Here is a 72089-nt window from a genome sequence, read left to right as displayed (position 1 = left end):
TATGATTGCCAAAAAAAGAATTTTAAAGAGAACTCACACAGGGCCAGTGCTCATAAGGGGGTCAGAAGAAATGATACTGAGACACTCTGACGGTCTCATTGAAGAACTTTAAAATTGATTGTACAGCATAGGAGGAACTGGCATAGGACCACCCAGTATGACATGCCCTCATCAGTGAGGGTGCTGTGCTCTATGAGGAAGGAGAATTGAAGCAGCTCAAAGGAAATGTGACATCTGTAAGTTTAGAGTACCCACCCCAGGTGTTCACATGGACTATTTGTGCCCAACCTGTGGTAGAGAATTCTGAGCTTGTATTGTTCTAATCAGTCACAGTCTGACACACTGTAATTTGTCTCAAACATAGTGATATCATTTTGGTCTTCTTCAATAACAAAGGACAAGATGGAAAATAATGTTGAATTCCAGGAATGCTAAGAAGGTCAGTTTAGCAGCAACATAGATCTACTTTGGGAGTTAGCATTTATGAAGAACATTGATAAGCCTAGAAATGTACAGAGAAGAGCAACCAAAATGGTAAAAGGTTTGGAGTTCATGTCATATAAAGATTAATTAAAGGAATTTGGTCTGGTTAACTCAGAGTCAAACTCAGAGAGGGACATGATAACAGTCTTCAAATACCTGAAGGACTATCAAATGAAGAGGTATTAGCTTTGGTCTGGCAAAAGAGGAGCAATGAGTGAGGGATGCAAAAAAACAAACCTAGTTTTAAATTAAAGAAACACTTTTTAACAATTAGAGTAACGCAAAAGTGGGATGGGCTATTTTGACAGGGGGTAGATCTCCCCTCACTAGAGATCTTCAAGTGATGGTTTAAACGATTACTTACCAGTTATGGTGTGATGGGGATTCTTTCTTGGATATAAACTGAAGGAGATGGCTGCTGAGGTTCCTTCTAATTCTTTTTTTTAAGTTTTTTTTTCAAGGCAAATGGGGTTAAGTGGCTTGCCTAAGACCACACAGCTAGGTAATTATTAAGTGTCTGAGACCGGATTTGAACCCAGGTACTCCTGACTCCAAGGCCAGTTCTTTATCCACTACGCCACCTAGCGGCCCAGTTCCTTCTAATTCTAAAAGTAAGGACTTCTTATATCAATAAATAAATGCACAAATGAATGGATGAATGAAATAGAATTAGGAGATTCTCAGATTCTGTCTGTGTGAAAGGAAGGAAGCTGAAATACATTTGAAAAGCTTGGGAGCCAGAGCCTGAATCACCTTAAATACAAGAAAGACTTGATGGGAAATGTCCTTAGTTCTTTCAGATATTCTTAAACTCCAGTCCCTCCAGCTGCTAAGGAGTTTGCATTATATCCATGAGAGAATAGGAAGTCACTGGTCACTGAACATTTCTCAACTGGGGAGTGACATGGGTAAACTCTTAGGTTATTTTACAGTTGTATGGAGAACATAATAAAAAGGGGAAAGAATAGAAACCAGATAGACATCCAAAGAAGAATCTGTTGCAACTATTAGATACGAGATGAAGAGACCCCCCCCCCATAAGATGGTGGCTGTGAAATTAGAGAGAAAGGGACAAATGAAAGAGATTTTATAGAAGGAAAATATATGAGATTTTGCACCTGACTATAGGGGATGGAGAAAGAAGACAAGTTTGGAGAAAAGGAAAAGGATTGATTAGAGGAAAGGATTGTCATGAAAGTACATTCTGAAGAAATTATTCTTTCTTGATTCAAACTTGTTTGCTTCACATGACACTGCTCTGGTTTATAGTACATTTTCTGCAAAACAGTTTTGAATGAAAATAATAGTGCCACTTATTGACTCGCCTTATTTACCAAACTAAAATATGAATTATTTAAAGTTAGGAGGAAGATAATTTCTCAAACCCTTCTGTATTTGCATCAACAAAAGCAAATATCCAAGTAGATAAGATAAGGAAAAAAGTAATAAAACCAAAGACTTTATTTAAAATTTGGATAAATGTATATATTAAATTAATACAATAACAAAAATTCCTGTTCGTTTATATCTCATTTTTGTGTATTTTTTCATTCTGATTGTTATTTTATTCTTATTATTGTTAACATAGCTGTGGTCATATGTATCTAATTTGGATTCTATTTTCTTTGTTAGATCATTTTATGTAAATTTTTATTTTCTTTATATTTGCAAAGTTTTATAGCAAAATTATATTCATTTACATTCATGGTTTATTCAATTCCCCAATCATTGAGGTTGCTTTGAATTTTTTTCAATTCAAATGAAGTTGTTATAACTATACAAATGGATTTTCTTTCCTTTTCCCCTCTCCCTAATAATACCCTTAGGAAACCATTGTAGTAACAGGATCACTAGGTCAAATGTTCAAAAAATATGATTAGTTTTATAATTCATTGCATAGCATCCTAACATTTTCTTTAAAATCTGCATAAATTCACAGCTTCAATCACATTGTAATAACATGTCTGATTCTTCCTCTTACCACACTTTTTATTGTTCTTAGCTGTCTTCGGCAACTTAATGGGTAGGAGATGATATCTCAGAGTTGTCTTCATTTGCATTTCTGTATTACTATTGGTTACTATTAGTGTTTTCTATTGAAACAATTTTTCAAGGAGTTATAATTTGGCTTTTATTCTCTTGGAATACCTGCTTATAACTTTTGATGATTTAATCCTGGGAGAATGACTCTTACTACTTTAAATCTTCATGAACCTCTTTTAGATTCTGGTAGTCAGATTTTTATCGAAGATATTTATAGCAGGGTTTTTTCCAAATCTGTTTCTTTCCTTTCTCTTTTAGATGCATTGCTTGTTATTGTGCAAAATCTCTTTATTTTTTAATCTAATTAAATACATTTATTTTGTTTCCAATAATTTCTTGTGTTTTCCATTTGATAAGAATTTGCTTCCTTTCCACAACTGCAATAACACTACATTTTCTATATTTATGATGTGCTTTTCCAGATTTAGATCATTGATCCACTTGTAATATATTATAGTACAAGGGAGGAGATCTAATCCCATTTCTTTTTCTTTACCACGCTGCTATCCAATTTTCCCAAAGGCTTTTATTGAATATCTGTCCCTAATGTTTCACAATGTTGGATTTATTAAACATTCCTCTTTTATACCTTTGTTTCTAATTCTGGATTATCTACACTGTTTCTTTGAGCTATCTTTCTCCTATTTTTTAGCTAGTAAACAAGATCATTTTGTTAAGTGTCATATTATAGTATTTTTTGAAATCTAGTAATGCAAGGCAATCTATACTGTTTTCCTCTCTTGTAGTCTCCCTGTTTTCTTAATATAAAAAATTAATCCCTTGATCTAATTACATGAAATACATAACTAATATCTGAATTGATATTTGAATTAAATTAATTTGGATAATATTACTATATTATGTTGCCTCTTCCTAGACACATAGCTATTAATAACAGAACTTTAAGATTTGCAAAAGCAAAGATTTATAAATATTATTCCACTTTGTCCTTTTCATATCCTTTGGAAATAAGTGTTATTATTATTCCCCTTTTTGTTTAGTCATTCAACTGTGTCCAACTCTTCATGACCCCATGGACCAAGGCATGCTGATATTATCTTTTCTTGGCAAAGTTATTAGGATGGTTTGCCATTTCTTTCTCTGAGTAGATTGAAAAAGACAGAGGTTAAGTGATTTTCCCAGGGTCATATAGCTGGTAAATGTCTGAGGTAAGGTCTTCTTGACTCCAGATTCAGGGCTTTATTCATTGAGCCATCCAGCTTTTAATTTTATATACAAGGAAGTTGAGGCACAAAGAGGCTGAAACTTTCCAAGGGCCACACAGTTAGTGTCTGAAGAAGAATTCAAATCCAGGGTTTCATTACTCCAAATCTAGCACCATATGCACTATATACTTGACTTCCCTATGTTCCTTTAAATATTTTCATAAACATTTCAGTTTTTTCTATTTTTTCATTGAAAATTATTTTGGTATTATCATTATATGTATTTTAAAACATTATTAAATATTTCATAGATTTTTCAATGAATCTTAATTGCATTATATTATCACTTTATGGTATTTGTTGATTTTATGTATACATGCATACAAATATACTTGCATATACATGATGATAATGATAACTTTTGTACATATATCTCATAACCCAGTGTCTTACTAAAGTAATTTATTATTTCAATTAAATTTTTGTTATTGTTGCTTGAATTTTCTAAATATACCACATCTGTTTGAACTCCCTTTATGCTTCTTTCCCCAGACCAATTTCTACCCAGATATTGTTGCAAAATGAACCTCCATAGAATTTCTCTGAAAGGAAGTAAATCTCATCTGGTAAACCCTCTGAAACCATACTTCTTTACTCTAGATAAATCACACCAACACCTCCTCCCAACATTATTCAGTCAATACTGTTATAGACTCTGAAAAGAGGAAGTCATTTTGCTGCCTAGTTGTTTTATTCATCATCACAGTGTCTTTGCAATCCTCTGATCACACTGAATATTTGTGTTCTCTCCCCTTTTTAGAATGAAAATTCCTTTAAGAAAGGGACAGTCTGTTTTATGTTTAATACAGTGCTTGATTAGACTTCAGTATTTTTTCTTTCATTCATACCCATCAATGCCCATTGATACCTATCAAATCATTTTAATATCTTCTTTGTCCATGTCATTTTATTTCTATTTTTAATCATTGGTAACAAAGGAATATTTATCATATTAAGAAAAAAATTGTTCCATTTCTATGTTTTTAAGTGTTTTAGGGTAATTGATATTGTGTTCCATTAATGCTATTTCAATATATATATATATATATATAATATCACTTTATAATTTAATACTTTTCTAATTAATATAATTTGTTTTATAGATTATTTTAAATCAATTCATGGTATGTATCCTACTTTCTCATAATGAATAACTTGGAACAAATTGCTATATGCTATTTGCCAGTATTTTATTTAATACATTGTCATTGATACTCTTCAATGACATTGCTTAATTCCTTTCTTTTCTTCTCTTTTTTTGGCTTTATCATTGATAGGTTTTGGCATTAGAAGCAAGTTTGGTTCATTTAGAAAGAATGAGATAGAATGCAATAAAATTTTTTGAAGTTTAGATTATGTAGGGATTATTTGTCTTTTGTTTGAGTTCATTTGTGAATCCATCTGATCTTTAATATATTTTTAAGTAGCAATTCATTAATGGGCTGTTTAATTTCTCTTCTTGTAATTGGTTCATTTAGGCTATCTATTTATATTTTTATGAATTTATGCATTTTACATTTCTTTATAAATTTTATCTATTTTGTAGCAATACAACTGTGCATAACAATCTCCAAGCCAGTAATCTAAAGTTTCTTTTGTATTCACTGTAATCTCTCTAACATCTGTTTGCAGTAATTTGATTTTTCTCTTTCTCTTTAAGATTAAGTTTTCTAATTGTTTGTAAATTTTACTAACTTAAAAACCCCACATCTTTGCTTTAGGTATAAATTCAATTGTGATCTATCATCTACTTACTTTCTCCTTTTATTTTTCAAAATTTCTTTTTTGTGGTTGTTTTTGGTGAATTTATTCATTTCTTTAATTACAAAGAACTCATCAATGTTCTCTTTTTCTTTCTTGCTAATATATCTGAAGGGAGTGCTGCTTCGCCTGCAACCCATAAATTTTGATATCTTGTATTTATACTGTCATTTTATTTAATATATTATTTTAATATTTCTATAATTTGTTCTTTAACACAGCTATTATTCAAAAAAGTTATTTTTAACCTCCATACAGGTTTTGTACATTTTGATATCTTCCTTCCCCATTGTTGTCTTTATCAATTTATCTATCACTTCTTTGTGTTTCAGAATGCTATCAATTTCTATGAATATTACATATGTGTTTGGGAAAAAAGTATAATCCTTACTTGTCCCATTAAATTCTTGTCATATGTTTATCAAATCTTATTTATTTAGAATTCTATTTGTCACTTCTCTCATGATTACATTTTTGTTAGAAATAAATTTCCATTAGTGACTTTTTTAAAAAGCTACTATTATTAATTTTTATGATTTTTAAAAGTCAAGTAACTTTTACTTCATCAATTTATTTACTATGCCATTTGACACAACAATATTATTTCAGTAAAAGTAATTATTTCAAATTTTTTCTTTAGTTATTTTTACCCTTGCTTTTTTATTTGAAACTTTCTTCCCATTTCATAAGATTTCTTATTTTCTTGTTTCTTCACTTTTATTTCCCATATGACATCAAACAGACCTCTTTTATCTTCAACCAACCTGAAGCTAAGAATACAGGAAAAATGAAATGTGAGACTAGTCAATACCCCAGTCCATATGAACATGTGCAATGTGTTTGGCTGTTGCAAACACCTACATGAAAGAGCTGGGGAATTTATTTTTAGAGAGATATGATAATGTGAAACATATACCTCTCTGAAAGTAGATCCCTCAGGAAGAGAGGAAAAGAGGAAAAAAAGGAGGGAGGAAGGATGGGAAGAAGTATTAATTAATTATGAATTATATCTTAAGCATTTTGTTATGGACTTTACAAATTTTATCTCATTTGAAAAAGAGTATTTCAATGTCTGTAATAAGCATATATTCATAATTGTCCAGTCAATCAGGATCTGTTCCTTCTCTTATTTTGACTTCCTGTCTGGAGGCATACCAGTGAAAGAGACTGGAGATGGAGCTCTGGGAGGGTAGCCAGTTCAGTATCATTGCCCTGAGATATTTGATACCAACCTACCAGTGGATGAGAGAGGAATCCAATGACACTGCATTTGGACCTAAACATGGTGAGTTCAATGCAATGTAGGAACTACATTTAATTTAAACTCACTCTTGCCAGAAATTGAGATGATTTTAGAATCCAGGGAACATTTGTAACTTCTGTTCTCAATGTTTTCAAAAATAAACACTCATTTGTCAAAACTAATCAATGTTGATTGGTTAAATGGAATTGGGGTACTAGTCATTGGGGATCTACTGATAGAAGGGGAAAATACACTGGAATGAGGAGTCAGACCAATAATATTGGAGAAATCACCCCAATTCCCGGGTGAAGGAGACTTAGTTTCCTTAGAGTGAGTATAAAAAGCAATCATCACAATTATATTTTGAAAATTTCTGGATTTGTTTTTGAGTAGAGGATTAAGAAGATGAGAATCATCCTGACATAACTGTTCAAGGGATGGTTTGGGAAATGATAAAACTTGGGATCAAGTTTGCACATGACACAAAATAGCTGGATGATCATGGACAAATCAACAATCCAGCAATGTCCTAGTAAACTATTTAAGACCAAATTTTTTTTAACTTATTATTTTATTTATTTATTTTTCTAACTACAAACAATGGTAGTTTTCACCAATCATTTTTTGAAAGATTTTAAGTTTTGGATTTTTCTTCTCATCCTTTCCTCCCCCCCTCCCCCTGACAGAAAGCAATTAAATATAAGCTATAAATGTATAACCATGTTACATATAGATTCACAATGATCATATTATGAAAGAAGTATCAAATCTAAATGGAAGAAAAAACATTAGAGATAAATAAAGATATAATAATAAGAATACTTTTAAAAACTGAAGATAGTAGCTTTGGTCTTCATTTAAACTCCACAGCTTCTCTGGAGATGAATGATACTTTCCATCACAAGTCTTTTAGAATTATCTTTGATCATTGTACTGCTGAAATGAATAAGTGCTTCATAGCTGATCATCACCCCATGTTGTTCTTAGTGTGTATAATGTTCTTCTGATTCTTCTTGTTACCACTTTGCATCAATTAATGCAAGTCTTTCCAGGATATTCTGAAGTCCTGTCCCTTAAGATTTTTTTATACAAATATTTTATTTGTCTTCCAATTACATGCAATAATAGTTTCTACCTATCATTTTTTGTAAAGTTTTGAATTTAAAAATTTTTCCCCTTCTCTTCTTTCCCTCCCCCTTCTCCCCCACAGAAGGCAATCTGATAATCTTTATATTGTATCCATGCTATACACTGATCAAAATTAAATATGTTGAGAGAAAAAAACATATCCTTGAAGAAGAAATTAGCAAGTCAAGTTTGCACATGACACAAAATAGCTAGGCAATTATGGACAAATCAATAATCCAGCAATGTCCTAGTAAACTATTTAAGACCAAATTTTTTTAAACTTAATTATTTTATTTATTTTTCTAACTACATACAATGGTAGTTTTCACCAATCATTTTTTGCAAGATTTTTAATTTTGGATTTTTCTCCTCATCCTTTCCTCCCCCTTCCCCATGACAGAAAGCAAAATCATGTAGTACATAAGACAACATTTTTAAAAAATGAAGGTAATAATCTTTGGTCTTTGTTTAAAATCCATAGTTCTTTCTCTGGATACAGATGGTATTCTCCATCACAGATACCCTAAAATTGTTCTTGATTATTGCACTGAAGGGATAAGCAAGTCTATTAAGGTTGATCATCAATCCCATGTTGCTATTAGGGTGTACACTGTTCTGGTTCTGCTCATTGGGCTCAGCATCAATTCATGCAAGTCTTTCCAGGCTTCTCTGATATCCCATCTCTCCTGATTTCTAATAGAACAGTAGTGTTCTACAACATACACATACCACAATTTTCCAATTCTTTACCACCACAAATAGAGCTGCTATGAATATTTTTGTACAAGTGATGTTTTTGCCCTTTTTCCTGATCTTCTCAGAATATAGACCCAGCAGTGATATTGCTGGATCAAAGGGAATGCACATTATCAGTGCCCTTTGGGCATAATTCCAAATAACTCTCCGGAAAGTTTGAAGCAGTTCACAGTTCCACTAACAATGCATTAGTGTCCTAGATTCCCTACATCACTTCTAACACTGATCATTTTCCTTTCTGGTCATATTGGCCAATCTGAGAGGTATAAGGTGGTATCTCAGAGATGTTTTTATTTGCATTTCTCTAATCAGTAATGATTTAGAGCAATTTTTCATATGACTATAGATACCTTTGATATCCTCATCTGCAAAATGCCTTTGCATATCCTCTGACCATTAATCAATTGGGGAATGGCTTTTTTAATATAAATTTGACTCAGTTTTCAATATATTTTAGAAATGATTCCTTTGTCAGAAACACTAGTTGTAAAAATTGTTTTCTACATTTCTTTTGATCATGGTTGGAGTGGTTGTGTTTGTACAAAATTTTTTAATTTAATGTAATCAAACTTATCCAGTTTGTTTTTTATGATGTTCTTTCTCTTCCTTGGTCATGAACTGCTCCCCTTTCCAAAGATCTGACAGGTAAACTATTCCTTGTTCTCCTAGCTTGCTTATAATGTTGTCTTTTATGTCTAAATCCTGTACCCATTTTGATCTTATCTTGGTATAGGGTGTGGATGTTGATCCAATCCAAGTTTCTGCCATACTATCTTCCAGTTTTCCCAACAGTTTTTATCAAAGAGTAAGTTTCTATCCCAAAAGCTGGATTGTTTGGATTTATCAAACAGCAGATTACTATAATCATTTCCTGCTGTCTCTGATGACTGATGCTATATAATAAAATTTTTTGATCTGATAAGGCTAAGCCACCTTCTTTTGTACTTTTTTTTCATTAAATTCCTGGATATTCTTTACTTTTTTTCCCCTCTATATGAATTTAACTATAATTTCTACCAGCTCATTAAAGTAATTTTTGGAAGTTTGATTGGCAAGGAACTAAATAAGGAATTTAGTTTAGATAGAATTGTCATTTTTATTATATTGTTTTATGTATATTTATATTTTATTATTATTATTATTTGGTTTATTATTATTATTACAGGTAGAAACTAGTAATTATTATTATTATTATTATTATTATTTTATTTATATTTTACTATATTAGTTCAGCCTATAGTTATCTTCATAAGATTTTCTGATTCTGCCTTGGCTGGTAGACTCCCAAGTATTTTATGTTGTCTGAAGTAATTTTTTTTTTAGGTTTTTGCAAGGCAAATGGGGTTAAGTGGCTTGCCCAAGGCCACACAGCTAGCTAATTATTAAGTGTCTGAGACCAGATTTGAACCCAGGTACTCCTGACTCCAGGGCCAGTGCTTTATCCACTGCGCCACCTAGCCGCTCCTATGTCTGAAGTAATTTTAAATGGGATTTCTCTTTCTAGTTCTTGCTACTGAATCTTACTAATAATATATAGAAGTGCTAAGGATTTAGGTGGGTTTATTTCATATCCTGTGACTTTGCCAAAGTTGCTAATTGTTTCCAGTAGTTTTTGAGATGATTTTTTTTTAGTATTCTCTAAGTATACCATCATGTCATCCACAAAGAGTCAGTTTTATTTCTTCTTTCCCAATTCTAATTCCTTCAATTTCTTTTTCTTCTCTTATTGCTGAAGCTAACATTTCTTTCTTTTTTAAGTGTTTTTTATTTTTATTTTTTATTTATTTTGAATTTTACAATTTTCCCCTTAATCTTGCTTTTCTCCCTCCAACCCCCACAGAAGGCAGTCTGTTAATCTTTACATTGGTGTACAATGATCTAAGTTGAATGTGATGGGAGAGAAATAATATCCTTAAAGAAAAAAGTAAAGTACAAGAGATAGCAAAAGTTACATAATAAGATAACAAGTTTTTTTTTTTCTTTTAAATTAAAGGTAATAGTGTTTGGACTGTTTAAACTCCACAATTCTTTGTCTGGATACAGATTGTATTCTTCATCGCAGATACCTCAAAATTGTGCCTGATTATTGCACTAATGGAATGGATGGGCAAGTCCAATAATGTTGATCATCAATCCCATGTTTCTGTTAGGGTGTATAATGTTCTTCTGGTTCTGCTCATCTTGCTCTGCATTAATTCATGCAAATTCTTTTTTTTTTAGGTTTTTGCAAGGCAAATGGGGTTAAGTGGCTTGCCCAAGGCCACACAGCTAGGTAATTATTAAGTGTCTGAAACCGGATTTGAACCCAGGTACTCCTGACTCCAGGGCCGGTGCTTTATCCACTGCACCATCTAGCTGCCTCAATGCAAATTCTTGAAGCTAACATTCATAATACAATATTGAATAGTAGTGGTGATCACAGGCATCCTTGTTTCACCCCAATCTTATTGGGAATGACTCTAGCTTATCCCCATTGTATAAAATGCTTCTTGATGGTTTCAGATTGATACTTCTTATCTTTCTAAGGAACAATCCATTTATTCCTGTGCTCTCTAGTATTTTTAGTAGGAATAGGTGTTGGATTTTGCCTAGGCTTTTTCATCATCTATTGAGATAATCTTATGATTTCTGTTAGGTTTTTTTTTATTGATAACAATTAGGATTGTTACTGATGGTTATTGACAGTTTTTCTAATATTGAACCAACTCTCAATTGCTGGAATAAATCCTGCTTGGTCATAGTGTATTGTCCTAGTGATCACTTACTTAAATTGCTTTACTAAGATTTTACTTAAGATTTTTGCATCCATATTCATTAGGAATATTGGTCTATAATTTTCTTTCTCTGCTTTGACTCTTCCTGGTTTAGGTATCAACACCATATTGGTGTCATAGAGGGGAATTAGGCAGAGTTACAACTTCACCTATTTTTCCAAAGAGTTTTTATAGAATTGGAACCAATTATTCCTTAAACATTTGATAGAATTCACTTGTGAATTCATCTGACCCTGGAGATTTTTTCTTAGGCAGTTCATTGATGGATTTTGAATTTCTTTTTTCTGAGATAAGGTTATTTAGATATTTAATTTCCTCTTCATTCAACCTGGGCAACTTATATTTTTGTAAATATTCATCCATTTCACTTACATTATCAAAGTTATTGACTTACAGTTGGGAAAAATCATTCTGAATTATTACTTTCCTTTCCTTCTCATTGGTGGTTAGTTCACCTTTTTCATTTTTGATACTAGTAATTTGGTTTTCTTCTTTCTTTTTTTAAATCAAATTAACCAAAGGTTTTATCAATTTTATTGGGTTTTTTTTCATAAAATCAATGCTTGGTTTTATTTTTAAGTACAATAGTTTTCTTGATTTTGATTTTATTAATTTCTCCTTTAATTTTTAGAATTTCTAATTTGATATTTAATTGGGGGTTTTTAATTTGTTCTTTCTCTAATGTTTTTAGTTGCATGCATTCATTGATTTCCTCTTTCTCTATTTTATCCATGTAAGCATTTAGAGATATAAGATATCTCCTAATAACTGCCTTGGCTATATCCCATAAGTTTTGGTATGTTTTCTCATTATTGTCATTATCTAGGATGAAATCATTAATTGCATTTATAATTTGTTGTTTGATCAACTCATTCTTTAAAATGAGGTTATTTAGTTTCTAATTATTTTTAGGTCCATCTTTCCATGGCCTATTATTACACATGATTTTTATTGCATTATGATCTAAAAAGGAAGTAGTCACCATTTCTGCCTTTCTGTGTTTGATAATGAGGCTTTTCTGCCCTAGAACATGGTCAGTTTTTGTGTAGGTACCATGTATTGTTGAAAAAAGGGTATATTTCTTTCTATCCCCACTCAATTTTCTCCAAAGGTCAATCATTTCTAGGTTTTCTAACATTCTATATACCTCCTTAACTTCTTTCTTGTTTATTTTATGGATAGACTTATCTAATTCTAAGAGAGGGAGGTTGAGGTCCCCCACCAGTAGAGTTTTGTTGTCTATGTTTTCCTGTAACTCATTCATCTTCTCCTCTTAAGAATTTGGATGCTATTCTGCTTGGTGCATACATATTTAGCATTGAAACTGTTTCATTTTCTATGGTACCTTTTAGGAGGATATAGTTTCCTTCCTTGTCTATTTTAATGAGATCTATTTTTGCAGCTGTGTTGTCTGAGATAAGGACTGCTACTCTTGCCTTTTCCACTTCAACTGAAGCATAATATATTTGCTCCAACCTTTTACTTTTACTGCATATGTATCTCTCTCCTTCAAATGCGTTTCTTGCAAACAGCATATTGTAGGATTCTGGCTTTTAATCCACTCTGCTATTTGCTTACATTTTTTATAGTTTTTTTTTGCAAGGCAATGGGTTTAAGTGGCTTGCCCAAGGCCACACAGCTAGGTAATTATTAAGTGTCTGAGACCAGATTTGAACTCAGGTACTCCTGACTCCAGGGTCAGTGCTCTATCCACTGTGCGACCTAGCTGTCCCTATTTGCTTACATTTTATGGGAGAGTCTATCCAATTCATATTCAAAGTTATAATTATTAATTCTTTATTGCCCTCTATGTTATCTTCCCTCTGTTTGTATTTTCCCCCTTTCCCCCCTTATCCCTATTTCCCACTATTTTTCTTCTGAATACCACTTCCTTTAATGGGTTTGTCCCTTTTTTTCCAACCCCTCTCCCCTTTCTTTCCCCTTTCTCTTTGCCCTTCTTCCTTCCCTTCCTTGTCTTAATTCTTCTTTTCCTCCCCCCATCCCTTCCCTTCTTAGTACTTGAAAAGTAAGATAAGTTTCTAAATTTCACTGAGTGTGTATCTTAATCCTTCTTTGAGCCAAATCTGATGAAAGTAAGATTCCGATGGTTCTCACCTCCTACCTTCTTCCCCTCTATTGCAATAGGTCCTTTGCACTTCTTCATGTGATGTAATTTACCCCCATTCAATCTCCTCCATCCTCCTGTCTCTTTACTGCCCCACCTTTTTAAGGAGATAATATTTTTAAATCATTCTATCAGAGTCATGGACAAAGCATGAGTGTTCATTACTTTCAGCTAAGTATATTCTCTCTACTTCTCAAGAGTTATGAGAATCTTTTACATAGGTGGGGATTTAACCAGTTTCATCTTATTGGATAACAACTTTTTTTCTCCTTTTTCCCTTTTCATGTATCTCTTGAGTCTCCTGTTTGAAGTTCAAATTTTCTATTTAACTCAGGTCTTTTCATCAGGAAAAGTTGGAAGTCTCCTGCATTTCAAGTTGCCTTGCTCTTCAGAATATCATATTCCAGCCCCTCTGATTCCTTAATGTTGATACATCCAGGTCCTGTATAATAGTTACTGTGGCTCCTTGGTATTTAAATTGTTTCTTTCTTGCTGCTTGCAGGATTTCTCTTTTATTTGATAGTTCTGGAGTTTGGCCACAATATTCCTTTGTGTTTTCATTTTGGATTCCTTTCAAGAGGGGAATCTCTGTATTCTTTTGATAACTATTTTGCCCTCCGGTTTTATGATATCAGGGCAATTTTCCTCCACTATATCCTGAGGTATGGACCAAGCTTTCTTTTCTCCTCAATGTTTCAGGAAACCCAATTATCTCTTAAATTATCTCTTAACTTAAATTATCTCTTCTGGATCTATTCTCTAGGTCAGTTGTTTTGATAATGAGGTATTTTACATTTTCTTCTATTTGGGGATTTTTCTTTTGGTTTTGTTTAACAGATTCTTGTTGTCTCATGAAGTCATTAGTTTCCACAGACTCCATCCTTTTATGGGGGAAGAACTTTCTTCATTTACTTTTTGCAACTGCTTTGTCAGTTGGTCAATCCTGTTTTTGAAGGAGTTTTCCATTTGGCTAATTGTGGTTTTGAGAGAATTATTTATTTTGCACTCATTTAATTGTAATTTTTTTTTCTTGTTGCAAATGATAATTTTCACTTTCAAAATGTTCATTATCTCTTACATTTTTCCCCAACTCTTCCAATTGATTTTTAAACTCCTTCCTGATCTCTTCTAAGAAGTCTTTCTGGGCTGGAGACCAATTTATATTCTCCTTTGAAGGTCTAGTTCTCTCAGAGTTAGGATCCTTCTCTTCTAGATAACTTTCAATGGACCCTGCTTTTTGCTGGCCTTTCTTCATTTTCTTCAGATCTTGTTTAGGGGGAGGTGCTGATTCTCAAATCTTTGGTGTTGAAATCCCTAGAGGCTTTGCACAGTGGGCTTAGTAACTCCAAGTGAACTGGCAAGTAGAGGATTTTTGATGCTTTCTCTGGAGTGTCTATGACCTTGATTAGTGGCCCACTCCCTAAGCCTGGGGGTGGGGTAGGGGGAGCAGCAGGATCTGGATTATCCTTGACCAATGTGGTCTGGGCCCTTGGCCTATATAGTTAATCTAATTAATCTTCAGCTAGCACTGGGGGGCACTCACATGTGAGGCCTGGGGGGCACAGGGCAGGCTGTTACTGTGTTTTTTCTGGGAAGAGTCATTTTCTCCCACAGGAATGGGGGGGAGGGGACTCAACTGGACACAAGGGGACTTCACTGAAAACATGGAGATCTGAGGCCCTGGTCTTCCAGATCAGCCTAGCTGACCAGATTGATGCCTCTCTCTGTGCTAGACCTCTCCAGACCACTGGGCACACAGCAAACACTTCTGCCTCTGTTCTCAGGTTAGTCCCCAGGCCTTACCCCACTGCCCTTGTGCTGGTTCTCTGTGATGTGCCTCTGGCTCACCCATGCCCCCTTGGGACAGACCTTGCTGTGCAATATTCTTCTAGATTCTTCTCTCAGTTTTGTGGATCCAAATTCTGTTAAAAACTTAGTTCATGATGGTTTTGAGGGAAAGTCAGGAGAGCTTAAGACTGTGCCAGGAACAAAAATGTGCATACATTTTGATCCAACAATACCATACTGGGTCTATACCCTGAAGAAATGATGAAAAAACAGTAAAAACATCACTTGTACAAAAATATTCATAGCAGCCCTGTTTGTGGTGGCAAAGAACTGGAAATCAAGTAAATGCCCTTCAATTGGGGAATGGCTTAGCAAACAGTGGTATATGCATGTCATGGAACATTATTGTTCTATTAGAAACCAGGAGGGATGGGAATTCAGGGAAGCCTGGAGGGATTTCCATGGAATTGATGCTGAGTGAGATTAGCAGAACCAGAAAAACACTATACACCCTAACAACAACATGGGGGTGATGATCAACCTTGATGGACTCACTCATTCCATCAGTGCAACAATCAGGGACAATTTGGGGCTGTCTGCAATGGAGAATACCATCTGTATCCAGAGAAAGAACTGTAGAGTTTGAACAAAGACCAAGGACTAATACCTTTAATGTAGAAAAAAACTGATATCTTATTGTCTGATCTTGCTATCTCTTATACTTTATGTTTCTTGCTTAAGGATATGATTTCTCTCTCATCACATTCAATTTGGATCAATGTATACCATGGAAACAATGTAAAGAGTGACTATTTGCCTTCTGTGGGGGGTGGGGGAGGGAAGTAAGATTAGGGGGAAAATTGTAAAACTCAAAATAAATAAAATCTTTAATAAAAAATTGCTCTTCAAAGATAAACATTCTTATACAATCTTACTTGAAAAAAAGACTGCACCTGGCTTCTCTCCACCATCTTGACCAGAAGTCCTTAAGATTTTTTTAAGGCTAAATATTAAAGAAGGATTAATACCACATGTAAACAGAGTTTCCATACATGAAATACTACATAAAAGTGAAATCACAGGTTCCCACCAAAAAAGAAATAAAAAAATCACAGAAGTCAACTCTCCTAAGAAAGTTCATTTTGACATCTTTATGGAAGGCCCTGTTACTTCCACAGTTAAATTCTCCTTCAAAGGAAAAAGATTTTCTATTAGACCCAAAAGTATCCTGCTACAGGTTTTAAGACAGTTGTCAAAGGAGAGCACAAATGCTTTAAGATAATAGAAAGTATCACTGAGATAAGTATATAGCCAACATTCTGCATAAGGACTTTGCTAGGTATGATGTACATGCCTGTAATTCCAGCTACCACAGATGCTGTCATTGATGAATCTATTGAGTTTGAGAGGTCTGAGTTGTACTGGACAGGTCTGAGCTGCACTGGGCTATGCAGATTGGGGTTCAGTTCTAAGGGAAGGACTTAGATAGGAAGCCCCTGGAGTAGAGGGAGGGTCCCTGATTTGCCCAAAGAACCATTCCAGTTCAGAAAACAAGCAGGTCAGAACTCTCCTTTCAGTCACTCCTAAGTGAAACTTGGCTTTGATCTTAGACAAGACAAGAAAATTGAGTTGTTGTTGTTGTTGTTGTTGTTGTGTTTTTAATAGCTATTCTGATGAGAATCACTAGAATTTGGATCTAGAAAGTCTAGAATATTAATTTAAAATCTGTTCCATTTGTTGTTGCATGTTATCATTATAGGGGCAACTAGGTGGTGAAATAGATAGAGCCTTGGTCCTGGAGTCAGGAAGACCTGAGTTCAAATCTAGTCTCTTACTAGTTGTGTAACACTAAGTCACTTAACCCTGTTTGCCTCAGTGTCCTCATTGTAAAATTAATTGGAAAAGCAAATTATAAAACATTATAGTATCTTTGCCAAGAAAATTCCAAATGGGGTCAAAAAGAGTCAGACATGATTGAATAAGATCAACAAATTTAAAATGTTTCATTGTTTTATTGGATATTTAGAATAATGGTTCTAGGTCATTGAAGGGAGGTAGTGAGGGAGGGGAAGGGGGGAGAGACGAAACAGAGACAAACAGTGAGAGAGACACACACACACACACAGAGACAGAGACAGAGACAGAGACAGACAGAGAGACAGAGAGAGAAGGAAAGAGAAAAGGAGAAAGAGAAATTAAATTATGTTCCTTTGATGGTGCTTACTAAAACAGGAAAAGCCAGCTTTACAGAAGGCAGAATAGATCATTTTCTTCTTTAATGACCAGTCTAGTGGCCTGACATAAAGAACTATTCTCTGACTTGTTTGAAAAGACTGCACATTACTGAAATGCCCTCATGAATGCTTTCAAAAACTTCAATATAAATTTGATCTGAGTACCTAAACCTAGTTACCAGTGACATCTGGCTCATGGATCCCTTCCTTCTCCCAGTCTATTTTACAATGCTACATATATTCTAGTCTGTTCCCAGATGCTCCCTTCCTTGTGGCCACTGGGGTCATAGAGTAACATATGGATACCTGTAATTAATTAAATACTTTATAAGCCTGAATTGCTCTGGGGGACAAAAGAAGAAGAAGAAGAAGGTTGGGGCAGAGAGAAATTTATGTCCATAGCTCAAGTATACTAATACCTTGTTTACAGTTCACTAAATTCTCTAAACCTCATCTTTCTTCTCTGAGACAGAAAAATGTCACTTTATCTCATCCCCTATGAATGTCCTATTCTTTTGCCTATATCAAGGCTCTTTTGTGCATAGCCTAGCAACACATTCAGATGTTCTGTATTAGGCATTTTTGGATCCCCCATATAAATCATGGTTCTTCAGTTACATCTTCTGGTCATGGTTGCTGTCAACTACTTTCCATTTAAATAAGGGCAATCTCTGTCTTTTAATTTTTATTCTCTACATATAAAACAATTTTGCCAATGTTATTTTCACTCATCTTTGAGATAGCAAACTTACAACAATGTAGTCTTCAAAAAAAACTATATTATAATGACTGGGCAGCCAGGTGACTTATTGGATAGAGTGCTGGGCTAAAATTTGATTTCAGACTTATTGGCTATGTGACCCTCGGCAAATCACTTAACTTTATTTGCTTTAGTTCCTTATCTGTAAAATTGGGTGAAGGAAATGGCAAATCTCTAGTATCTTTCTCAAGAAACCCCAAAAGGGTCCCAGCAAAGCAGACATGACCAAAAAATACTGTGATAACTGTAAATGCTTCTGGGGGTGCCTTCTATTTTATACCCCTGTGGGAATTATGGAATGGAAAAATAAGGGAGCATAATATCGTTATAACAAAGTTAATGTACTTTTGTCAGTAGCATTGAGGGGCCATTAGTCTTCTAGCCTATGGACCCAGGACTGGAGAGGAAACAGACTTACTTTTCTTCCCTTAAGTCAACAGTCAATATTTTCAGACTTCATAACTTTGACACCATATAGTGTCAAACTGTATGTTAGCTATTAGTTCATTGTCCCAATTTAATCTTTGGCATATTTAAATAAATTGCAATTTACTTTAATAATGACCTCAAAAAGGGGAAACTACATGGTGCAGTGGCTAGAGCATCAGTCCTGGAGTTAGAAAAACCTGAGTTCAAATTTGGCTTCAGATATTTAACAATTACCTAGCTGTGTGACCTTGTGCAAATCACTTAACCCCATAGCCTTGTAAAAAAAAAAAACAAAAAAAATTGCAATAATGGTCACAAGGTATAATTTCTAAGCAATTTATATCTTTCTCTTCGCTAGGAGAGTTCACCATTTATTGGTGCCAGAATTGAAGGATTTAATTATAAAAAAGTATTAATCATATCCCTATACATAATTTACTTAGATATTTAGAGATATAAATCTACAATCTATATTTATCTATGTATATAGAGAAAGACAAAGACAGAGAGAAAAGGAGGAGGGATAAAGAGCGTTTGTTAAGTGCTTTTTATTTGCTAGAAATTCTAAGAACTGGAATTACAGATATAATTTTTTAAAAACCCTAGTATATGTGTTTATATATCTATATATGTATATGTGGCACATATGACATACACATGCAAACATGTAATATACAAATATATACATATGATATATCAAAAATACACTATAATATAATTAACATAAGATAGTCCCATAGGGGATGAAAATTCTTTTTTAAAGTTGTGGGACATGTAAACAAAAATTCTTCCCTACTAGATCTTTGCAGAAGAAAAACTTTCATTGTCAATTAATAAATTTTACATTTCTGGATCTCCCATACAAATCACAGTTCTTTAGCTACATCTTCTGGTCATGGTTACTGTTGACTACTTTTCATTTAAATGAATTTTTTGTCAGTAGCAATGAGGGGCCCTTGGTTTTCTAGCCTGTGGACCCACTTGAGGCTAAGAAAAGGGACATTCCAGAAGTGTTATACATTGGGTATACATCTAGGAAATTCATGGATATGTCAATCTTTTCTTATTTGGACACAGTTGATCCTGGACCAGTTTTATCTAGTTCCAGAATACATTCTCTTTTCAAAGCTCACCCTTCAGCATTTATTCCCCAAATTCCTCTATAGAACAGAACTAGGCTAGGAACTAGGCGATATGGAGCTGTCAATTAAGCCAGCATTTCTGAAAAGTTTTCATCAAATTTTCATTAATAGCCAGACTTTGGTTCAATTCCATGATATGGAGAACTTTTCATTGACAAAAAAGGGTCACCAAGGTTGAGTCATTCATAACTACAGCTTCCTTCCCTAAATAGTTCCACCTTTACCCACTTAATATAATTGTTCATTTCTACCAAGAGGAACCTTTTCTTATATTGTGTTAAGACATAGTATAGATTAGGCCAATTCAGGTAAATCTCAAAGTCTTCCCTGCTTCCATCTACACAAAAGCTTAAATAATGTGAGGTCATGCTGGTCACACTCCAAACTACAAAACAGTCCTCACAGACTTACTTTTATTCTGGCCACTGAAACAACTTGGAAGCCATGTAAAGATCATTCTTCCACCTAAATGTAGCCCCTCTCTCATTGGGAAATGTATAGTTGGTCATCTAGTTTAGTTTAGTATTTATCAGTTTGTTCCCTTATTTTGATCACTGCCTCCTTTGGAACAGGCTATTGCTTTACTAATTAGAGGTAGGGTTTCTCCAGTACCATCTCATTTGCCTCTTGGCTAGCTTCAAAACCCTCAGCTATTCATATTAATCATTCCTATCATCCCTTGGATTTAGCCTTTGGAGGCCATATACTTTCATGACCATTCTTATAAGCCTATCATGTGTCACTTTGTACTACTTCATAGGTTTATTTTAGCTCTATCCACTAATTTTTCATGCCTAGTTTGCCCCCATTAAAAACCAGGACTCTAAGCAAGTTGTTTCAGGACTGAGTTATCTAGATCCATGTTTGTAAAATGAATTGTAAGACTCTATGCCAACAACTGAATAAAAACTTTGACTCTGGTCAATGGAAATCTCACTGTTCATATTTATCCTCCTAACAATCCCTACCACCTGTCCCTAGACTGATCTAATCAGCATATTGAGAAATTAAACAGGAGGGAGCAGACACTCCACTCTTCCTCTGCTATCCCCTTTCCAATAGCAATTTGAGACTTCCCCAATTCAGTTTCTCAAACACAGAAAGGTAAAATAAAATATAATACATTTATTTTATTAAATCACACAAATAAATGGAGGTAATTTAATCAAAGAGAAAAAAATGTGCCTTGAATCAGGAGAGATCTAGACTTAACTCTTTAAAAACAAATCTGCGTGACCCTTGAGCAAGAGGTCAATAATCTAATCTCACTAAACAAAAATTTCCTTAATCCAAATAATAGATACATAATATCCAAGATCCCCTTTAGTTCTATCATTCTAAGATCTCCATTTTTCTAAATATATTCATTATGATTTATAAATATATATGTACATCCTCTAATATTTCAATCTGTGTTGAATTAATGAATGAAAAAGTATATATTAAGTGCTTTCTACATGCTAAACACTGTGCAAACTACTGAGATTTCTTTTGGGGATGATAGAGGGGTTGCAAGGCAATGGAGTTAAGTGACTTGCCCAAGGTCACACAGCTAAGTAAGTATTAAGTGTCTAAGGGTTGGATTGAACTCAGGTCCTCTTGATTCCAGGGATAGTGCTCTAGTCACTGTGCCACATAGCTGCTCTAGTCCAAGGTTTCTAATACAAAAATAATTCAGTCCCTAATTTCAAGAAATTTATGTTCTATTTGGTCACAAGTCATATACACTGTGAGTGGAGCCAAAAAGGAGTTCATTGACAGACCCCTTCCAGTAATAATGACAGTCTTGATTTCCAGAGTTGAAAAGGGGTTTGTTTGAGATGGAGTGTTTCTATCTAAGATGTTTAAGTCTTCCTGTAAACCTTTTGACATTGTATATAGATACTATGGAAGGATATGAACTTTCTAATTTTATTTTTCACTCTCCAAACATGCCTAATAAAACTTCTTTTTTAAGGAAAATATTTCCCTGGAGATATCCTTTACCCTCATTCTTCTGCAAATGTCTTCAGTGCATGCTTCAGTCTATACTTAATTACTACGTACCTCTCAATTGTCTTTGGGCTGTTCAACAATTTAAATTATTGAGACAGTTACAGTCATGTCAATGAAAAAATATTGATAAGCCTTTTTTTCAAGATTTTGGGATTTTAAAGATATTGTACAGTTGTTTAAATGGAATTCAGTTTTCTCTCTCTTCCTTTTCATTTCTGGGCATCATTGATCAGCCATCTGCATTATCTGCCCAACATAAGCAAAATCACTGACTGATAGATAATTTTCATGGTTTACTCATTTATTTGCATCATATAGAAAAGAGATGTACTTCATGCATTTGGTTTTTCCTATATAAGAAGAACAATCATAGAGTTGAACTCAGAAGGAATCACAGAAGTTATTTATTTCAATATCCTCTTTTATGGTTGAGAAAATAAATTTAACTCTTTTGAAACATTAAGTGTACTGTTTAAGAGATATTACATTCATATCATATGGCTGTTCAACAAAGCAATTTCTGCTCTTACATTTTGGGGGAATCTTGTATGAATTTCACATGCATGTGAAATTCCTTATTGAAAAAGAACCATGCTGAATGAAATTTTTTATAGTAAAGCAATAGGAGCAGTTGTATATTCTCTACAAATTTCATTCAATTGCATGACTGTAAAGATGCAGTCTGCTATTGAATGTCATTTACAAAACCCTGCTATTTTCTTCTCATTAAAAATGCCATGAAGTTGTATGAGATTATTCTTTTAATGATTTTTTAGATGGGGAAATAGAAGTATGGATTGGTAGTTATTGATATTCTCAACCATTTTTCCAGTAATAATATCTGATTCCTCACCTACCATGCATTTGTCATCTTACCCTCTTTCATATAGCTCAAGAACTGATGATCCTTCTGAGCCCTTAAAACTATGTTGCCTCAAGACAGAACACTTCTGTCTATTTATGGCAAAGACCAGATGCTCCTCCTGTCTTGGTTTTCTTTAATGCCATACATCAGAGTGTCAAAATGTGGTAACTGCATTGTCAATGTTGAAGAAAAGATTTTTTTCAAATATTTGCATTAGAGAAGTTTTATCTATTTTTTGATAATGAAAAAAGTATGCTTTAGTATGCACTAGGGTTTATCAGTTCTTTCTCAGGAGGTACATAGAATTTTTCACCTTTTGTCTTATGAAATTGTCTTAGATCATTGTATTGCTGAGAACAGCTAAGTTATTCACAGTTGATTATTCTTACAGAATTGCTGCTACTCTTTACAATGTTCTCTTGGTTCTACACATTTCATTTTGCATGAGTTCATATATGTCTTATCTGATTTTTCTGAAACAACAGGATTCCATCACATATACTGCAACTTGTTCATCCATTCCCTAAATGATGGGTACTCCCACAGCATGCAGTTCTTTGCTATCACAAAAAGAACTGCTATAAATATTTTTGTGTATATAGGTCCTTTTCCCTCTTTTTTGGGGGGGGGGGATATAGATCTAATAGAGGTATCGCTAGGTATGCTAGGGTATACATGATTTTATGGCCCTTTGGAGATAGTTCCAAAATGCTCTCCAGTACAATTGGACATTCACTACTTCATCAACATTTGTATCCTTATTTTTCCATATTCCTTCCAGCATTACTTATATTCCCTTTTTGTGATATTAGTCAATCTGATAGGTATGAAGTAGTATCCAAGAGATGTTTTAATTTGCATTTCTCTGATCAGTAATGGTTTAAAGCACCTTTTGATATTGCTTTTGATAGCTTTTATTTCTTTGTCTGAAAACTGCTTGTTCACATCCTTTGGCTATTTGTCAAATAGTTTGGGGAAAGACTATACTTTTTATAAATTTGGTTCATTTACCTATAGATATGAGAAATTAGGTTTTTATCAGAGAAATTTGCTGGAATATTTTCTCTATTCTCTTTTTCCCTTCTAATTTTTGTTTTTATTTGTTTTGTTTTATGCAAAAACTTTTTTATTTTATGTAATCAAAATTATTTATTTCACTTACCATGATCCTTTCTGTTTTTTGCTTACTTAGCTCTTCCCTTATTGATTGATCTGACAGGTACATTTTTTTTCATGCTCCCCTACTTTACTAATGATATCTTCCTTTATATCTAAATTATGTACCTATTTTGACCTTATCTTGGTATATGATGTACCATGGTGAGCCATACCTAGCTTCTCCCAAACTGCTTTCCAGTTTTTCTAGCAATTTTTTTTGTCAAATGATGAGTGCTTTGACCTAAAAGCTTGAAACTTTAGATTTATCAAACATTTGATTACTATTATCTAATTTATTCTACTATCAACCACTCTGTTGATTAGTCATATTATTTTCATGAATATTGCTTTGTAAAAATATCTTTAAATCTAGTACTACTGTGCCACCCTCCTTCACATTATTTTCATTGATTCTCTTGTTATTCTTGACCTTTTGTTCTTGCAGATGAATTTTGCTATTTTTTTCCTAGTTCTATAATTCTTGGGCAGTTTGATTGATATGACACTAAATAAGTAAATTAACTTAGGTAGAATTGTCATTTTTAATATATTGACTCAAACTACACATAAATAATTGTGTAATAAGTAATCTTGACAAATCTTTTCCATCTTTCATCTGTATGTTGTCATCCTCCAGTTTCATCCTTAAAAGCCTAAAGACAATCTAACCTAATTGAATCTCTTGCCAAGCTTTTTATAAATTTGCTTTTCTTTCTATTGCTTCTCATGATTTTATAATATAATATTGAAAATATATGTATAAATTCATCATTGTACTCCACAAAATTTTGCAAAGTTTACATTGTAACATCTCTCCATATAACAAGATTGAATAAATGCTTGCTTACTAAGACATTTTCTCATCTTTTTTTGGTCTCTTCATTGTGGTCATTAGTTTACATTCCTTAAACTTCTATAGGATATGATATTAATTAATTAACTATGCGGCAACAAGACTATAGCTAGAGATTGGTTTTATACAAGTCACTTTCTATTACAGCCCATTCTCCACAGGAAGCACTGAATGTGGAAAAGAGGAAAATATACTTTGGTTAGGAAGGATATTTTTGTTGTTCTGAATAGATTTATTTTCAATATCCTTTTGTAAAGGCTGATTTAAGCTAATTGACTATTATATATCAAGGAGATATCAATGGATTAACTGATATTGGATAGATGTTAACTGGTGGTTGATTTGAGGGAGTTGGTGACATCAATTGATATTGATAGAACATATTAGATAAGTCACATTAGTTATGGAGAAAAAGCATGTCAATCCTCTCAGAGTACTCTAGAACTTTAAGGAAAAATCTATCTACAAGTGTTGAGAGCATATGTCCAGATTGTATATGTAGTATATTTAATTTTTTTGAAGACATCAGGCTCACATTTCCATTTCTTATTGGACATTTCAAACCGGAAGTCCTGCAGACCTCTTAAATTCAACAAAATCAAAACTGAATGCATTCTCTTCCCCCCCCCCCAAAAGCTTCCCCTCTTTTTAAATTTACTTATTATTGTTGAGGGTATCACTACACTCCCAGTTACTCAGGCTCTCAACCTAGATGTCATGCTCAATTCCTGACTCCTCATCTCCCATATCTAATCTGTCACCAAGACCTGATAATTTTTTTTTAATTTTTTTAGGTTTTTGCAAGGCAAATGGGGTTAAGTGGCTTGCCCAGGGCCACACAGCTAGGTAATTATTAAGTGTCAGAGACCAGATTTAAACCCAGGTACTCCTGACTTCAGGGCTGGTGCTTTATCCACTGCGCCACCTAGTCGCCCCAAAGATCTGCTAATTTTAACATCATAACATCGCTCAAATACTGTTCCTTATATCCTCTGACACTGCCACCACAGTGCAGGTCCTCATCATCTCATGCCTGAATTACTGCAATAGCCTGTTTCTTAGTCTCCCTGCCACAAATATCCCCCCCATTTCATCTTCAATTCTGCCATCAAACATGATCTTTCTGACCATGTCACCCTTCCCATACTAATTTGATAAACTCCAGTGATTCCTTACTACTTCGAAGATCAAATATAAAATCCTGTTAGATTTTAAAGTTCTTCATAACTTGATCCCTTCCTACCTTTCCAATCTTCTTATATATTGCATTTAGGTCCCTTTCTCTGTGATTCAGTGTCAGGGACCTCCTTGCTATTACTCAAATAATATAATTTTGACTGATTATTTCCCATTCTTGGTATGTTCTGTCTCCTCATCTCCATTTCCTAGCTCCCTTGGTTTCTTTTAAGTCTCTGCTAAAATCTTACCTTCTATAGGAAGTCTGCCCCAATCCCCCTTAATTCTTCTGCTGACTATTTATAATTTATTCTGTATCTATCTTGTTTGCCCATAGATCTTTTCTGTTCTCCTCCATTAGATTGTGAGTTCCTTCAGAGCAGTTTTTAGCCTCCATTCATTGCTCCTTATCCTGCCCTGTGGTGCCAAATAGCACACAACCATAATAGTATTTTGGCTTTATATTTCTGGTTTAATCCAGTTGTTTTATAGGATATCTATCTTTCCATCCTATACTAACTCATTCATCAGCCATTCCCTGATATGTAAGTGTTCTATAGGATTATAGGATTATTGGTGTTTCTTCTCCCAACAGGTATCTTCCAGGTAGGAAATGGCTCAATACCATTCCTTCAACACTAACTCTAGAGGAAAGTTCATAGAAATGGCCCTGCTGATACCTCTAGCAAAATATTTTTAAAATTTTTCAATAAATAATCTTTTAACTTCTATTACTGTCCCACTACAATACTATTTCATGGTATAGAGATTAACTTGAATTTTGAAGATTATTCCAATGAGTATAGATGCTCTGGTGGGTTTTAACAAGGTAGAAGAGCTTCAAGCATGGGCCCAGACATGTTTTATATATGTCTGATATACAGAGATTAGCCTTGGTGTTAGCCTCCTTCATTTTCAAAGAGGTCCAATGACATCATGAGGTGATGTTTTAACTTACACATGAATTGGATTTAAATGAGACAGAGTTGCACAGAGTCATTGCCTTCCAGAGTCATTAAAGTCCAGTGGCAAGACAGAACTCAAGATGACTGTCAATGACCTTGGGTGCAGTGGATGATCTTGGTGATTTTAATGTCTGACAAAGCTCTCAGCAATCCATAGGTCTTGCTTTAGCTACTTTTGTGATCATCAGAAAAAAACTGTTTTCATCTGTTCATTCTATTGTGAAAGATCTCATGCTTGGGGCATACATTTTCTTAACTGTTTGAGGGATTAGCCTAAGTTTGAGTAGAACCCCCCAGGTGACTGTTGTTTGTTTGTTGTTACCACAATAATACCAGAACAATCTACTAGATATAGCAGAGTTACAATCCGAATCATACCATAATATCATGGCTCCTGGAAGCTCTTTTAAAGGACATACACAAAGAATAACAACAACAACAAACAATACAGTAGTACTATGATGAGTTATCTAAGTTGGGGAAGAAATTTTGGGAAATGAAGCTGATACAAAATAAAACAAAAACCAATACACTGTATAGTATTATTATTATTATTAATGATAATGTTATCAGTATTAATAACAATAACCACAACCAAGCTTTCAATGTTGAAACACTGAAGAAATTGTAGATCCTTCTATCCCTCCATCTATGGGTATAGATTATGCATACAGGCACCATCACAAGATCATAGTTGTAAAATGAGAAGGACCTAAGAGGTCATCCTTCATTTTACAATTAGTAACTTAAAACTCAGAGAGGTCACACAGATAGTTAGTAGGTAAGGGGATATAAAAGGCTAAGTCAATATAAGTAAGAAGGTAGAAAAGAAACTTCATTTAGCTTAAAAGGATCTCAATTACAGGCTAAAGACATATTGGTTATCTTGGTTTAGTACCAAGACTTTCCCTTATCTAACTTTTTCTTTGCAGATGATACTTGAACTGTGACAAAAATAGTCAACAGAGCAGAGAATCCACTAGGTCTAAGAAGGCAGGAAACTAGATCAGTTGGTACTTTTTATAAGACTATGTCAACAAAAGCTTACAGTCTATAAAGTGTACGAAGTTTCTTTTTTCATGAAGCAAAGAAAACTTTCTACTCTAACTACATATGTGACAGGATCTACTGGTTAGCAACATCCTCTGATTCCCACATAGCATGTTAACCTATCTCTTCCATAACCTGAAACTGTTTCAAACCCAGGTAATGAGCACATGCCTGGATACGGACTATTACAGTTGTGTTCTGTTTGATACCACAGGGCAGGATAAGGAACAATGAATGGAGGCTGAAAAGATGCAAATTTTGGCTTCATATAAGAAAAGACTTCTTAATAATTAGAATTGGAGTGTTTACCTCAAAAGATAGTCAGTTCTTCCCTTCCCTTCTCCATTGGAGGTCTTTGAGGAGATATCAGATAGCTTTTTATTGAGCATATTGTGGTGAGGACTTCTCTTCAAAAATGGATTTAACTAGCCATCTGGTAAGGTCCCTTCAAACACTAAAATTATGCAGTCTTTTTCCTATGTAATTCTTGTCTATATTTTTTGATAAATTCTTCATAGAAGATCTATCCAGTTCCCTGGAGGTCTTTCTCTGGGTCCTTTAATATTTTTCAAATACTAGTGCTAGTCTACCATGGAGTATTTATTACTCATTCTTACTACATGATTAACCCAGATTCTTTTCCAGTTAGAAGGAATTAATTTGTGTGAACTAAAGTATAATGAGCTTTGTATATGTGCACATACATGTATATGTATTGCACTTGCATGTGCATATGCACATGTATGCTTATGTATATATACATATTGGCAAATGTACACTTGCCAAAAGTCACACAGGGTAAGTGCTCACAGGGGTTCAGAAAAAGTGACACAAAGACATTCTCAAGGCCTCTCTCTTAAGAACTTTGAAATTGATTGTGCCATATGAGGTATACAGGCACAGAAACCATCTAACATGGTATGCCCTCATTAGAGAAGGTGCTATGGCCTCCAAGTAAGGTAGAATTGAAGCAGCTCAAAGGAAACATGAGATATATAAATTTAGAAAACCCACCCCAGGTATTCACATGACCTGTGATAGAGCATTCTGAGCTCAGTTATAACCCTACACACTGTAGTTTGTATGTCATTTTGGTCTTTTATAACAAAGGACAAGAATCAACCAATCACGAACCATTCACATAAAGGCAAACACATACATGCAACAATTAGGGAACACTGAATAGAATGTTATACCTAGAGTTAGGAAAACCTGAATTCAAATCTTGTCTCAGACACCCAATTAAACAGAGGCTACTAAATCAAACATAGTGATTCCTCTAGACTTCATATTAGCTTAGAAAACTACACATCAGTATTATATGTTTATGTAATATTCTTTATTTTGCTAAATATATTCCAATTGCATTTTAATAGTCAGCATATTACCACAGGGCATATGTTTGATGCCTCTACTGTAACTAAGACAAGGCAGGTTTCTGGAAGACAATTGTTTACTGGTGGATAATTTTTCTTTTCTAGAAGCTCAGATACTAGTTTTACTTGTTTCTCTTCACTTGAAAATAAACCTATTCATGCTCTTAGCCTCAGAAACCTATGTGATTGAAAAGTGGGCTAGTTATTAAATCAGAACAATGGGAAACAGTGTGAAGTGCTTCATCTACCAATTACCTTTTTCAAAGAAAAGGTGAAACTAGATTCATTTCTAGAGGAAGCTTCTGACTCATGAGTAACTCCCATAAACTAACAACATATGAATACATCTCAACTGGAAAAAAAATTAAACTAGTGGGAAAAAAAAAACTTTGTTAAAAAAACACAACTACAATACCATAATACTATATCTAATTGGCTTTTAAAAATCGTCTGCCCTAAGAAACCTCACCAGGGCATTTAGCATCATTATGTATCATTCCATGGGCAATAGCAAATATAAGCTTCTACCTACAGAAACTAAATTTAAGACTCATACATAACCACATCTTTCTTCAGAAACACTGAATTGAGTAGAGAATGTTATATTTTGTATTTTGTTACATTTTTAAGGTAGGAAGGATTGCTTTACACAGTGTCAAGGAACAAATGAAACTGTTTAAGAGGAAGAGGATTATAGAGGTGCTTACTGGTGGTGTCTATAACAGCATAGGAAAGTGATAGATATTCCGTCCTTTCTGGCCTGGACAAAGAGCAGACAGGAACAAAACATTTCAGAGATATATGCATGCCTCCTCCTGCATGAACATCCTCAGGATAATGTCTAGAGAACCAGAAGAGAGTTTTGAACTCTGAAATCTATTTTGGGAGAGAAGGGATATGTTTAACAGCACAATTGTCCCTATGTCCATAGAGCACAAATATAATATCATTCACCACATTCATTAGCACTCATAAAGAAAATTAACAGAGTGACTAGGCTTCTCTTTTCAACAACCTCTCCCCCTCAGGGCAAAACTTGTCTATTCCAATAAATTCCAATAATTAGAGATAGAAGTAGCTAAGTGACCTAGAATAGAGCACTGGTCCTAGAGTCAGAAAAATCCAAATTCAAATCCTGCCTCCAACACTTACTGTGTGACCCTGGGCAAGTCCTTTAACTTCTGTTTTCCTTAGTTTCCTCAACTGTGAAATAGGGATAATAATAATAATAACTACTGTTGCAAGGATCAAATATGATAATACTTTAAGATAAGTTTTTTAAGGATTTTGCAAGGAAAATGGGGTTAAGTGGCTTGCCCAAGGCCATACAATTAGGTAATTATTAATTGTCTGAGGCCAGATTTGAACTCAGGTACTCCTGACTCCAGGGACAGTGCTCTATCCACTGCACCCCCTAGCCACCCCTAATAACACTTTAAAAGTATTATATAAAACTAGAAGTTCTATATAAATTCATATAGATGATTATTAAATAGATTATTTATTATCATTATTAATTACTGACCTTTTTTCTATTCAATAGATACCCTCACTCCACTCATATTTCCATTGATGTCTCTCCATGTCCAACATTATAGCAAGAAAAGAGGCTTGACTTCCCAATCAAGTTACCTTGTCTTCCCAATTCACTGTTTGATTAGTCAGGGAGTATGGGAGGAGTACCTTGGGGTGAGAGTCACCATGACAGTCCACTAAGCTATTCAGCTCCCAGATGACCTTGTTGTTTGCTCTGCCTGAAAAGCCAGAACACATCAATTGTGTGAAATTCATTCTGATCCCTTGACTTCCCAATGCCATTGAGGTTCTCTTGGGAGTAACAAATAGCTTGCTGATCTAAGGCAACAGCTACACTCCTTGATTCATACTTTTTCAAAACATGCAATTTTCCCTCTATACACACACACACACACACACACACACACACACACATAAATGTAGAAAGTCTTTCCTTCAAACTGCAAACTGAGGCAGTCCCTAAGACTTTGACTTATCACCTTCATCCATAGGACTTTTCACATTTTTTTACTGACTTTAAAATTCGGTGGCAATGTTTCTGAGGTCATTCTGACTTTGCCAATGGGAAAAAGGGTCAAGGTCAGAAAGGGTCAAAGGCTCACTGCATAGTCACTAATGCCTACTCTATTGTTTCTTGGGGATATAAAAGTTCTCTCTAGCTAGACAGTTTCTTGACTAATAATGAAATAAACATTTAAAAAACTAAAAATAGTAGAATTTTCCGATTTATGTACAGTTATTTTTGTTATTTGTATATTTTTTGCTAGTGATTCCTGAATTGATAGTAAATTATTTCAAAATGAAATTGAGTGGGATAAAGTTTGAGATTGCTTCAGTAAAATATTGTAGATTGAATTTGGTTAACTATGTGCCCCTCCTCCCTTGAGAAAGCAAACTTTTGGGATATTGTTGAAGAGTCAACTGACCTCACCTTATCTGTCAGAGAATCATTCAATTCCTAGGGCTAAAGAGACAATGTGGTTTGGATTTGAATTTTATGCTCTTTTACCTAGATTAATTTGCCAGTCTAGATTGTAAAGCCATAATCTTCATTAATAAGGGTGGGTCAGTTGGTGGGGGTCGAGTTAGGAGAAATGTGATTCTTGGGCCTTTTGCTTTTGCCTCAATCTCTCTAATTGATTGTGGCCCCTGCTTCTCAATAAATGAATAAAGCCTTCTCTTCATACCTTGAGAGATCTCTGAAATTTGTTTAAGTGGCATTTGTCCCACACAAAATGATTTCAGATTAGACATTATGTGATTTTGCAACACCTAGACTTCTACCTACTAGCAGTTTGACCTTAAGCTAATCAGTGAACCTCCCTGTTCTCATCTGTCAAACGAGGATCATGGTTTTAGAGCTTCAGGGGACTTTAGAATTCACTAAGTCAAATTCTTCTGTTTTACAGTTGAGAATACTAAGGCCAGGAGAAGTTAAATCACTTACCCATGAGTTAAACAGCTAACATGTGATGAGGTAGTATTTAAACCCAAATTTTCTGGCTCCAATTTCAGTAGTCTTTCACTGATCCATTCAGGGAAAGACATGGTCTTTAAAAGATCCTTTTGTGCAGAAAAGCAATATAGTAGGTGAGTGACTTTTTCCATGTCACTTAAAGTTTTTAACCCTCAAAAAAAGAAAAGAAATTATATATGAAAGGCAGAGTAATTATAGCTGAGTTCATAGAACAAAGAGAGAATTCTTATAAAGTAAAATCTTTATGAATTAACACCGGAGGACTCTATTCCTCAAAGTGTTCAGTCATTGTATACATTCTTGTAAGAGACAAAAGCTGAATCACAGACTTGTGCTTGGGGACCCTCCAAGACTCTGCTTTCACAGGTGGCATCCATCCTTTTCCCAGCACTAAGTGACAAGTACTGATTTCACAAAAAGCTCGGCAGGGACAGGGGAAGGGAATTGGGTTGGGAGAAAGGATGAAAATGTGCTGCCTTCTGACTATAACCCTGCCTTAGATGGGGGAGCCCTTCCAAGACTCTGCCTGCACAGGTGGCTTGCATACTCCTCCCAGCACTGAAAGGTATTGATTTGGTAAAAAGCAAGGCGGAGGTGGGATTGGGAGATGGGGGGAGATGGGAGAGGAAGGATGAAAGCCTCGGTCTGGCTGCAGTAGCAAGCTAGCTTAGCTTTGAAGTTGTACCAACCAGCAAAAGAGGAAGTGCTAAGTAGATATTGATAAAAAAAAAATCCAAATGAAATCTGAAACACCAAAGATTTCAAGAGAAATGTTTTCAGTGAAAACCAAAGCATAAGTATATAAAACAATAAGATCTTAAAAAATCAAATAAAGGGCAAACAGTAAGTCCTCAATAAAGATAAAAATCCTTGAACAAATATTACAAGACAAAAGAAAATGAGTCAATGCCTGATGGATGAAATTCTGAATCCAATGCACTACCAAGAGAGCATAGAAGAATAACAAATTTCAGAATAGTTCAAAATGTTAGTGAAATTCATTTAAAAAAGAAACTGGGAATAAATATAGGTCAGAAATCATATCAAATTTTAAAAATTGAAATCACAATATAAAATCACTTTAATTTAAGAGAAATGATAGAATTTGGGGAAAAATACTGAAATAAAGGAAAATCTGCCAAAAGAGAAGCAATAATGTTAAAAAATACATAAATTTTCCATAAACAAAACTTATAAAACTTTGAAGATCTTGAATAACTCTGATGCAGAGAGAGTATTTAAAGATTGTAGAGCTCCCACCTCAAAAATTGGAAAATTTATAAAAAGGATGAACATCAAAGCAACAATCAAGAAAATTCAGATCACCTCCAGAAAACTCTAAGACACCAGATGTTTGAACAACTTCATGACAATTTCTGCAAGTGGTCAGGGGAAAATGTCCTGGACTATAAAGGAAAGAAATTTGAATAATGCAAGATTGTTTTCACTGCCAGAAATAATGGAACAATTGTTCCAAAAAGCAATGGAGTCAAAATTTCAAAGGAAAATGGGATAGGTTGATGAACCTAATAATGCAAGAAATTGAACTTTTGCCAAAAAATAAAGAGCTAGCAGTTTGACCTTAAACTTATCACTTAACCTTCCTGTTCTCATCTGTCAAAAGGGGATCATGGTTTTAGAGCTTCATGGGACTTTAGAATTCACTAAGTCAAATTCTTCTGTTTTACCTTTGAGAATACTAAAATACATAAAAGTAGAGTATTTCATTTGACAAAACTCACAAACAGAAATGTAAGAAAAGTAAATAAGAAAGTTGACAAGGAATAAATAAGTAATATAATAAAGATCGTGTGTGTGTGTGTGTGTGTGTGTGTGTGTGTGTGTGTGTGTGTATGAGAGAGAGAGAGAGAGACAGGGAGACAGAGAGACAGAGACAGAGAGACCGAGAGACAGGGAGAGACAGAGAGAGAGAGAGACAGAGAATTAAAAACCAGACAATAAAGGAACCTGTCTAGAGATTTTAAAAAGCATGAGTGAATGAAGATGTAAAAAGAACTTTTAAAATGAGATATGAAGGTGGAAGACCAAAACTGAAGCATTATTAATTTTATTTTATAATCCCTCTACAAATAAACTAATGTATTATACTAAATAGAACTACAGAGTAAAAGGATATATAAATGGAAAGTATGATGCCCCCATACCATGAGTGAATTGTGAAGCAATGATGAGTTCTAGAGTCTATTAATGAATTTTATTGGACTGATATCTAACCTGGAAATGACTAAAGGCAAAAACAAGCAGGACAGAAACAGGGGTGTCAGTAATCAAGTTTTATTGCAAAAAGGGGAGTCATAGAAGAATGGTAGAGGTAGGAAAAGGAAGAGACTATATGAAAGAAAAGAGTCTTATTGAAATGTATTCTCCTGTGGGGAGAAATATGAGATTGAAATGACTGATGGAAAGATCATGATCTATTTAATCTGAGTGAATTGGTATAATGGAAGGCTACCCTTTCTAACAGAATGTTGCCAGCAAGCTGGCCCAGGAAATGGATGAGTAAACTTCTTGGGACATCTGGTAGTCAAAGTATGGATTAAGGTAAGGACTCAGAGAAGATATTGCATTGCCACTCAGAAAAAAAAAAGTATAATGGTACAGGTGCCAAGAGGAGGGAGTATAATTTCATTATAGGATTTGAGAAATAGGATAGTTTCTAAAAGCAATACTTCTGTCTAAAATTACTTTTTTCACAAATTGATATTTCTTGGACAATCTATTTTTTAAATGTAAGATATAACTATCCAAAATTGTCATCTATCACTATATACAATAATAAAACACTAGAAACTTTTCCAAGAAATACTGGAGTAAAATAAATATGCCATCTTTCACTGCTTTTATTTAGCATAATACTAGAAATACTAACAATGACAGTAAGACAAAAAAAAAAGAATTAAATTCAAACAATTAGGCAGAGGAGGAAAATGATATTTACTAATTAAATGATGGCTTACTTAGAAAACAATAAAGATTTGGTAGCAACAACAAATATTAAATAATTAATAGCTTCATTTGAGTATCAAGTTACAAAACAAACTTACATAAATAAATAACATTTCCATATATCAATATATAGAAATGAAATTCCCATTTGAAATAATGGCACAATGCACAAAATATTTGGGAATCAGTTTAGCAAAGCATACTCAATACCTATGTATATAAACTACTTAAAATATTTATTTATTATCTATTTAAATATAGAAATGCTATTTTAAAAATAAAGGACAAATTCAACAATTGGAAAGAAAATCAATGCTATAGGTAATATCATGTCAATAAAATAAAATCATAAGACTATTATATTATGCAAATGAAACTACTTAGGGATATTTTCTAGAGTTAGATATAAAAAATTCATTTGGAGGAACAAAACATCTAGCCCATCAAAGGATATGGTGAAAAGTTAATAGTGAAGGAACATCATACTACATTATAAATCAATAGATATCAAAATTATATTTGAATCTAGTTAAAAATTGAAAAGTAAAACAATGAAAAGATGTGACAAGGAAGAATAAAAAAAATCAATTCAATAACAGAGTGCTTGATAAACTGCAAAACCTAAATTACCTAGGAAAGAACTCATGAAGTAAAAGGAACTGCTAATATGGCAATATGGCAGAATTAAGTTTAAACTCTCATTTTTTCTTCTACCTACCTCTACACTTACCATATGTCACAATGAACTCAAAATGGATAGTGAACTAAATATCAAAGATCATATTATGAAAAATTAGAAGATAACTAAACCAAGGAACTTTCCCACAAATACTGAAGCAATGAATTATTAATCAAAGAAGGAATAGAAACTATTACAAAACTAAAATATTTTGATTACAAGAAAATGAAGTTTTCTCTTGAATGATATAACTACAACTAGGATAAGATAAAACAATCAAATGGAGGAAAATATTTGTATAAAAACATTTCTGACAAAAATCTTCTGTCCAAGGAATATAAACAACCAACAAAAACACATAAGACCAAAAACTGTTAACCAATAATTGACTGATCAAAGAATATGAAAAATTCTCAAATGAATCAAAAGCTACAAACACAACATAAAAGAATCCTCTAAATCATAAATAAAAATATCTCTGGAGTTTCACCTATAAAAAGCAACTAGTACAGACAAGAAAAAAACAAGAATAGTCACTATTGAAAGGAAAGTAGAAATATAGAGACATTAAAAAAATATTGGTTAAATTGTGAACTAGTACAACTTGATTTGGAAAACAATTTCTAACTATGCAAATTAAGTGACCAAAAGGGTCGTATCTTTTGATGTGGAAATTCCACTGTTGGGCAAAAACTTCAAGGGGGGTTTTGACAAAACAGCATATACACCAAAATATTTATAGTAGCACTTTTTATGGTGGCAAAGAAAAGAAAACAAAAGTGGATTGCATCAAGTGGAGAACAACTAAACAAATTGTGATACTCCAATGTAATGAGATATTACTGTGCTGCAAAAAGAAATCAAAATGATGTATACAGAGAAACATGGATATACTTCTATGAATTGATGCAAAGTATAGGAAGCTGAGCCAGAAAAATAATATGTACAAAGACTACAATGATTTAAAGGGAAAGAAAAACAACAATAACATAATCTAAACTAAACATTGCAAAATTATTGAACTTGGTCTCAAAGAAGCAATATAAGAAGATACCTAGCCTTGTTTATTTGCAAATGTAGGGGTCCATGGTTAGAGAACATTAAATGTAGCACCATATTTTTTGTTACTATTGATTGGATTTACTGAATTGATTGGCTTTTCTTTTTTAAAAAAATCTTTTATTATAAAAGATGGCTCTCTGGGAGAGGTGGAGGGGACATAAAGGGCAAATGTAGGCAATAAAAAACAAATATATATATACCAATAGCAATATGTTGTTTTACAGACAGGAATAGTCATTATTGGAGGAGTTATGAAAAGATGGACCTATGAATTCACTCTTAATTGGTGCTGAGAATTAGGACAACCATTCTAAAAGCAATTTTGAATTGTTAAGTGATTAAACTGTCCATCCCTTTTGACCCAGAGATTCTCCTACTTGACATATAACTAGAGAAGAATGCTATAATACTGCCTACCCACATGCTTTACAATCCAATTATACTGGAGAAGTGGGTCCTTTGATTTTGTGGAAGCTACTGCTTTACTGCACACTAGAGTGTACCTAAGGCAGGATAATTTAGTCACTCACCCAATATGCCAATATCTGGCAAGGGTAGAAGCAGGGAACTTCCTTCCTGTAATGGTAGAGAAACTACTGTCCCTATATTTCATGCCTAAAGGTCTTCCACCATCATATACCATGCAACATGACCCCACATTTTTGTTCAAACCTTGGGTCAATTCTTCCAGGGTCTTATTACCATGGTGCTCCTCTCCCAGAGACTACCAGTCCTAGCAGTAGCCATTATGTTGTGTGCTAAGTCACCCCCTTAATTTGAAAGTCTCACTTAAAGACTGGAATGATTGTGAATACAAAGGAGTATCACTTTACTTTAAGAAAAAATACAAATATGAATAAATTAGAAAACCATTAAGAAGAATTACATGAACTGATAAAGAGTATAATAAGCAAAGCCAAGAAAACAATATGTACAATGACTACAGCAATTAAAATGGAAAGAATAAAATGAAACTAAGCATTGTATATTTATGACCAAGTTTGCACTGGGAAAGTAGTTTTGAAAATGAACTTTCTTCTCTTCCTTTCAGGGGTGGGAAGCTTATGGTAGTAGAATAATATATTGACAGGGACAATGCATTAGTTGGTTTTGTGGAATTTTTTTTTCTTTCTTATTTAAAAAAAAGCACCACATTTTTTACAAGATATGACTCTCTGGATAGAGGAATAGAGTATACATCAAGAAATAAATTGATGTAACAACCAAATTAAAAATACAAGATTGCTCAGGGGAACATCTTGTCATATATCAAATCTTATTAATTCTCTCTTATCTTCCCCATTTCCTTTCTATACCCTCAAAAGTTCTGAACTAAAGACCTATGTTTAAATAAATCTTTGACCCTTAGTTGTGTGACTTAAAACATTTCCACCTTTTTTGAGCCTCAATTTCCTTCTCTTTTTTACTGACCCAAGACCAAACTACCCTTTCTCCATATTGCATATCCTTAATAAAGTCTTCCTGACAATCCTCACTAGCAGCAACCCTGCTCTAAATTTCACTATCTGGACTGTCTTACTCTTTTCATTTGACATGGAGTACCAGCTTCCTTGCTTTGGAGTGTTTTTATGCCCATGCCCAGGACACCCAGTTCGATGCAAGCCTCCAGAGGGCAGGAACTACAGTGTAATCATTTTCCTTTTACCAGCACCTCTCCCAGGGCTCAGCACACAATAAGTGCTCAATAAATGTTTATGGATGACACTGATGATATTGATTCTCCACCTGCTGAACAGGTTGCTTGTCTGCCTCTGATCTCCCTTTATGGTTTTTATTTAGGAGCTGTTTAAAAGCCTCGTTTGCTGGGTTTTGTCTGAGTTCTTTTGAGTACCAGTGGCAAATAACATAAAGAAGTCACCATGACAACAGAACTCCTTGGGAATAAATACTAGACTGCTCTGACTATAAGATGCCTGAATCCAGAGACTGAGCTGCAGTATCCATGACCCACAGGTGGACTGGGAGAGAGACAAGGGTGGGACTCATGAGATTGATTTGTACTCATTGAACCTGGGCCCCAGTTTTGGTCAGACCACTATGTTACTGTGGAAATTTGGTCACGTCAATGAATGAACTTTTTTCCAAATATTCTCTAATTTATTAAGCATCTAATTTTTTGCTAGGTAGGTGCCAAAGGTAAACTTTCAAATTAAACCTGTATTCTTATCATTTTCTACTGTTATCTTAAATCTTGACAGTCAGATAAACAATAAATCAAGCTCTGATTTACAGCTGCTGGTTTTTGAGATATAAATACTTGCAGTGGAAATTTTATGGTGCCCAAGCTGAACTGGTTTCAGCACATCCCAGGGAGGGGGGAGTAAAATCCAAGGAGCCTAGAAAGACTATTTGGAGATCGGTATGTATAGGGCTTTAAAAGCTAAACAGAAGATATCACAGAGGCAATAGAAAGCTATTGGGACAGTGTGAATGGGATGTCTGATGGTTATATGTGTATTTTTAAAAATTCCTTTGGCAGTTGTATAGTGGAATGGAGGGGAGAGTGACTTGAAGCCAAAAAGACAGTTCTCCAAAGTACTAGGCAAGAGGTGATGAGCAAGAGGTGATGAGCACCTAAACTGCAATGGTTCCCATGTGAGTAGAGAGAAAAGATTGAATGTGAGAGATGCTGTGAATAAATCAGAATTTATTAATCATCTATTATGAGTTTGGCATGTCACTATGGCTCTGGGAATACAAATGCTAAAGGACAACAAAGAAAGTGAGTTCCAGAAAAGTGACATTACTCGCCCAAGATAAAAGAAGTAGTAAACAAAAAACAGAAATTTTACTCCAGGTCTTCTTTCTCCAAATCTGGTACTTTAGATTTATTTTTATTTTTAGAAAACTTTGTTGACATACCTTGTTTTGGCACAACAGACACTTCCCAATGACCCCAAAACAAGCTCCCCTACATTGTATATTCAGTGAATACATGTAACTAAAACTACAAAAGCAGTATGTATGTGACTATTAACCAGAAATACAACTGGGATATTCCCTAAAGATAAAATTTATCCTGTAGTAAAGACATAGCTGAACTTAACGACTTTAAACAAAAATCCAGAGAGGTGATTTTACCCATTCAAGGAAGTCCTGGTGACAAAACTCCCTCCATCAATTCAACAAGCCTTAGAAAACTGCCCTAGATTACTGAAAGGCAGTGCCCAGGGTCATAAAAGTTGCGAGGTATAAGAGGTAAGATTTGGAAGAAGCATTCTTTAAAATGTGAAGCTATCAGAAAGCATACTTCTTCTCCTGCTGAGGCTGCCCTATAGGGCAGGAGACAAAATCTTCATTAATTAGACTAGCTATGTGTAAATGTTAGCTATTAGTATTGTTTATGAATTAGAAGATCTATGGAAATGATAGTTATAACTACTGTTACTAGATGATTTCTATTCCCTTACAAATTGAAAAGTCCTGGGCAAAGAATTTGCGCTGATAATGTTTCACTTTCCAAAGTTTGATTTTACTGATTATTGATTTATTGATAAGAAAGGATACATTCTTTTAAAAATTATTTTATTCTTTCTTCCATTTACATGCAAAGATAGTTTTTACCATTCATTTTATTTTTTTTTTTAATTTTAAGGCAATGTGGTTAAGAGTGACTTGCCCAAGGTCACACAGCTGGGCAATTATTAAGCATCTGAGTCGAATTTGAACTCAGGTCCTCCTGACTCCAGGGCCAGTGCTCTATCAACTGTGCCACCTAACTGCTCCCTACCATTCATTTTTTGTAAGATCTGAGTTCCACATTTTTCTACCTCTCTTCCCAAGATAGCAAAAATCTGATAGGGGTAATGCATGTATAATCAAGTTAAACATATTTCTATATTATTCATGTTGTGAAAGAAGAATCAATAGAAAAGGGAATAAATTATGAGAAATAATAAACACAAAACAAAATTTTAAAGTGAAAATAGTATGTTTTGGGGGCGGCTAGGTGGCGTAGTGGATAAAGTACCGGCCTTGGAGTCAGAAGTACCTGGGTTCAAATCTGGTCTCAGACACTTAATAATTACCTAGCTGTGTGGCCTTGGGCAAGCCACTTAACCCCATTTGCCTTGCAAAAAAAACCCTAAAAAAAAGAAAGAAAATAGTATGTTTTGTTCTATAATTATAATAAAATATATATTATATATATAATAAAATATATATAATATATATTATAATTATAATTATAAAATATAATCATAATAAAATAAAATTTGCTCTTTCCCTGAAATGACATATTCTTTAACTTGAACATTATGGTACCAATATTGACTTCACCTTTGGCCAGAACTTTGACTAGGGCCTCTACATGTCAATTTTCTTTGCGATGTTGTAATCATTGTGTATGATGTTCTTTTGACTCTGCTTTTTTCTGATCTAAATCAGTCCATACAATTCTTCCTTCATTTCTCTGAATTCTTCATATTTCTATTTCTTTTGATACTATAATGTCCCATTACATTTATAGTGTCTGTTCATCTGGGTTCACATGAATCCCTCAGGATTCTTTCATTTCCTTTTAAATGTGAAATGAAGAGGGTAGACTAAATGATATTAGAATTTTCTTCCAGGTCTAATGTACTAAAAAATTCTGCTCACAGATTATTTGCCTTATACCTTGGAGGGACTATACTTTATATATTTAGGCAGGAAAATCAGGTGGGAGCAGGAGTGCTTTGAATTCTTAGAAATCTTCCCCATGAGCTGACTTCATGAGAAGTCCATTAGACTTTGAATAGGTATCATCTTAAACTGAAACCAGTGCAAAGCAGGGTTGAAAAGGCAAATATTGCCCCTTTGCAAGTTTAAATCATTGTGGAGAAGCCTAGAGTTCCTGCGGTTCTCCATAAAGTCCCCTTTACTAACCTATGCCTAGTGTCTCCAGGAAAGATGCCATGATCTGATGCCTAACAGTGACATTTCAGGCACTAGGATGAATTATTAGACAAGGGAAGAAGTGCCCTGTGACTCATACAATGTAACTGCCAACTCCGCCTACATGTCAGACCTAAAACATTCCCCATCAAAGAAAGAAAAATGATCATAGAATTTAGAGAATGGATCTTAGATTCAGATTTGTAAGGACCTCAGAGGCTACCAAATCCAATCCCCTCACTTTACAGCTAAGAAAATTTAGGCCCATGAAAACTGACTTACTCAAGGTGAAACATAAGATCTGCCTCAGGATTTGAGCAAAGTTCTCTGATTCTAGAGCTAATACTGTATCCAGTGTATATATAGCCTTAAATGAAAAGAAGGGGTCTCCCACTCTGACAACAAGAAAGGTAACTGAGCAGTCTCAGAGTAGTGAGAATAACTCATTTTATTTTTGTTACTGTCGTTCAGTCATTTCAGTTGTGTCTGACTCTCTGTGACCCCATTTGGGGGGGGGGGGTTGCTTGGCAATGATGCTGAAGTGGTTTGTCATTTCCTTCGCCAGCTGAGAAAATAGAGGTAAAACTGGGTTAAGTGACTTGCCCAAATCTCACCCAAATCAGACTTCAGGTCCAGTGTTCTATCCACTGGGTCACCTAGCTAATACCTCACAGAAGCTATCAATAATATGCACTTGGGAAAGCTTAAAATCACTGGTTTCTTTCAGGTATTAAGGTGATATTCAGGGTCAGTTTGGACCAAAGAATTATAGTTTTAGAGTAGAAAGGACCTGCAAGTTACAAATTGAAAAGCCCTGGGCAAAGAATTTGGGTTGATAATGTGTCACTTTTCAAAGTCTGATTTTATTTATTATTTATTTATTGATAAGAAAAGATACATTCTCTTAAAACTACATTCTTTTTCAAATTACATGCAAAAAATGGTTTTCAACTGTCATTATTTTTATGAGGTTTTGAGTTTCTCAATTTTCTCCCTCTCTCTTTTCACATCTCCCTCACTCATGCAATGAAAACTTTCTCTAATATTCCCCATACAAATGTAAGGTGCTTTCTATGACACTTGACTAAGCAGATGACTTTGGAAATAAAGCACTAGAATCCTGAGTTGATGACTTGCTATTGTTTGGTATCTGGGGGCAGCTTGATGGCAGGTGGGACAAATGTCTTGTAATTCTTCTGGAGTGGCTGGTCTCAAGCCTAGTGGTAACAGCAGGAATGGGAGATCCTGGTGGGCTGGCAATGCATCCCCTGAACTGTAATCACTTTTAGAATAACCAGTCTGCTTTAATACTTTCTTTCCTAGAGAATATTTCAAAATACAAAATAATTAGTTCATATAAACCTTCTTCCAGATTATATGGTATCATACCTATGAAGGAAAGCATAGAGAGCACTTTGAGAAAATCTGATGGCCCTTGCCTTTGACTACACTTAGGCAGTGCCTTCACCAAAATTTATACACTTCCATCTTAACTACAATGACCTCTTCCTAATGCACAGATTCCAACATGTCACTCAGTTTTTAGCATCTCCTTACTGCCCAGATCCTTAACTTGGCATTCACATGCCTCCAAAATCTGGTCTCAGTCTACCTTCAAAGCTTTCTCTCACACTACTTCCTGTCATGAACTCCAACTTGACCAAACCATTCTTTGAACATGCCCTATGCTCTTCCTCTTCAGTGACTGCTCACACTAGCCCCCCTTTGACAAGAATGTCCTCCTCCAATTCACTTTTACTTGTTTAAAAGCTACCCATCTGCCTTTTTTGTTCTGATTCTTCTTTCACAACATGATTAATATGGAAATATCTTTAACATAGTCATATATGTATAATTTATATTAGATTGCTCTCTGTCAGGAGAGGGAGATAGGAAAAGAGAGAGGGAGAAAAATGTGAAACTCAAAAACCTCAAAAATAATGACAATTGAAAACTGTTTTTGCATGTAGTTTGAAAAATAAATTTTTAAAAATAATTTTTTAAAAAGCTACTCATCCTTTAAATATCAATCTCTCCATGATACTTCCCTGCTTCCCTTGTCTTCCTTGCCTTCTCCCTCTTCTGGACCTCTCTATACCCTTTGTTTGTATAGCATCTGTACCCTTATTTTATTCTATTATGTATCAATTATTTGAGTACTGTTTTATCTCCCTTATTAGATTGTGAAGCTCCTTTAGGGGAAGGGTTGTATCATTTATCTTAGTTGATTCCTAGTATGGGTCTTGCAAAATGTAGGTGCTTAATAAATGTTTGCTTAGTTGAACTGAATTGTATTGAGTTGAATGTAATGAAACAGAATTGAATTAAATTGAAGCAAACCAAATCTGTGAGCCAGTTTCTCCTTGGGTAAGCTGATCACGCCCTCTGGCTCTTCTGTTCCCAAGTACAAGTAGAAGAAGAAAAGATTATTAAAACTAAACTTTTTAAAACCTGCTCAATTTTTAAGTATCAGAGCACATCTCTATTTACTACCATTGCCACCTGCCATCTTGATAGACAAGGCCCAATTAATCATCTATTCTCCCCCAGCTGAGATCAATGGCCACCAAAGTCCAGACCCGTCTGGCTTTGCCCTTGGCAAAGACAGCTGATGAAGTGTGAGCAAAACTGCGAACCAAACAGACAGAGGGAAAAGAGCCTACCCCCAGAGCAGATGCGTAAGCATAGGATACATTTTTTCCAAGTTGTTCATTTACCCTTGACAGAGAAGGGGTTGATACCTACGTCAAGTTGGCTCCCAGGAGCCTTGTGGGCTGCTGCCAAGACAGTCATAGGGGCCTCATTCTGGATGAGTCGGTTCTGGGCGATGGGAAGCAGCTAACCTGGGACTTCCTGTGGTGTCATAGAAAGGTAAAGTCAGAGGGAGGAAGGCAGGGAGTAGTAAACACTTCCTTGGCAGACTTGACTGGATCCATCAATGACCCAGCAGATTACAAACAACTTGCAGTCGAATTCAGCTAAATGATACAAATGGGAGCAGGAGGTGATTTACACACCAGTCCTGCCAAAGTGACAGCCCCCCATGCAGCTAGGGGGAAAAAAATGAGGAAATAATCTGAACTAGTACTGCCACCTTCTGGTAATCAAATCACTAGGTTTAGTGGGATTTTTTTTTTAATTCAGTTGCTTTCAGCAAAATCTCAAAGTTCTCTTAATCGTATCACAGATCTAGAGAATAAAAGGAGCCCTTCAGAGACCAAACAGTCCAACCTCTTTACTTTAAAAAGGAGGAGATTGAGGCTGAGGAAGGGAGGCAATGAATGCTTATTGATACATTGACTTCCTAAGGTCACACAAGTAAGCTTCTGAGATGGAAGTTGAACCCAGATCTTCTGAATCCAGATATGATGTTCTTGATTCTGTACCATGGTTCCCCACAAGTGGAAAATGGAGGAGGGAGACAATACAAAAAGGGAACTTTTGAATTGTCATGTGATCTGTGAGAGAGTATGTTACTGAAAAGAAGCATTGACTTTGTAGTTAGGGGGAGGGTTCAAATTCTCTCTGTAAGCATGATGTGTTCTCCTGGAACACCACCTCCTTGTGTATAAAATGAAGGGAATTGGTCCATATGACTTCTGAAATCCCCTCCAGCTCTAGCTCAATGACTCTATGATCTCAAATGATTGAGGTCTAACTCTTTTCATTTTTACACAATTTAAGAATGTTAAAAATTTACATGATCTAGTTCATCCCCCACAGAGTAAAAAGACTTGTCCAAGGTCATAGTTATGAAGCAGTAGAACTGGGATTCACGACTACAATCCTTTCCATTGCAACCACAGGAACTCCCTCATTGGAAAAGCACAGAGAAGGTAAGAGACTTATGGTAGATGGTTCAGTGGATAGAACATTGGTCCTAGAGTCAAAAAAATTTGAAATAAATTTTGATCATGAATACATTTATCACATGTGTTTCTGTGGGCAAGTCTCTTAAATTTTACTGCCTCATGTATGAAATAGAGATAACTAAACATCTGTAGAATAAGCAGCTAGATTTCACAGTAGATAGAGTGTCAAACTTAGAGTCAGGAAGACCTGAGTTCAAAATATGGCCTCAGATACTAAATATGTAGCCCTAGGAAAGTCATTTAACCTTCTTTGTCTCAGTTTCCTTACCTGTCAAATAAGCTGCAGAAGGAAATGGCAAACCACTTCAGTAGCTTTGACAAGAAAATGCTAATCAGGCTGCTAGTTGGTGCAGTGGATAGAGTACCTGGCCTGGAGTCAGGAGGACCTGAGTTCAAATCTCAGCCTCAGATACTTAATAATTGCCTAGTATGTGACACTGGACAAGTCACTTAAACCCATTGTCTTAAATAAATAGAAATTTGAAAAAAAAGAAAACCCTAATTGGATCACAAAGAGTTGGTTGGGCCTGAAACAACTCAATGACACCACCAAAAACAACATGGGGATAATATCACCTCTGATCTCCCAGGGTTAATATGAGGATCAAGTGAGGTAAGTATTTGTAAAAAGTGCTCAGCATAGTGTCTGGCACATGCTAAGTACTCAATAAATTCTTGTTTCCTTCCTAACAATTTTTTGGGTGGAGAAGTATGTGTATTATATAGGAAGAAGAAACTGTAGGAGAACCTGACTCCTATAGAAACTGACTCCAGAATAACTAGTTATGTCTATTAATATTTACCAGATTAGAAATTAAAACATCTTAGTGTCACTGGAAAAAAAAGTTTTTTTTACTTCATGGACCCCCTAAAAGCATCTCAGGGACAATCAAAGGTTACCAAAACCATACTTTGAGAATCTCTGATATAGATTATGTATAGGGTCCCTTAAATCCAAATATTCTATGATTTTGGGTGCCTTTCCTGGAAGAAATGGGTCCATGGAAGGAGTCAAAAGTCCCCTTCCTCTGAATAACTATTTCATGGTTCACAAAGGGTTAGTGAACCCTTCTTGAAATCCAGGCTGAATTATTTAAACTTGTGCTACTAAGCAGTATTTTCCATTGTGAACATTGTTGAGATTATGTCTGACAGCTACAATTTCATCTGCACACATTTCCAGGTTTTCTGCTCTGTAAGTTGCCCCAGAGAATAGTACAAATATCTTTTGCTTCTCTCCCTGCCCTACTCTATACTAACATCTCTCAATGATATGTTAGTCTTTTTCTCTTATTGGATGATTGCTGTTTTCCTGATTGATACTTACAATCAGAGTCAAGAGCAAATTCACTGAAACACTCAGCTGCAGTAGGAAGGATAGTCTAATGGTTCCAACGGGCAATTGGGATTTGGGGGCTTCATTGACGCAAATGAAATTACTTGTTCCAAATCATAGAACAATGGCAACAACTCAGGCTGCCCCCTCCCCTATTCCGCTCTCCCTTTTAAATGGCAGTATTAAGAACAACCCGGAAGGTGTGACACTTAGCAAAAATGACTCTAAAGTGCTTTGTGATCCTCTGATGGCCTGGTAAGGAAATCTCATTGCTATCGGTAGATGTCCTCCCACTATGTTTTATTCATCAAGCATACTTGCCAAATACCACAGGCCTAATTTTCAGAGTCTTTGGTCCTCTTGTCCTTCACAGACAGATAATCAAATTCAATATATTGAGAAGTCACTTGAGCCTCCTCTTGGCTTTTAATAAATAAGAGAGTTCTTTATATGGAAGTTCTTTACTTCCTTTCCTTCACATTCCAATTAATGATAGACTCAGACCCACAAAGGCAAAATAAAGGGTGGAAGACAAATAAGAAGCCCCAGTTATATTCTTTCTCTCCTCCCCTGCTACAAAATTACATCTATACCAAGGCTCAGTAGCTGCCACTGCTGCCACAATAGCTGAGCTGCCCAACCGTGGACAGCGTTTTAATATACCCATCTAACAAGCTCAGCTATTTAACTCTCAGCAGTCTGGATTAACACAGTCATACTTCTGATAGGGATATAGGGAGAAGTCACCAGCACTGTGGTATATATATTTTCTGTCTGATCATCTTAATAATAATAGCTCAAATTTATAAAGTAGACTCTAGAAGTCAAACATTTTGCTAAGTACATTACAAATATTATCTTATTTGATCTTTACTACCACCCTTGGAGATAGATGTTTAAGATTCCAATTAGTTGGGAGGTTAAGCCCAAACAACAAAGTTTGACTCCTTCTACTCTTACCTGCATAAATGATAGCATGACTATCCCATGTTTGATCCTTCTTCCTCTTCATGGAGTAGCTGGACTTTGTTTAATTGGTAATATGAGACAAGTATGCAAAAGGTATTAAAACATGGCAGCCAATAGAAGAAGCTATGGACAAGTCTTAGATTGATAGCATGTGACAAACTTCTTGAGTATTAGAGTTTTGAATTGAGCTAAGAGAAGATAAGAGAAATGGTAGCCTAGAATGGCCCACCCCAGACTCTACGCCCCCATGCTTCACAAGTGAGGAACTCATTCTAGGAAGTAATCAGTGAAAGTGAAAAATACAATGTATGCCAACAATATTCATAGTAGCACTTTTTGTGTTAGAACTAGAAAACAAGGTAGGACTAGAAACAAAGTAGATACTCATCCATTGGAAAACGACTAAATAAATTGTGGTACATGATGAATGTGTTGGGAAAATACTAAACTAGGAAATGATGAATTCAGAATTCATGAAGAATTAGAGAAGTATAGGAAGACTTAAATGACAGATGCAGAATGAAATAAGCAGAATCAGAGAAACAATATATTTGATGATTGTGACACTGCAAATGAAGAAAACAAGAAAGGAAGAAAAGGAAATTGAAAATTGTATGATTCTATTGACCAAACTTGGCCTTGAAGAAAAGTTGAGAAACTACAACTACCTCTTTAAAGAAGTATGGGAATTTTGCATATAATGTTGGACATAATTGATATGTTTGGTGGTTTTGTTGATCTTTTCTTTTTCTTTCTTTATAATTCTTTGTTACATGAAATGACTCACTCTGGGAGAAAAAAAGGGATATATTAAAAAGGAAGGTGATGTAAAAAAACAAAAGATAATAAAGGTATGATTTTTAAAAAAATAGTAATGATGATTATGATTTCAAAGTTAAAGCTAAAATAGATTTAATTAAAAAGTAGGGAAACTATACTATGTTTCAGCACTATTTTAATATTGTTTTAGACCATTTAAAATAACCAAACAGGGGCAGCTAGATGGCGTAGTGGATAAAGCACTGGCCTTGGAGTCAGGAGTACCTGGCTTCAAATCTGATCTCAGACACTTAATAATTACCTAGCTGTGTGGCCTTGGGCAAGCCAATTAACCCTATTTGCCTTGCAAAAACCTAAAAAAAATTAACCAAACAGTATAAAAATGTGTGTGAATACCTACCAAACAGACACAGAAACTACATGAACATAAAATAAAACACTTTTTATAATAAAATCAGATCTAAATAATTTAATATTTTTGTTCATGGGTAGGTAAAGTCAAATTAATGAAAAATGACAAATTTACCTAGATTATTTATATAATTCCATCCCAATTAAATTACTAAAAACTTATTTTACTAAGTTGGAGGAAAATAGCAAAGTTCATTTGGAAGAATTAACTGTGAAGAATTTCAGTGAAACCAAGTGGAAAAAAAATGTAAAGGAAGCAGATTCAGTAGTTAGTATCAGACTTTAAACTGTATTATAAGTGAGAGCATTATTGAAGCATAAAATGAATAATTTTGATTTTTCAAATTAAAATTTTATTGTATAGATAAAATCTATGCTGTTAAGAAGAGAAGGAATGCAGGAAATGGGAGACAATCTATCAAATAGAATGTGATTTGAGTTGGGATATTGCTGTGGTAAAGGAAATGATGAGTTGGCTGATTTAGAAAAACATAGAAAGAATTGGACTTACAAAGGAAGTTCTATTCAGCTTCAGAAAAACAGATGATAAGTAGAAGTAAACATAGTACAGTCTCACATATATATATATATATGTATGAGTGTATCTGTGTGTATATATATATACACGTATATATGTGTATGTGTATACATAGATGTATGTGTGTATGTATGTATGTATACATACCTGTGTGTATATATAGCCATGCTTAATTGTGACCTTCTTTGGGAGGAGTTCAGGGAGGGGAAAAATAAAATTAAAAGGACATTGCAGAGAACAAAAGAAAATCTACAAGGAAGCAAAGAAAAGCTGGATAGCTTTGAAAATAATGTATAGTATTTATTATATAGATTTTCTTGAAATGGAAATTTATTGTTTTATACTGAATCCTCTCTGATGTTCTGCTATGTACAAGACAACTTTTCAAAATTTTCTTATTTTCTATTTGCTTAAAATAAACTTAAAAACTTACCAAAAGAGAGTAATTACAGGTCCCAAGCAGCAACAGGAAGAAGACTGAAAGGAAAAAGACTTCTGTCTATAATGGGTTATGTATCCCCACACCCTGAGTTGAAGCTGTTCAGAGTTCTTGAGTCTTTATCTAAAGACCCTTTTTAACAGGTTGCATTTTGCCTTCTCAGTGGGTGGGGGAGGGAGAGTATCTGGAATGGAAAATTAAATTAAATTAAATTTTTGAAAAAAGATTGGCCCTACTGGAAATATGAGTCAGGCATCAGTGAAGGATTGTGTCTTTTCTTCAATTCACCTTTGATAGGAATATTAGCTTTGAGGAATTAGGCAAACCAGAATGTATCTTCCCTGAAATGTTGTGGTCCAGAGAATAATTTGTACTGGCTAGGGGTTATCTGGGTCTAGGAGAAGCTATAGCTGTAATTGAGATGTTTTACTATATATTTTTTATTGCTATTATTGTTCCAATAAAGAGTAAACTATTTTATATAGTTTCCAAGCAAGCCTATCTATTTTTGTAAGGCAACTAGGAGATGCAGTAGATAGAGCACTGACACTGGAGTGAGAAGGAAAGGAGTTCAGATCTAGTCTCTGAAATTTAACACTAGTTTAGCTGTTGACCCTGGGCAAGTCACTTAATCCTTATTGCCTGTCATCCAAGGCCATTTCCAGTTGTCCTGATTCATATCTGACCACTGGACCCAGATAGCTCCAGAGGAGAAAGTGAGACTGGTGACTTAGCACAGCACCCCCTCACCTAAATCCAATTCACATGCTTCTCATGGCATCATATCCCTGATGTCAGGGTCTTCTTTGAGAACAAAGGCCAAAAAGCCCCATCTATTTCTATAGGAAATTGATTCCATTTTACCAAGGTAACATGCCTCCGATTGAATGCACTATAGTGAGAACTAGGAGGAGGTGGTGTTTGCCAATAGATGGGGATTCAGAACTTTCTGATTATGTAAATCCTTAGATTGCTGAGTTTGTGGTGGTAGTGTGTCTATCTATCTCTATCTCTGTCTCTGTCTCTGTCTTTCTCTGTCTCTGTCTGTCTGTCTCTCTCTCTCTCTTTCTCTCTCTCTCTCTCTCTCTCTCTCTCTCACACACACACACACACACACACACACACACACACACACACAAACACATACACATAAAGATCCATTCAAAGAGACCTTTATTTTTTATTTTTTACTAAGCATTCTGCATTCTATAATTAGGGGTCTAGGTTCTAGAGTCAGGAAGACCCTGAGTTCAAAGCTGACTTAGACACATAATAGTTTGTGCAACCCTGGGCATGTCACTTAACTCTGCCTCTGTTTCCTCATCTGTAAAATGAACTGGACAATAAAATGATAAACCACCCCAATATCTTTGCCAGGAAAACCCTAAATGGGGTTACAAAATTGGGCACAATTGAACAACAACTGAACACCACCCTCCCCCTTGACTCTATGATCTTGGAAATGTCCTTTCTGCTCTGAAAATCAGGGTCACACCTGAGATAATATATTCTAACCTCTGATGCTCATTTTGCAGAAGAAGACACAGGGAAGAGCTAGGAAGGGGCTATCAGCTTCAAGAAACAAGCATAATATGGACATTCTCTTAGTAGGTAGTGAGAAAAGCTCCAGATTTAGTCAAAGAAGCTACAGCTGAATCCATCCCTGAGACTTGTGGCCTATGTGACTTTGGTCAAGCCACTTTATCTTTGGGAGATGAGGAAGAAGGTAAATGATAATCTTTTTAGCAAATAAATGCTTTGGGGAAGAGTTTTTTGGGTTTTTAAAGAAGGATCTGAAGTCAATCCTCATCTCCTCCCCTCCAAAAAATTCCTCAATAATGTTAGAGCTGGAGGACACCTAAGGCATCAGGAATCATCTCATCCAGTATCATTTTTCAATAAGGAGGAAATCATTTCAGCAAAACTTGCCCAAGGTCACTGGGGAGTCATTCTAAATCATACTGAAAAGGAGGAGGAATCATGTGGATCTCACATTTCAGTCTCACAGACAGAGCTAAAAGCAACCTTAGGAGATTACCTTCTTTGTCCGGCCCCTTCATTTTACAAAAGAAGAAACAGACCTTGAAGTCTTCTGACTTCCAGCCCGAACTTTTTCAATAGGGTTGTAAAATTTTGACCAGTTCCCCGTTATCACCCCAGATCACTGACCCTTTCAGAGCCCCTGATCCCAAGACTCATAAAAAGCTATGGGTAAGAGGGGAGATTGCTCAGTTTTTCAAAGAATACCATTACAACAGGTTACCTATAACCCCACCCTCCAAAAAATTTGAAAAGTCAGGTAGGACAAAACTTAAAATGAAAGTAAATTTCCCTTTTTCTAGCAGAGGACCCCCTCCCCCAGTCCTGGTTAAGTATTATTTTCTCCTCCCCAAGACAGCCCAGTTCATGTTGCCCATGACCTCTCAGGTTTAGGTTGTAAAGAAAAGATAGACACCCAGCCTTAGGGGAAGTTTTGCTATCTCCTTCCCTAGGAATCCCAGAGCCTTTTCCATTCCCACTCAAACTCTTACCACTTTGTCCCCAGGGTGCTAGCCAGCTGGACTCCCTCCTCATTGTCCCTCCCCCACCCCAAGCCCCTTCTTCCCTAGAAAGCTACAAAGATTGCTTACTCCTTCTCCACCACACACACCCCAACCCCTGTACAGCCCCTCACACTGTCTGTCTTTCATTGGATCAGGTCAGGAGGCAAACCCTTGACCAGGGGTTCGTGGATATTTGATTCTGGTTCTTTCTCTACCTCTCTTGGAACCAATTTTCTTATATGTTTTTATTACAGTATTAAAATCTTGACCACCAGCTTCTGCTTCTCAAGTAGAGACTAGGGAGGAACCTTAAGACACAAGCAAATAGCCTCAGAAACAAAGCGTCAAATAGAAATGAGATACTAGATAGAGATGTCCCATCTGTTCTTCTCCTTTTGCACATTCTACCCTCAGTGCCTTGCAGCACTACCTACCTTCCTTTCAAAGGATGGCATCTCTCCTCAGGTCATTAGGGATATGTTAACTTCAGTGGGTTAGCCTTGTCTTTCTCTTACCCTGAGCACCAGTCTAAAGGTAAAGAGCTCATTCAGATGACACACTTTTTCACTTTGCATCTGAATCCTATCTAACTTTATTTGGAAGTCATTATTCACCAGAGTTCCAGGAAATTACTTAGCTTTAGGGTCTTTGCTTTAAACTTGTGAGCAGCTTGAGACTGAGATTTTTCTAGCTTGGCTCAAAGGAAAGTGGACAAGACATGAAGGTTCCTCATCCATCATCTTCTTGTGAACTTTTTTGTTTCAGGCAGCTAGAAGGAGACTGGAAAATCACTACTCAGACTCCTCCATATAGCCCCAATGCTCTGGCCTGGGACCAGGTTGTCTTCTTGAAGAAAGAAGCAACAATGGCTCACCTACCTTCACTCACCTACCAAGCCTCTTATTAATACTTCTCTACTCTAGCATCACTATCCTCAGGGCATATTTATAAGAAGCAAGTCTGCTTTCTAGACTTCAATTCAAGAAGCATTTATTAAGTGCCTACAGTTTACAAAAGCATCATTCTCCTAGGTACTTGTTTACTTTCTATAAATTTTGTATTTACTTGCATGCTTTCCCGTGTTAAATATAAATTTGAGGGCAGGGATCAAATTCTTTTTTTTGTCTTTATACCTTCTGTACCTGGCACAGTAGGTATTTCAAAATTGCTTGCAGATTGATTTATTTCAATTCTATATGGTCCTTTTTTTTTCAAGTCCATTCCTTGTCTCACCTTATCTTTCCAGTCTCAGCCTTGCTTTCCAAGTCTCAGCCTTTGACAATTTCCATCATCCACTGCCTTTAATACTGCTCACATGGTGCTAAATGAAGCCAGAGAAAATCACAGAAATGTACTGACTGGGTCCACTGCACATTTTGTTAAATAAACTCAAATAGGTCCTTGCTACTGCAAGATAATCCTTTTACACCTCCCTAATTGACTCCCACTCCCACTCACCACAGCACCATTTCCAAACCTTCTCATCCCTCCTCATCCCTCTCATAGCTCCTCCTCCAACCAACCATTTTGTTGAGAATTTTAACTCATATTTCACAGGAAAAATTGAGGTCATTCATAGGGAATCCCCTCTTTGTTCTCCCTCATCTCACATCATTTAGATAGGTTCTGTCACTGTCTCCTTCATCTCCATCTCACAAAGAGCTGGCCCTTCTGCTTGCCAAGACAAACTCCCTCTAGAGGGGACACAAGTGATTCCATTCCATTCTGCATTTTTTAGCAAAATGTTTCCTTTACCAACCCCACTCTCATCCTTATCTTCAATATTTCCCTATTTATTGATTGATTTCCCTCTGCCTACAAACTTCTTTCTCCCCATTCACAGAAACAAATAAACAACGCTTACTTGCTTGCTTGATTCCTTCATCTCCTTTAAATGTTGTCCCAAGTATCTCCTCCCTTTGGGGGCTAGACTCCTTGAGAAGAGATCTATAACCCAATACTTTCACTCTTTTCCTCTCACTTTTTTTTTTAGTTTTGTTTTTTTTTTTTTGCAACGCAAGTGGGGTTAAGTGGCTTGCCCAAGGCCACACAGCTAGGTAATTATTAAGTGTCTGAGGCTGGATTTGAATTCAGGTACTCCTGACTCCAGGGTGGGTGCTCTATCCACTGCACCACCTAGCCACTCCTCCTCTCACTTTCTTTTTATTTCTTTGCAATCAGACAGCATCCTCTTGTACCTATTGTAGTTCCAGCCTCCCCTTTCCTCTCCCTCCCTTTTTCCTCACAACTTCTCAACTGCCAAATCCAATGATCTTTTCTCAATTCTCATCTTTCTTGACTTCCAGACCTCTCAACTCTTTGATATTGTCAATTGCCCATTTCTCATTTCTCTCACTATGTAGGTTTTCAGGACATTTTTCTGCCCTAGTTCTCCTGTTACCTATCTGACCTCCTGTTACCTATATGTCTCCTTTATGGGATGATGCTCCTCTAGGTCAAATTTAAAATAATAATAATAATAATAATAATAATAATAATAATAATGTCTCCTAAGTCTTGTTTTGAGGAAGTCTTTTCTTCTTCCTCTCTACTTTTACCTGATGATCTCCCTAACTCCAAAAAAAATAATGCTCATCTCTATATGGATGATTCCCAGATCTTCTTATCTAGCCTAACCTCTCTCCCACCTTCAAATTTATACCTTCAACTGCCTGTTGGACATCTTGGATTGGATGTTTCACAGATATCTTAAACTTAACATGTTCAAAGCTGAACTTATTCTATTTTCCCCATTCCTTTCTTTTCTAACATTATTATTATAGAGTAGGGCTGTACTCAGGCTTGCAACTGAGGAGTCATCTTGACTGCCCATTTTCCCCTCCCCCCATATCCAATCCGTTGTCAAGCCTATTGATGGCTACCTTTGCAATGTCTCTCTTATAAACCCACTTCTCTCTTCTGACACTATCATCACCTGGGTGCGTCTCTTCTTCACCTCATGCCAGGACTCCTTGGAAGAATCTTTTCTTTGGTTTCTCTATCTCAAGCTTCTCACCACATCCAGTCCATTCTTCACTCAGTTGTCTAACTGATCTTCCTAATGCACAGAGTCTGAACATCACATACACACACACACACACACACACACACACACACACACACACAGAAAGAGAGAGAAAGAAAGAGAGAAAGAGAGAGAGAGAGAGAGAGAGAGAGAGAGAGAGAGAGAGAGAGAGAGAGAGAGATGTCTACCTCCATCAATAAACTTCAGGCTCCCTAGAACCTCCAGGATTGAATATATAATCCTCTGTTGGCATTCAAAGCCCTTTATAAGCAGACCCCCTTCTACCTTTTTAATCTTCTTATACCTTAGTCACCCTTGTGTATTCTGCGATCCAGGTGACACGGGTCTTGTTACTCCTTGAATTCAACCCTCCCATCTCCCAACTTTGTTCATTTTTAATGCCTGACTCCCATGCCTGGAATTCTCTCCCTCCTTATATAACCTCTGGATTCCCAGTTTACTTCAATCCCCAGTAAAAATCCTTCCTCCAATACAAAGTCTTTTCCCAAGCCTCCTGATTCTTAAGGCCTTTTCTTTGAGATTATCTCCAATTTATCTTCTTTTTATCTTATGCATTAGACTGTGAGCTCCTTAGGAGTAGATCTACTTTTCCCCTTATGTTATATGCCCAGTGTTTGGGACTGTGTCTAATAAATAGCAGGTACTTAATAAATGTTTGTTCACTTGACTACTGACTCACTAAAGATCCAAAGGAAATGACTCATTGGTATTTATGAGTCATTCATTAGCACTTGTGAGAAATGCTTTAGTAACACCCTTAAAGAGTGTTAAATTAATCTAGAATTGCAACAGAATACCTCAGATACAATTTGGTAGTTATTTACTGAGCTTCAGCATGAACTCTGCTATATAGGACTTATGCAAACTATAAAAGATAGATAGTAATGATCATATAGCCCAACTCTCTCATGTAATAAGAAAGAAAACCAAGGTCCAGAGGAATCAAGAAACTTGTGCATCAAGTAAGTGAATAAACTATTGCATTTTATTGTGGAAAGAGCTTTATATTATATCTACTGGACCCAATGCAATATACTTATTTTTAACTACCAAAATGTCTATGCATTGCATGTAGTATTTATTCCATCAACATTTTTATCATGATTTTTTAGTTAGATCAGCTAATCTGTTGATTAATAACCCTTTATTAAGTACCTACTATCTTCCCTGGGAATGTCAAAGTAAAAATGCCAAGATAGAAATGAAATAATCCTTATTCTCAAAGAGTATACATTTTACTAAAAGTAGCAACATTTCTACACATAAGTAAATACAAAGAAAATTGAGAGTTGAGGTATAAGCAGTTACAGCTATGATGAACAAAGCTTCATGTGCTTGAGTTGAGCTCTGAAGGAAGTTGGACCTAGAAGCAAAGGGGAGAAGGAAGACCTCTCCAGGTATTAGGGACAACCTAGAAAAAAAGCAGTTAAGGAGGGAGATGAAATATCAAGAGGAAAAATACTTATAGAGGGCATAAAGTGGAGCAATATACACTATGTGTAGAAAGTATACTGGAGTCAATTTATGAGGGAGTAATTTGTACTTTAACTAAGAGGCAAAATGGGGCAGTTTTTTGAAAAGGGAAATCAAATACATAAAACTATACCTTAGGAACATCATCACTTTGCTAACTATGTACAGAATACGTTGAAGAAGGGATAGACTTAAGGCAAGGAGAAAAATTAGAAATCTATTGAAAGTAGTTCAGGTGAAAAGTGATGAGGGTCTCAATCAGGGCAATGGCCATGTGAGTAGCAGACAAAAGAGCTTGACAAATAAATAGATATGAAGATTAGGAAGAGAGAGAAGTCCAGGATAACTAAAATTAAGACCCAGAATGACTAAAAAAATACTGGGGGTTCTTGACAGAGAAGAAAAGAGAATTTGGGGGGAAGGGGTGGAGGAAGGTTATTGAAGGGGAAAAAAAAGAATGATGAGTTCTTTTTGGGCACAATGAATTTTAAGATCCAATGGGACAACCAGTTGGTTCTTCAACAGACAGCAATAAAGAACTGAAGTTCAGGGAAAAAATTGAGACTGGATACACATATAGACATATATGTATATGTATATATGTATATGTATTTGTGCATGTATGTAGAGAAACACACATATATGAATGTGTGTACGTTTATGGGTACATGTGTGTATAATTATATGTCTGTATGTAGTGTGTGTATACATATATATGTAATTATAGCAGTTATCAGAAGTAGAGTATTAATGGGCTGATAAGTACAGCTAATCATTTCCTTTTTCTGGTCACCACATTAAGGTGGATGATACTTTTCTCTAACTTCTCCCTTCAGACATTACTTACCCAACCATAGTTATTAAAATTATCTTGAAAGTACCCCAGATCCACATTTTCCTTTTTTCTGCTCTGTGGTGTTATAAAAATATGTATGAATCAATGAAGTGTTGCCTTTGACTGCCTTTGAATCTCAAGCCTGCAAGGTGCCAAAATTTGGAAAGAGAATTTTAACTCTGCCATATATAACTGTATGTATATTATATATATATATATATATATATGAACATATATATAGGCATATATGCATATTTGTTTGTATACATGAGCCTTCTCTTCTATCTTTATCAGAAACCTGTCTCTTCTGTCTATATAGGAATTCTTACCCCTCCTTTACATAATAGACTCTTTAATCAATCTGTGAAGTCCATGGATCCCCTTTCAGAATAATGGGTTTTTTTTAAATAATTGAAGGAAATACTAAATTTCTGTGAAATTTCCCCCCCCAATACAAGTTGATAAATCCCATGTATTGTCTCACCTCAATAAAAGGTATTCCAGTGGGGGGGAATAAAATTTTTATTTTTGTATTTGTATTCTCAGTGTTGTAAGAAAAACCTGATGTAAGTCAGGAACTAGGTGATTCATGTTTGATATCAGAAGAAAATGGAAAAACAAATAGAAAATCTGACAGTTAACAAAAGATATACTTAATAGTAGCAGGGGAGGATTCTCTACAGCTCTATTCATGGCTCAACTGGGCAGGCACTCCCTCTCTGTTGCCCATGATTGCCAGCCAATCAAGCTTGACTCCTCATGAATTTTTCTTTTTATTTTATTCAGAAATCCAACAGCCCACGCTCTTGTCCTCTGAGAGAATTAAGTCTTCAGGACTATTTCTATACTTTTTTTTTATTTTTATTTTTGTTAGGTTTTTGCAAGGCAAACAGGGTTAAGTGGCTTGCCCAAGGCCACACAGCTAGGTAATTATTAAGTGTCTGAGACTGGATTTGAACCCAGGTACTCCTGACTCTAGGACCAGTGCTTTATCCACTGTAGCACCTAGCCACGCCTATTTCTATACTTTTTAAATAAAGTTTATTTATTTATTTTTGCTAGGCAATGGGGTTAAGTGACATGCCCAAGGTCACACAGCCAGGTAATCATTAAGTATTTGAGGCCAGATTTGAATTCAGGTCCTCCTGACTCCAGGGCTGGTACACTATCCATTGTGCCACCTATGTGCCCCTATTTCTATATCCATTGTGCCCCTATTAGCCCAGGCTGCTTGGGAAAAAACCCTTTACAGGGTCTAACACATAGTAGGCACTTAATAGGAAGGTCCTCCTCAATTCATATTGTGCTGCACATTGTCTGATCTACTTATGCAAGGACTGATTTTTTAATTCTCTTGTGCTAAGCCAATTCCAAAGGTAGCAATTAGATAATACCATAAAAGCTTCCCCACTCCTAATCTCCATGATCCCTCATCCAAATGTTCACTAAGTGATTACTCCTCCAATCACCCTGCTCAGACTTCTCCTATGAACTTTCTGTATTTTAACTTTTATTATGGTTATTTGTGTATTTGTGTAATCCTCACCCTTATTCTACTACATTTTAAGCTCTGAGAAGACAAGAACTTTATCTTGCTTTGCCTTGATATCCTTAGTGCTTAGTATGTATTGGGGACTGAATTTTTTTTTAAAAATAGTGCAGTGAATGAGACAAAATCTACAGCAAATCACCTTGGGGATGGGGCAGAGCCAAGATGGAGGCATGAGAACAGTCTTTCCTAGGAGCTCTCTCCAAAATATTTCAAAAATCTTAAAATTATGACTCTAACTAATTTTCAAGAGACAGAACCCACAGAAAGATCCAGTGAGGCAATTCTCTAGCCCAAGGTAACATGGAAGATTGTGGGAAGGCTCTGTCCGAGGTGATTGGAGGGACAGCATCTAGTCAGGATCATCATACCAGAGTGAAGGAGCTCTAGCCTTCCAGGAACATCCTGCAGGGTGCCTGGGTCCCTGGGAAAACTGGCTCCTGGCAGCAGAAGCAATTTCCTGATCTGCCAACCCAGGGAACACCAAGCACAACTTGGAAGATCAATGGGGAAACCTCTGCCAGAGTGAGTGGGAGTGAGGCTCTCAGCGCAGCTGTGGCTCTCAGCATAGCCCAGATCCCAAGAAACAGGAGCAAGCCCATGTAGCCCCCCAGTGGGGAGCTACCCTACAGCTGCTTTCAGAGTGCTCAGCCCATGGAAGATAAGGGAGTGGAGGTAGATTGTCAAGGTCTCTCCTCTGTCTCTGGGACAGGACTCTTGTGCTTTGTCCATATTCATACCTTGGTCACAGTCTGACCCCCCTCCATTGCTATAGAGCAGGGACCCTCCTCACAGCTCCAGGGCAGAGGGATGTGCTTATGGTCATCTACAGACCAGAGCACAGGTCAGGAGAGCAGTCAGAGCCTCTCATAAGACCTTGAAGAAACTGAGGTCTTTGCAGGGGTGTCCCAATAATACTCAAAAGTTTGGGAAGTACCTCAAAACCAGGGCACAGACTGGGGAAACAAGCCAACAAATAAAAAGGAACCTGACTATAGACAATTACTTTGGTTCCATGGAGGATCAAAACACACATTCAGAAAGTGACAAAGTCCAAGCTTCTGTATCCAAAGCCTCCAATAAATATAGGAGTTGGGCTCAGGCTATGATAGAGCTCAAAAAAGATTTTGAAAATCAAGTAAGGGAGGTATAGAGGGAAAATTGGGAAAAGAAATGATAGTGATGCAGGAAAAATCATGAAAACCAAGTCAGCTGCTTTGTCAAGGAAATCCAAAAATATACTGAAGAAAATAACATATTAAGAACCAGTTTAGGTCAAATGGAAAAAGCAATCCAAAAAGTTATTGAGAATACCTTAAAAAGCAGAATGGGGGGGGGCAGCTAGGTTGCACAGTGGATAGAGCACCAGCCCTGGAGTCAGGAGTACCTGAGTTCAAATCCAGCCTCAGACACTTAATAATTACCTAGCTGTGTGACCTTGGGCAAGCCCCTTAACCCCATTGCCTAGCCAAAAACCTTAAAAAAAAAAGCAGAATTGGCCAGATGGAAAAGGAGATAAGGATAAGAAAGCTATCTGGAGGAAAATCCTCTTCCAAATGCAAAATGGAGCTAAAGGAAGTGAATGACACAGTAATTCGATACCAAAAGAATGAACAACTAGAAGAAAATATGAAATATCACATTGAAAAAAAACAACTGACCTGAAGAACAGATCCAGAAGACACAATTTAAAAATTATTGGGCTACCTGAAAGTCATGATTAAGAAAAGAGTCTTGACTTCATTTTTAAAGAATTTCTACAGGAAAATTGCCCTGATATTCTAGAAGCAGAGGGCAAAATAGAAATTGAGACAATCCACTGATCTCCTCCTGAAAGAGATCCCCCAAAATTAACCCCCAGGAATTCTATAGCCAAATTTCAGAACTCCCAAGTCAAAGAGCAAATATTACAAGCAGCCAGAAGGAAACAATTCAAATATCAAGGAGCTACAGTCAGGATCACACAAGACTTAGCAGCATCCACATTAAGGGCCCATAGGGCTTGGGATGTAATATTCCAGTCTCTTGCTTCTTCTGTCTCCCATCCAGAAGGTTGGGGCTTTCTCTGACTCTTCCCTAATCCATGTGGAACACCATGGGCCTTTACCATGCAGCCTGGTTGAGCCAAACCTCATGGCCTCCTGCTCTTCTCTCTCTCTCTCTCTCTCTCTCTCTCTCTCTCTCTCTCTCTCTCTTTTATAACAGTATTTTGCCATAATAAAATCCTGAGCAGTTTTATCATTCCAGAGAGCATGCAAATTCCTTTGCCCTTTCAGTGGCCTTAAATCTCTTGTCTTCAAACAATAAATTTTTAATAATAGGCAACGTGAAGACTACATTGCTCTCTGCTGGAGGTGAGACTGGGCCTCTACTACTGAGAGCAATAAGAAGCTAAACATGGTTTAGATGAGAATTTGAAAATAATGGAAACTGAGAGGGAGTGATCAAGAAATCAGTAGTGGATTGTAGTTCTCCCTCCGCTTTCCAGGGTCCCAGGGAAGGAAGAGGCCAGAGGAAGAGATTGAAAGAGAGCCTCCTGAACTGGTCATGAAGATCTCTGATTCCATTTTTTTAAAGGTAGCATTTAAAACGTAGAGTAGAATAAATTCATGTTATTGAAATTGGGGTCTTTGAACTTAGAATATAATGGGTGTTTGCATTTTGAAAGCAGGAATATTAACTCATTTATATAATATTTTACAGTTTTAAAAATATTTTAAAAGGCATTTTACCTATAGTAATCCTGCACATGTGTGTGGATGTGTGTGTGTGTGTGTGTGTGTGTGTGTGTGTGTGTGTGTTAGTTCTATTTTACAGATGAGAAACTTGAGATGGGTAATTTTAGGGACCTATTACTTTGGTTGATAAATCGCAGAGCTAAGAAAGATGAACAGTTCAGATCTTCTAACTAAGACTTTTCTGTTCCATCACATTATTCAGTCCAGTATCTGCACTTAGTAGACAGCTAAGACATTTTAGTTGATGCTGATAATGTTTATTATTATTATTATTATTATTATTATTATTCTGTTTAAGGTGAGGAGAGCAAATTCAAGTTCATTAAGAAGAGAATTCATCAAGACAACAGGAAAGATGGTCTTCTTTGACCTGGTGATATCATTTCTAGGCCTATCTATCTAAAGAGAACAAAGAAATATGAAAATTACTCATGTACAAATGTGTCTTCAACAACTATTTTTTTGTTGTTGTGGAAAAAAACAGAAACTGAGGGCCTGGCCACCAATTGAGGCATAGATGAACAAGTTTTGGTATTTGAATGAAATATAATATTATTGTAGTATGAGAAAATGATGAAAAGATTGATCTCAGAGAAATTTGGGAAAACTTGTGTGAACTGATACAGAGAGAAGTAGGCAGAACTAGGAGAATATTTTTTTTACAATGACAACAATATGATAAAGACAAATCACCTTTAAAAGACTTAGGAACTCTGATCACTACAGTGTCCAACCAGGATTCCAAAGAATCGATGATGAAACAAGCTACCTCCCTCCTTTCAGAGGAGTAAGAGACTCAAGATGCAGAATGAAGTGGGGACAGGGCAAATGCAACCATTGTAATTGATTTCTTATCAAAACTATGTATTCACACTACTTGATCTATACCCTGAAGAGATTCTGAAAAAGGGTAAAAACAACACTTATTCAAAAATATTCATAGCAGCCCTGTTTGTGGTGGCAAAGAATTGGAAGTCAAGCAAATGTCCTTCAATTGGGAATGGCTTAGTTAACTGTGGTATAGGTATGTAATGGAACACTATTGCTCTATTAGAAACCAGGATGGATGGGAATTCAGGGAAGCCTAGAGGGATTTGCATGAACTGATGCTGAGTGAGATGAGCAGAACCAGAAAAACACTGTATACCCTAACAGCAACATGAGAGCAATGATCAACCTTGAAGGACTCGCTTATTCCATCAGTGCAACAATCAGGGACAATTTGTGGCTGTCTGCAATGGAGAATACCATCTATATCCAGAGAAAGAATTGTGGAGTTTGAACAAAGACCAAGGACTATTACCTTTAATTTATTTTTTTAGGTTTTTGCAAGGCAAATTGGGTTAAGTGGCTTGCCCAAGGCCACACAGCTAGGTAATTATTAAGTATCTGAGATCAGATTTGAACCCAGGTACTCCTGACTCCAGGGCTGGTGCTTTATCCACTACACCACCTAGCCACCCCTATTACCTTTAATTTAGAAAAACCCTGATATCTTATTGTCTGATATTGCTATCATTTTTTTAGATTTTTTTCTCACAAGACAATGGGGTTAAATGACTTGCCCAAGGCCACACAGCTAGGTAATTATTAAGTGTCTGAGGCCAGATTTGAACTCAGGTACTCCTGACTCCAGGGCCAGTGCTCTATCCACTGGCCACCCAGCTGCCCCACTACCTCTTATACTTTATGTTTCTTCCTTAAGGATTTGATTTCTCTCTCATCACATTCATTTTGAATCAATGTAAACCATGGAAACAATGTAAAGACTGGCAAAATTGCCTTCTGTGAGGGGTGGGGGGAGGGAAGTAAGATTGGGGAAAAATTGTAAAACTCAAAAATAAATAAAATCTTTAAAAAAAAATATGTATTCGGAGGATGGTAGAGTTGTATTGCAGTTCTGGGACACCACTGATCAGGAGAGATTCTGCAGCTTGATCCTCAGATATATCTGGGACCCCACTGTGGCAGTGGTGGTGTATGATATCACAAATCTCAACTCCTTCCAACAGACCTCCAAGTGGATTGATGATGTCAGGTCAGAAAGAGGAGGTGATGTCATCATCATCACGCTGGTGGGAAACAAAATAGAACCAGCATTTTAAGAGACAGATAACAATGGAAGAAGAGGAACAGCAGACAAAGAACTGAGTGTCATGTTTATTGAAACCAGTGCCAAGGTAGTATACAATGTAAAACAGCTATTCCCGTGTGTTGAATCAGTTCTCCCTAGAATGGAGAGAAGTCAGGAGAAAAGCAAAGAAGGGATGATTAACATCAAGTTGGACAAGTCACAAGAGCCCCCAGCTAGTGAAGGCAATGTTCCTAGCTAATACAGAGCCCTGGATTGGTCACCTTCATTTGATACCGCCCTGCTTGTTGTGTTGCTTCCTATTGGTTAGCTTCCTAAAAGAAAAAAAAATATCAAGATGGGAGGATTTTTTTTTCTCTTTGTCTTTTGTGAGAGAGGTGGGATGGGTGATGGTGGGTGGGTGTTGGGACTCATGTCAATCTTAACAGCTGTTACTTAAACAACTATTTTTGTTTGGTTGTAATATATTGTACTTTATTAAGATTGTCAAAAGCTTAAAATTTTTAAAAATTTAAATCATGTGTGTATAAAAAAATAAATTGAACATCCTCTTCTAGGGGAAAAGATGGACTTCAATGAAACAGGGGTATTCCAAATGTTCTTGTTGAAAGGACAAAAACTGAACAGAAAGTTCGATCTTCAAGTACAGGACTCAGGTGAAGCATAGAGAGGGTGGACAAGAGGGATAAATTATCAGGGATTTAATGATGATGAATTGCATGTATTCCTGTATGAAAAGATGATACTGTTAACTCTATGAACCTTCTCATTTAATAAAACAGGTAGAAGGAGCATATATAGACAAGGCACAGGAGGGAGCTGAATTTGAAGGTATAATATATTGTAAAAGTGGAGTCAAAAGGTGAAAAGGGAAATGTACTGGGAGAAAGGAAAGGAGAGGTAAATTAGATTAAGATATTTCATGTAAAACAGTCAAGAATTAGCTTTGGAAATGCTATGAAAGGGGGAAAGGTGAGGGGGGTGAAGGAGCCTTCATTCTCATTGGAAATGGCTCAGAAAGGAAACAACACACATACTTAGGGTATAGAAATCTAGAAGAAAAAGGAGAGAAAGGGGATGGGAGAAAGGGGACAGGGGGAGGGGAGGAGGGATGTAGGTGATAGGGTAGATCGTGGGAGAGGGTAGTCAGATAGAATACATTTTATTTTTTTTTACTTTTTGCAAGGTGGTGGGATTAGGTGGCCTGCCTGTGACCATGGGGCTGGATGGTTGCTGGGTCTCTGGGGTGGGACATAGGCTTGCAGGGCTGGTGCTCTGTCCACTGCACCACTCAGCTGTCCCACAGAACACTTTTGAAGTGGGACAGAGTGAAAGGAGAGAGAAAATATAATAAATGGTGGTGGGGAGGAATGGATAGAGGGAATTACAATAGCAACAGCAACTGTGGAAAAATATGGAAGTAACTTCTCTGATGGACTTATGATAAAAAAAGTGATCCACCCCAGAGACAGAGCTAATGCTATCAGGACACAGACTGAAGCACATTTTTTCCCTCTTTCTTTTACATTATTTCTCATGAGATTTTTTTATTTTTTTGTGGGGGGGGTATTATGTTTACTCTTACAACAGGACTATTTTAGTAATGTTTAAATAAATAAAAATGTAAATTTTAAAAATTGCAAGTTAAAATTTTTAAAAATTGAAAATTAAAATTAAAAAATTGAAAATTGCACTGGTCACATAATCATTTGATAGAACTCCTAGTCCTGACCATCCTTATAACTTTGTGAAACTGGAAAAAGCTTCTTCCTTTTCTGGGTCTCCATTTCTTCCTTTGTAAAAGATAAGAAATGGGAAAAAATGGAAAGGGGTGCAGTGAAAACAGGGATGGGTGAGTAAATATTGTAAAGATATTAGGAGACCCATTGTTTCCCAGAACAAAGTCCCAACTAGCTGGCTGAATTGCTCTGAGTTGGTATAACAATAATCCTTTGCAATCTTTGCACCCTCTGAATGACCTCAGTCACAGCAAAATTCTAGTATTGTTTCACACCAGTACCAGGTGGTCTCTAAGCTTAGACAAGCATGAAGTCTTTCTATGCATCAAACTGGTCACCTTACTACAGTTACCTTCATGGTGCAGTCACAGGTATAAACATTGAGACCCTGCTTCAGGTCTCACCCATTAGGAGTGAGGCTCTGGCATATGTGTTCTTGCTTTCAAATTGTTTTTCTTACTCTGGAATTAATTAAACTTCTGTTTGACCCCAACTTTCCTGTCTCTAACCCGTTCTGTTTGGCTCCAGCCATTCACAGGTTAGAGATTACTTCCGGTCCAGTTGACAATGTTTAATAACCAGCTCTCAAAAAAATACACACACACACACACACACACACACACACACTTTTAACTTTAATTCACATCATTAACATTTTCCTCCATCATCACTTTCTTAAGTTTAGGCCATTAACAAAACAGAGTGTTTTTTTTTTATTGAGTATTTGTTGAATTCAATTGAATGTGACTTCCAAGATTCCAGAATTCTAATGTAGTCCCTCTTTACTTTGGCTAACTAATGAGCAAATAGGATTCATTGGAAAAGACCCTAATGTGGGGAAAGATTGAAAGCAAAAGGAGAAAGGGACAGAAGAGGATGAGATGGACAGATATCATCATAGAATACAGAAGATGAACTTGGACAAACTGAGGATGCAAGGGATTGGTGTGCTATGGTCTATGGGGTCATGAGTTGGCCACCAAAGAGTGATTAAACAACTAATTTTCTATCTCTTAAACAGTTTAGTAACAGTTATTGATTTATTTACATTGGAGAAAATTTTGGAGTATTAGGATAAGCTTTCTGAGCTCTGAAGTTAATTTATAAGAGAACATAGATTATAGTTACTGAGTGGGAAATTGTATCAGCACAGAATTCTCAGGTTGATGAGATTACAGTTCCCTCAGGTTATTAAAATAAAGAAAAAAACTTCCCAATGATTGAAGCATTTTAAAAGTGGGATGAGTTGATTATCCTTGGGGGAAATAGGCTTCCCCTCCCTGAAGGCCTAAGCCATAGCTAGATGACCACTTGTTTGGTATGTTCTAGATGGGATTCTTGCTTGGGCTATGATTAGAAAGATGTCCTCTGAGCTTCCTCTGTGAAACTGAGATTCTGTGATTCTGTGAAAGAGAATAATAATGATTAGGGAAGGAAAAGGGGGGGGGGGGTTGAGAAGAAGAAAGAGTTGTGGAACTCATCTGACACCTTGGATGAGATTTCATTGAAAAATAATTATGGAATGCTTCTTCAACCCTTTAAAAAAACAAAACTAAATCAATTATTTCCTGACTACATGGAATACACCATGAGGAACTTCTTGCAATGCTGATTAGAATTGCCAGGGTCCTCCTTTCCATCTTATAATGAACCATTTGGGGTATATTTTATTTATTCACTTCATATTTATGCCAGACATATTTATTCATGCATTTCTTATCTCTTCCTTTATAATGTAGGCTCCTCATTATACTGTAGGCTCTGCATTGCTTCTGTCTTTGTACTCCCAGTATGTAATATGGTGCCTAATACAAGCAGACACTTAATATATATTGAATTAATTAATGAATGAGTATGCTATATGCTAAGTATACAAAGATCAATAAAACAAAGTCCCTGTACTAAAGGGATTGGTAGAGGGATCTAAGATGGGTATCATATCATAAGTATATCATCAGCTTAGTCAAATATAAGCAAAATCACTTTAAAACCCCAAGTCTTGATTGGATCTCTTGCTTTTTTTGTTAAATTTCTTTCCAGATCAGCATAATCAGTTCAGCAGTCACAAAACAGGGAAAAGATAAAAGAGGTTCTGTTTGCCATGTCTTTTTCTATAGCTTATAGGTAGATTTGGGGAGTGGAAAATAGGTTGACTATTCTTGTTTAGGGCCACTGGAAGCAGGCACTGACTTCTAGCTCCCTGACTTCCTGATTGTATCACAATGAGTGAAATTATGACATGGGCACTTTGAAAGGGAAGTTGGGTCAGATTTAGTTTTCCACTGTGTTATCTCTTTAACTTGATGGCTGAGATCAAAACCTCAAAAGGACATTTGGAACAGGAGAGAAGATATCTTAATAATGCAGAATTATCAATAGTACAAGAAAACATGAGATGTGCAAATCTAGAGACATCTCCATCCCAAATGTTCAAACTGACCATCTGTTCTGGACCTGTGGTAGAGCCTTCCCACCTCCAATTCATTTGATCAGCCACAGATGAACACACTATGCCTTCACCCCAACATTGTGTTGTCATTGGTCCTCTTTGTGCACAGAGGACAAACAACAAAAATGTAAAACTATAATTATAGGAGGATTTTTATCTGGGAGAGTTTTGCTGTTGTTGATATTGTAGGGGTTTTTTTGTTTATTTTAAAGGTATATAGATAGGATAAGACTAAGCAGGATTAAAGAGGAATAAAACTCAGTTGCACTTAGCATAGATCCTGATTTTATAAATGCATAGGAGAAATTTATTTTTAGGTTTTTGCAAGGCAATGGGGTTAAGTGGCTTGCCCAAGGCCACACAGCTAGGTAATTATCAAGTGTCTGAGGTCAAATTTGAACTCAGGTCCTCCTGACTCCAGGGCCAGTGCTCTGTCCGCTGCACCACCTGGCCACCCCAAGAACTTCTTTATGTTCAGAATAGATCAGGGCTCTTACCCTGGGATCCCTGCATCCTCAAAAAATTGGTGAATAAATTTTTAGAGAATCCCTACATTTATTTTAATATTTTGAAAACCATACTTTAATATCATTGATTTCCCATGTAATCTTATGATTCGATCTGGCTCACTTAAAAAGGGGGTCCATAGGCCTTACCAGGCAGCCAGTGCATGCATAACACAAAAACAGTTTAAGATCCCTGGTGTGTGTTTTCTATTGCTCTATCCAGGAATGAAATTAAATAAACTTGAGTAGAATTATAATGCTAAGCCTGAAAACCAGTGGAACTTACCTTAAAGATGGATTAAGACCCATAGCCATATCACTAATTACTTTACCAAGGTCAGACCTAACTGAAGGTCCTTAACCATGCAGTCAGTGCTAGCTATTTTTCTTCAAAAAAAACAATGTAAAGCTACTCTGCCTAGGTGGTCCAAGAAGAGAATACAGACACCCAGGATGGGTAAAAGTAAAGGAAAAACTTGACCCTGAAACCATCAGTCCCAAGATAACAGAAACACCTGTTCTTGGATTTACCAGGCTTTGTGGAATTAGTATTGAAGTCCTGGATGGTTTCCAACCAGGGTAACCAATATTTTTTCCACAGTTAGGAAAGATTAATAAATCTTGGGGGAAGTTGTTAAATTTCCATGCCATAGAAATATGTTGTCATGATTGTCCATATATACCTTATATGCTTGCTGTCTTGGGGAGGGAGGAAGGAAGGAAGGGATGGAGGGAGAAAATTTTACAAAAATGAATTTTGAAAATTATATCTGGAGTGGCCAGGTGGTGCAGCGGACAGAGCACTGGCCCTGGAGTCAGGAGGACCTGAGTTCAAATTTGACCTCAGACACTTAATAATTACCTAGCTGTGTGGCCTTGGGCCAGCCACTTAATCCTATTTGCCTTGCAGAAATTAAAAAAAAATTATATCTACATGAAATTGGAAAAAAATACTATTAGGATAACAAAAATTTCTGTGCCAAGAATTATTATGGCGTCATCAGAACAATGATTCAACAAAAGCCTCCAGAGATTGTGAATCACAGGAAGAGACAGGCAGTGTAAAGCTACCACAGTAAGGGAAACTACCTGATAGGCATTCAGGCTTCCCCCTCCCCCATGGCTAAACTCTTGGTGCAGATGGCTATAAAACAGAGGACCCTGCTGAATCAGAGACAGGAACTTGGTACTTGGCTGCTGAACCATCTTGAGGGGAGTTATCCTAGTCAGGAGTAGGGACAATGGAAAAAATACCCACCAGTATGTGATACAACATCCTCCTCCTCCCTCTTCCCTGACCCCAAGCCAGAATCCTATCATCAGTCAAATAAGTCATAATCATAGGAGCCAGATAAAGTTGAAAGAGGTCTCTGTCTTTTTGCTCAGAGGGGATAAGTACCTTCCTTGGATGAGGTCACCCAGCTAGAAAGTGTCCATGTTGGCCTTCAAACCCAGGTCCTATGACTCTAAATTCAATGTTGTAGATGGGATGAACAGCTTTGTACTTTCTTGGTCTTCCCTATAATCTTAGCCCCTTCGCTAAAGGGGATTGTAACATGTGTAGCATCATTGTTAGTTTGCATATAACTATCAAAGTACCAAATGTATAACTTTGTTCTTGTTAACTTTTTAGCCAAGGGCTTCCTTGCCTCCTAGGCTTGCTGTTCTTCCTGAGGCTTTTGCTGTTTTGGAGACTACTGCTGCTGCCACTACCAATCCTCCTACTTCTACTTCTCTTTCTTTTTTCCTTTTCATTTTCCTCTTCTTAAATTTCTCCCCTCTTCTCTTTCTCCTACTTTCCATTCTCCTCCTCCTCCTCCTCCTCCTCCTTCTCCTTCTTCTCCTTCTCCTTCTCCTCCTTCTCTCCTTCTCCCCTTCTCCTTCTCCCCTCCTCCTCCTTCTCCTTCTTTCTTCTTTTTTCCTTCTTCTTCCTCCTTCTCTTTCCTCTTCTACTTCTTCCTCCTTCATTACATGTTTTTTCCCTCCAATTGGGACACAATAAATAGCCTTACATGTGAATGTTTTGGGTCACATATTTTTTCATAAGATATTTGGGGATTTGGGAGCTAGTTTTTTAACTTTATTTTTTTCTAAACGTTGGAACATTTTACTTTTTGTCTTGTGCAGTTTTCATTTATGATTTCTTGAAATATAGTTCTTAAGAAAGATTGTATGTTTCAAATAGAACTACTTAAATATATCTTTTTCTGTATTTAAGCTTATTGATTTTATTTTATTTTTAAAATTTATTTATTTTCATCAAAATGCATATGTATATTTTTAAGTTACAAAATTTCCTTCCATCTTCCCTTCTCACCCACCCCCACTCAGTGGCAGTCAGGTTAGCATTGTACATGCATACCTATTTTGATAGACTGTTTTCAGTATGATGAATTAGGATTAAGGGAAAGAGATACATAAGAGATAATTTTTATAAAGTGTTCATCAGATTCTGATGGGTTTTAGTGTGTGTGTGTGGGGGGGGTGGGTGTGGGTGTGGGTGTGGGTATGGGTGTGATTTTTTTGTTTGTTTTTCTTTCTCTGGTTGGGGATAATATAGTCCATAACCAGTCAAATACAGTTGTCCTAACTCTCTAAACTGCTGAGAGGAGCTGCTTCCCTCAAGGTTGTTCATCTCATAATGTTGTTGTTGATGTATGCATTGTTCTCTAGACTCTACTCCCTTCTCTCAGCATCAGACCCCATAAGTCATTCCATGCTTCTCTAGAGTCCAACCATTTATGGTCTCTTGTAGAACAATAATATTCCATAGTATCTATGTACCATAACTTGTTTAGCCATTTCCCAATTGATAGCTATCCCCTCA

General features: G+C 35.9%; 1 pseudogene; it reads left to right on the top strand.

Moving 5' to 3' along the window:
- Nucleotides 1-44506: 44506 nt before the first annotated feature.
- Nucleotides 44507-64809, top strand: LOC141488142 (ras-related protein Rab-6B-like; annotated as a pseudogene).
- Nucleotides 64810-72089: the final 7280 nt, after the last annotated feature.

Source organism: Macrotis lagotis, chromosome 1 (genome assembly GCF_037893015.1).
Source record: "Macrotis lagotis isolate mMagLag1 chromosome 1, bilby.v1.9.chrom.fasta, whole genome shotgun sequence".
In the NCBI taxonomy this organism is placed as follows: Eukaryota; Metazoa; Chordata; class Mammalia; order Peramelemorphia; family Peramelidae; genus Macrotis; species Macrotis lagotis.
Note: the sequence above shows the minus strand (reverse complement) of the source record. Positions and strands in the feature narration are given on the sequence as shown.